Source organism: Pseudorca crassidens, chromosome 2, assembly GCF_039906515.1.
Source record: "Pseudorca crassidens isolate mPseCra1 chromosome 2, mPseCra1.hap1, whole genome shotgun sequence".
In the NCBI taxonomy this organism is placed as follows: Eukaryota; Metazoa; Chordata; class Mammalia; order Artiodactyla; family Delphinidae; genus Pseudorca; species Pseudorca crassidens.
In genome coordinates, this window is record NC_090297.1 from 118,871,704 (window position 1) to 118,943,792 (window position 72,089).

Here is a 72,089-nt window from a genome sequence, read left to right on the forward strand (position 1 = left end):
TTTATTGTGATGGTAAATGGGATGGTTTCCTAAATTTCTTTTTCTGATTTTTCATTGTTAGTGTATAGGAATGCAAGAGATTTCTGTGCATTAATTTTGTATCCTGCAACTTTACCAAATTCATTGATTAGCTCTAGTCTTCTCTGGCATATTTAGGACTTTCTATGTATAGTATCATGTCATCTGAAAACAGTGACAATTTTATTTCTTCTTTTCTGATTTGGATTCTTTTTATTTCTTTTTCTTTTCTGATTGCTGTGCCTAAAACTTCCAAAACTATGTTGAATAATAATGGTAAGAGTGGGCAACCTTGTCTTGTTCCTCATCTTAGTGGAAATGGTTTTAGTTTTTCACCATTTATAACAATGTTAGCTGTGGGTTTGTCATATATGACCTTTATTATGTTGAAGTAAGTTCCCTCTATGACTACTTTCTGGAGGGTTTTTATCATACATATGAGTTGAATTTTGTCAAAAGCTTTTTCTGCATCTATTGAGATTATCATATGGTTTTTATCATTCAGTTTGTTAATATGGTGCATCACATTGATTTATTTGCCTATATTGAAGACTCTTTGCATTTCTGGGCTAAACCTCACTTGATCACGGTGTATGATCCTTTTAACGTTCTGTTGGATTCTGTTTGCTAGTATTTTGTTGAGGATTTTTGCATCTATGTTCATCTGTGATATTGGCCTGTAATATTCTTTTTTTGTGACATCTTTGTCTGGTTTTGGTATCAGGGCGATGGTGGCCTCATAGAATGAGTTTGGGAGTGTTCCTCCCTCTGCTACATTTTGGAAGAGTTTGAGAAGGATAGGTGTTAACTCTTCTCTAAATGTTTGATGGACTTCAGCTGTGAAGCCATCTGGTCCTGGGCTTTTGTTTGTTGTAAGATTTTTAATCACAGTTTCAGTTTCAGTGCTTCAGATTTGTCTGTTCATGTTTTCTGTTTCTTCCTGGTTCATTTCTGGAAGGTTGTACTTTTCTAAGAATTTGTCCATTTCTTCCAGGCTGTCCATTTTATTGGCATATAGTTACTTGTAGTAGTCTCTCATGATCCTTTGTATTTCTGCATTGTCAGTTGTTACTTCTCCTTTTTCCTTTCTAATTCTGTTGATTTGAGTCTTCTCCCTTTTTTTCCTAATGAATCTGGCTAATAGTTTATCAATTTTGCTTATCTTCTCAGAGAACCAGTTTTTAGCTTTATTGATCTTTACTATTGTTTCCTTCATTTCTTCTTCATTTATTTCTGATCTGATCTTTATGATTCCTTTCCTTGTGCTTACTTTGGGTTTTGTTGTTGTTTTTCGCTCCCTCTAATTGTTTCAGGTGTAAGGTTAGGTTGCTTACTTGAGATTTTTCTTGTTTCTTGAGGTAGGACTGTATTGCTATAAACTTCCCTCTTAGAACTGCTGTTGCTGCATCCCATACATTTTGAGTCATTGTGTTTTCATTGTCATTTTTTTCTAGGTATTTTTGATTTCCTCTTGGATTTCTTCAGTGATCACTTGGTTGTTTAGTAGTGTACTGTTTAGCCTCCATGTGTTCATATTTTTTACAGGGTTTTTTTTCCCTGTAATTGATATCTAGTCTCATAGCATTGTGGTCGGTTAAATGGTTGATATGATTTCAATTTTCTTAAATTTACTGAGCCTTGATTTGTGACCCAAGATGTGATCTATCCTGAAGAATGTTCCATGAGGACTTGAGAAGAAAGTGTATTCTGTTGTCTTTGGATGGAATGTCCTATAAATATTAATTAAGTCCATCTGATCTAATGTGTCATTTAAAGTTGTGTTTCCTTATTTATTTTCTGTTTGGGTGATCTGTCCATTGGTGTAAGCGGGGTGTTAAAGTCTCCTACTATTATTGTGTTACTGTTGATTTCCCCTTTTATGGCTGTTAGCATTTGCCTTATGTATTGAGGTGCTTTTATGCTGGGTGCATAGATATTAACAATTGTTATGTCTTCTTCTTGGATTGATCCATTGATCATTATGTAGTGTCCTTCTCTGTCTCTTGTAATAGTCTTTATTTTAAAGTCTACTTTGTCTGATATGAGTATTGTTACTCCAGCTTTCTTTTGATTTCCATTTGCATGGAATATGTTTTTCCATCCCCTACTTTCAAAGTATATGTCCCTAGGTCTGAAGTGGGTCTCTTGTAGACAGAATATATACAGGTCTTATATTTGTAGCCATTTAGCCAGTTTGTGTCTTTTGGTTGGGGCATTTATTCCATTTACATTTAAGTTAATTATTGACATGTATGTTCCTATTACCATTTTCTTAATTCTTTTGCATTTGTTTTTGTAAGTCTTTTCTTTCTCTTGTGTTTCCTGCTTAGAGAAGTTCCATTAGCATTTGTTGTAAAGCTGGCTTGGTGGTGCTAAATTCTCTTAACTTTCGCTTGTTTATAAAGGTTTTGTTTTCTCCTTTGAATCTGAATGAGATCCTTGCTAGGTACAGTAATCTTGGTTGTAGGCTCTTCCCTTTCATCACTTTAAATGTGTCCTGCCACTCCCTTCTGGCTTGAAGAATTTCTGTTGAAAGATCTGCTGTTAACCTTATGTGGATTCCCTTGTATGTTATCTGTTGCTTTTCCCTTGCTGCTTTCAATATTTTCTCTTTGTTTTTGATTTATTTTTAGTTTGATTAATATGTGTCTTGGTGTGTTTCTCCTTGGGTTTCTCCTGTATGGGACTCTCTGTGCTTCCTGGACTTGGCTGACCATTTCCTTTCCCATGCTGGGGAAGTTTCAACTATAATCTCTTCAAATATTTTCTCAGACCCTTTATTTTTTGCTTTTTCTTCTGGGATGCCTATAATTTGAATGTTGTGCATAATGTCCCAGAGGTCTCTAAGACTGTCCTCCATTCTTTTCATTCTTTTTCCTTTATTCTGTTCCGTGGCAGTTATTTCCACCATTCTATATTCCAGCTCACTTATCTGTTCTTCTACCTCAGTTTTTCTGCTATTGATTCCTTCTAGAGTAGTTTTCATTTCAGTTATTTTGTTGTTCATTACTGTTTGTTTGCTCTTTAGTTCTAGTTCCTTGTTAAATGTTTCTTGTATTTTCTCCATTTTATTTCCACGATTTCAATCATGTTTACTATCATTACTCTGAATTCTTTTTCAGGTAGTTTGCCTATTTCCTCTTCATTTATTTGGTCTTGTGGGTTTTTATCTTTCTTCTTTGCCTGTAAGATATTTCTGTGTCTTCTCATTTTGTCTAATTTACAGTATTTGAAGTCTCCCTTCCCTAGGCTTAAGAGTTGTAGTTCCTCTTGCTTCTGTTCTCTGCCCCCAGTGGTGGGGTTTGTTCAGTGTCTCGTGTAGGCTTCCTGATGGGAAGGACTGGTGCCTGTGCTCTGGTGGGTGGAGCTTTGTCTTTTCCCTCTGATGAGCAGGGCCGTGTCAGGTGGTGTGTTTTGGGGTTTCCTTGAGCTTAGTATGACTTTAGGTATTCTGTATGCTGATGGGTGGGTTTGTATTCCTGTGTTGTTTGTTGTTTCGTGTGAGGCATCCAGTGCGGCGAGCTGCTGGTAGTTTGGTGAAGCCGGGTCTTGGATTCATATAGAGGTCTCTGTGAGAGCTCTTGGTGATTAATCATCCCTGGGGCCAGGAATTCTGTAGTGGTCTAGCATCCTGGACTCGGTGCTCCTACCCCAGAGCCTTAGGCTCAACTTCTGGTGGAGGGACAAAGACCCCACAAGTCACTCATCCCAGCAATAAAGGGGATTAAAAAATAAAAAAAAAAAAAAACCCTAACAAAACCTTAGACAAATGAAAAAAGTAAAAACAGACAAACAGAAACAAGGAAACACACACAAAAAAAGAAACAAAAACAGAACCAAATAAGTCAAAAAGCAAGAGAACAACCAGACAAACAAAAAAACCCAAGAATGAAATCAAACAATTAAGAAGACAGCTGACAAAAACCAAAACCAAAACCCAAAACCAAAGCAGAGTGACAAATGAAGAATGAAGCAAAGAAGCAAAAGGAACTGACAAAAATGATTTAAAAAAAGAAAAAAGAAAGGGGAAAGAAGACAGAGCAACAGAAAAGCAACATAGAAACAGAAATATAAAAACAAATAGAAATTATATTAAAGAAAAAGACAAACAAAACCCCAGAGAAATGGTAAAAACAAAATCAAACGAAAACAGAAACAAGGAAACACACACATGTAAAAGAAACAAAAACAGAGCCAAATAAAACAAAAGGCAAGGGCACAACCAGACAAATAGAAGAAATGAAAAAAAGAAATCAAACAATTAGGATTAAAACTAACAAAAACACATAACCTAAAAATAAAACCAAAGCAGTGTGCCAACTGAAGAATAAAGGAAGGAAACAGAACAAACCAATAAAAATGGTTAAAAAATGATAATAAAATAAAATAAAAAGGGAAAAATCACAGGACAACAGAGAAGCAAAGTAGAAATAGAAATATAAAAATACATATTAAAGAAAAAAGAAGAAAATAAGGGAAAAGAACAGAGAACAGCAGAAAAGCAAAGTAAAAATAGACATGTATAAAAAAATAAAAAATAAAAATGTTATAAAACACAGAGATGCCAAGACTAAAAAAAAAAAAAAAAGTAAAACAAGAAGAACAAAGAAACAAAAAAGAAAGAAAAAGAAACCAAAAAAAAGAAAAAAAGCTAGAAGCAACAACAGAATGAATCAAAACATAATAAAATTAATAGTAATAATTATGTTTCCCTGGGGTCTCTGCTGTAAGTGTCCTTGCACATGCCGTGAGCTACAGCCCATCTCCGCCTCCCTTGGCCTCTGGGCTCATCTCCAGACCTGCTGTGGGCCCTGTAGGGACCACTCAGACTCTGATCTGGCCCAATTCCCGCATGTGCTGCCCCCAAAGTCCACAGCTGCCAGAGCTAGACCATTTTCATTTGTGGGTACACTCATTATCTACTCAGATATTCCATAGATGCAGGGTCTACCTAGCTGATTGTGGGGATTTAGTCTGCAGCTTGTACAACTGATGGAAAGATTTTCCATCTTCTTCCTCAGTCACCCCGTCCCTGGTGTTCAGCTTTGGTTTTATCCCCACCTCTGTGTGTGGTCCACCCAAAGGAGTCTGGTCTTGAGGCTGTCTTGGAGCAATTGGGTCTGCCCCTGTGGGGACCAGGCACAGAGGTGGTATGACTGCTTGGATAGAGGGAGCCCCAAAAGCACCAAGTGCATAGGGAAGCCAGTGGCCATGGGCACAAGAGATATGGTCCTAGTGAGGGCCTTTTCTGGCGCCTGGAATAAGGCATGTGAGGGTTAGCCCTGGCCAGGGTGTTTTTGGCACCCAGCAGCAGGTGTGCAAGGGTCAGCTCTAAGAGGGTTTTTTTTTTGTTTTTTATTGCCCTGCAGCCAGTGCACGAGGGCCAGGTCTGAGTAGTGTTCTTTTATTGTTGTTTGCAGGCGCCAGCATGTGGGTAGAGAGAAGTTACAATAGTGGATCATCCTCCTACGTGTGACTCAGCAATAGCGCCCTGCTTCCATGACAGTCCTGTCTTCCTCCGTAGGCATTCCCTGCTGCAGATTTCCTCTCTTATGTCCCTCGGTCCATCTACCCACAGCCACCAACAGTTCTCGCTCTGGGCCTGTTCTCCAATCCCCATGCACCAGCTCCCATCTCCCTTTGCACACCTGTGAACATTCGAGGGCATATAGGGCTGTGGTATGGACTGTCTGTGTATTTTTCACTCTGTCCTGTGTGCCACAGATCAGCTGCTTCACCCTCTTCCGACAGCCTCAAATGCTTCCCTTCTGTCCCAATCGAGTTCCCCGTTGGAGAGGGGGTTTCCCTGAATTCGGGAATCTGTCCTCCATTTCAGCTCCCCTGCCCCAGGGTGCAGGTTCCATCCTGCTTTCTCTCCTCCCCCTTCTCCCTTCATTTTTTTCCTTCTTACCCAGTTATGCAGGGCACTTTACAGTCCTTTCTGGTGTCCAAGGTCTTCTGCTAGTTTTCAGCTGGTGTTCTCTGAGAATTGTTGCATCTGTAGATGTATTCCTGATGCATCCATGGAGAGAGAGGAACTCCATGTCCACCTGCCCCTCCGCCATCTTGAATCCTCTGATTTGTTCACTTTTAAGTATATATGTTATGCTTTATTAAAGAGTTTATTTCAAATTATTAAATGTATGATTATCAAAATTAATATATAAAGGAGCCTATAAAATATATAGGGGAATAGTCAGATAGCTCATAAGCTCACTATTATTTTAGTGAGGGCTTTCTAATCATTATTGCTGTTTCAAAATATTGTTTTTCCTCTTTTGTTTCCCACTGGAACTCTGGAAAATTTTCCCATTCAGTAAATATTCACCAAAACACAACTACTAAGAGTTGTCAAATACTCTCTTCTCTAGATGCAACTGGCTTACTTAACTGATCCCATATTGTGAGATACTTAGGTTGTTTTTATTTTCACTATTTTAAATGATTCTCTGAATATTCTTTTATAAAATTTTGAATTTGAATTTATAATTATTCCTTTAGAAATAATTCCTATATCACAATTTATGGATTTTTGAGCCTCTGTAAAATGGCAAATTGCTAATCCAACAGACTGTGCAAAATTAACTGTCACAAATGGCACAGAACTTATATTACACACTCACTAGCACTAATAATTATTCTATTAACTTTTGTCAAATTAACACATGAAAATTGTTTTAACTCATATTTCATTGATTTCTAGTGTATTTAAATATGTTAAAAGGCATTCTTATTTATTTTTCCTATAAAGTAACTCTCTCTGTCCTTCCCCTCCACTTTTCTTTCTATTGAGGTATCTGCTTTTTTTCATAATGTTCTGTAAAGTTTCTTTATATAATAAATATCTATGCTTTGTCATATGTTTCATAATTTTTTTGCATTTTTTTCCCACTTGACAACTGATTCTCAAGTTTGTTTATGGCATTTTGAGATACAGAAAACTTAAGTTTATGTGGTTGAAATAGTTTCCTCTGTGTTTTCTTTTGTTGAATATTTTCTTAGAAAAGTCCCTGGCCACTTTAAATCAGTCTAATGTATATCATGGTTAATTTTATGTGTCAATTTTACTGGGCCACAGAGTGTCCAGATATTTGGTCAAACATTACTTTGGGTGTGTCTATGAGGATATTTCTGGATGAGATTAACATTTGACATAGTAGACTGAGTAAAGTACATTGCCCTTCTCAGTGTGGGTGGGCCACATCTAATCAGTTGAAAACCAGAAAAGCATAAAAGACTGACGGAGTCAGAAAGAATTATGTCTTTCTGCCTGTCTTCAATCTGGGACATGGGTATTCTCCTACCTTCTGACTCAGACTTGGTTTGGAAGTATAAAATCAGCTCTCCTGGGTCTCCAGTTTGCTGACTACAGATCTTAAGACTTGTTAGCTTCCATAATCATGTGAGCCAAATCCTTATAATAAATCCCTTTATATATAAATTTATTAATAAATATATATAATTATATCTAGATATGTATCTTATGAGTTCTGTTTCTCTGAAGAACACTAATAAATATGCATTAATTTTTCTTCTATTTTGGTTTTTCTTTTTTTCTTTTACATTTAATTTTTAAATCTTCCTGGAGGTTTTTGGTGAAAAGAGAAAATCAAACTTCTTCCTTTATTGTTCTTTTTCCCCTGAATGGCTGTCATCTCTCTTCCTTCTTCCTCTGAAACCCACCTCAAGTGTTCTTTGCTCTGTGCCATCACTGTATCAGACACTTACCTCTTTTTCTGTTCTTATTCTCTAAGGACTAGACCCCACCACTCTACCCACAGCTATGGCTGGTACTCTGATCATTTTCTCTAAATACTTAGGTTTCCTTTGACCACTCCTACTAGGGGGATTCCTACTGTCATAACTGCTCACAAGAAAAGATGCCGTGATTATTAATCTCATCCAAATCAAACACTTTCTCAACAAGTTTCTTTGGAATTTCCATCCCAGCCCTACTGCTAAGATGTCCAGTGTCTGAGATTTCTTCTATTTACCCATTATTAATTCTCTCTCTGTCTCTCACCCTTGGTCTGCTGAACTATTCCAGACTTATATGGGTGGTGATAATATGCACCACTGTATAGCCAGAGACTAGGAGAACTTTGGAAAAGTCATGTAAAGGGCTTGAACATCAGTTTATTCATTTGAAAATTGTGATAATTCCAAACTACACCAAAAATTGTCTGGGCTTTAAGTGAGAAAATGGATATAACATAGCATTATCACATAAAATATAGGACACTCGGTTAAATTGGAATTTCATAAAAGCAACAAATATGTCTTAGTATAAGTACATTCCATGCATTATCTGGAAACTCTAGTATGAGAGCACGTTGTAATGTGGTAAAGCATTATTTAACAATAAAGGGAAATAATAAGATGAAGATGAAGAAACAGAACAGCCCATTTTACTGTTTGTGTTTTCTGTTTGTCTACATCAGAGGTCATTAAGTCATTATGATCCTAAATAATATCTATTACAATGCTAAAAGGAGTCAAGATTAACAGTGAAGGATGTGGCTGGTAAAGCAACTTTGTTTTTACATCTTCAAGTAATGCACAGTCAGTGTACTAAATTATTCCATTCCTAATCCCTTATCTCTTAAAAATAGAATCCTTCTAGGGGACTGAAGTGTTGAAGATAAAGGAACTGGAGGGAGAATTAGCAAGAGAGAAGGAATAAAATACTCCTTTCCAAAGTTCTCTGCTGAATCTGTGTTATTCTCTTGCTGATAGTGACAGCTGTGCTGCCCAAGGCAATGCAAATTCATTCTCAAATTAAAACAATAAAATTTACTAACAACTCTCCAAATCCTCAAGCTAAGAGATCTATAAACTGTTTCCTCTTTTCCTAAACTCCCTGAAATTACTTCTTCATCTCTTTTTCCTTTTTAACTACAGAATTTAAGTACTCTTCTAAAATCTTAGAACTCCATTTCTTCTCCCAGTTGGCTCTTAGCATTGGTTTTGCTCAGTGTTTATTCCCTTTCCTTTTTGGAACTGTGTGGTTCCCTGAAAAGAGCAGAGGCTGGAATCAGACAAACACAGACTCTGATCCTTGCTCTCCCACTTACCAACAGTAAGCTAGTCAGCAATGCTCACACAACATAATTTTTCTCATCCACTCAAATGGACATTATAATAAGTTGCAGAAATTTTCTGGCAATGCTGCAATCAAACATACAAAGAGTTTACTGGATCATTCAACAACTGTTTCAGGCCAAGGATATGGTTCTCCATTTCTTTGAAACTCCCTTGCAAGTCTTCCTCGAGAACAGAGGAGAAACATCTATACGTTGGATCCTTTGCATTAAGGGCAGAGAAACAAATCAGAAAATCTAAGTGATAGAGATTAAACAAATGCTCCAGAGTGAACAAAAGCCTCATCCCAAGGGCTTAGTTTGGGAGTATAGACGCATAACAGTCTTATTTAGAGCAGTGTTTTCATGGAATTAAAATTAACGATGAATAAGGTTTTAGACTTATCCAGAAATTTTCCTTGCAGTTACCTTTTTGTATGATCAGGTCCTCAAAAACATCTCTCCTAAGCTATTCTGTATTGTATTTATATTACTTAGATTTTTCAAAGAACTTTCACCGTTTTAGGCTTATTGTATCCTTACAGTTACTTATTAAGTAAGCAGGGCAATAACTGACCTTGCTTAACAAGTGAAGTGGTTGAAACTTGCAGGGAATAAATGTGAAAGAGAATACATGTAGGAAGTGGCAGATCCAGGAGTAGGCTATGTGTGTTCAAATGCATAATGGAGACCGCAGCTAGAATTCTTGCTTGGGAGAAAGTGCAATATGATTCCTAAGATGCTATAAGACTTTCTGCGTTCATTTGAGGCTCTTTCTCTGTCCGCCATGTTGATGTCATCCCCTGGTTAAGTTACATACTTGATTCTATATTTAGATAAAATACTGGAAAAACTTTGCATCCTCATATAGTGTGAATTAGATGAAAGTGTTATGTAGTAGAAAAATATTTATAAAATAAGACCTTAGAAACTTGATGTCTAGTTTTGTGCTGTTATGATTGGTTTTGGAAAAGTCACCTGACCCCTTTGGGATTCATTCTCTTCATCAGAAAAAAATGGGCAGAATGCATTTGATGATCTTAAAGGGGGTCCCTATTCTCCTACCTCTATTTCCATTTAATACAAGCCAAACAAACAAAATATTCTCATCAGTGCTTATCTACACTCAAAAAAATATCTTCAGAGTCTCTTTGCTTCCTCCTTTCCAAACTAACTATTTTCGGTTAATTTGTAGCATCTCTATACAATTTTACTGCAGTAGAAATGGTAATAAATTTATAAATTGTAGGCCTAAAGAAACAACCATCACAGACACAATCATTGAGCAGATATTCAGTAGACTCTACTAAGTGCCAGGCACTAGAGATGAAATAGAATCTACTTCCAAAACATCTTTCAGAACGGCTTTGTGCCTTCATGGAGTTTCTGGTCTTAGAAAATAAGCATTAAGCAACCTAGGACAATATCAAATGCTGCTGAAAGGTCAAGAAAAATTAATTCTGAAATTTTGAATAGAGAATTTCCTACAGTAGAGGGTAAATATCCTGCCTTAAAAAATAAGTAGAAGCCATACTAGATATGTTCAGATTTAGCTATGTAACATGACCTGATGATAGAAATGGCTGTTTTCCTAAGTATTACTAAATTTTACCATTGTAAGCAAAAATAAATCTGTTGAGCCAAAATTATTTGCCAACATTCCTCGCACCAACACACATAGTAACCCAACATGTACCTTCTTCTCTGAGCATATCTTCAGAATTAAATTAAATATTTGTCACTTTTTTTCTCTCTGGCCATAACATTTGACCCTTGTTTTGAGGAATGTGCTACAATTGATCTCTACCTTTCCAAGACAGAAGCCAGAAAAAATATTTTTCTGGCCTTCTTTGCAACTAGAGTGCAAATATATGATCCGAGTGTTGCCTTAAAAAGCACCCACTAGAAAATATTAATACATTAAACTATCTTTCAACTTTTCTCTAGGCTTAAAACTTTTCTAAATACAGTGTTAAGCGGGCAGGGGAAACACCTGCTAGACATTCTGTTTGAGAAGTGAGCCACATGAGGAAAGAAAGAGATCACGTGGAATGCACTTTCTGGTAAAGGTAGTGGCAAAGGCATCGAACTTGGGGCTATCATAGATCACAAAGTCAAGTTTGGGACACAGTAGTGGTGGACTTGCCAACTATAACATACTGTGTTCAGGAGCTGTGGAACCAATGTTTCCCTCATCAGACCAGCTCTGCAACATGATTATGGGTGTTCCTGAAACATAGGTTCAAGCTTAGTTGATCAGCCCTCCCATCTATTTATTGAGCTCCCTCAAAATCATTTTAATTAATTCTTTTTCTACTTAATCAACCAGAGTTTGTTTCATTACTCACCGTTTAGAACCCTGACTCACAGAGGAGCCAAGAGCCTATGAAGATAAATGTCTATTGCTGATTCATAGATTTGGAGAATTTTGACTAGTGAGGAGTAAACCTATTTCGGTTTCAAAAACAAGTAAGTAAAGGGGAGAACACAATTAAAGAATGAGTCTTGGTTTGCTGTGGGATTACTGGGGTTGGTGTCTACTTCCCATTTGGCTGATGACCCACCTACCTCTTTTGAATTACCATAAGCAAGAGACTTCCCTAGACAGGGAAAAAACCACAGAGTCAAGTATGGTCCAAAAGGGGACAGTAGAATTCCTTACACATCACCTATATCCATCTCAAGGGAAAAATACATGGATTAGAGGAGTGCCCAGCCCAGTGACAGGTGCCTGGGGTTGAAAAAATAATGTTGGATAATGTGTGTAGGATTTAGAACTGTTAACTTTCATTTATGCAGAACAGTAGTTCCCAAACTATAGTGAGGATGAAAATCTCCTAGAAAGCTTGCTACAACACAGTTTCCTGAAATTTTGTTTCTTGAGATTCTGATGTAGTAGGCCTGGGGTGAGATCTTGAGATTCTGCATTTACAACGAGTTCCCAGGTAATGATGATGTCATTCTGGGAATTACACGGTGAGTAGCAAGGCTCTAGACAACTTAAAAGCTATCCACAAGTGCCCATTAGATTTAACAACAAACTACCATTGGTGACCTTGAGGACAGCAGTTTCAGTGGCAGGGTGGAGGCAGACACCAGACCAGTCAACTAAGAAATGAAAGGAAGATAAGAAAATGGGGACAGCAATGGACTCTCTAAAAATGCAGGGGAGATGGGATATAAAAGGAGGAGAAACTCCAGAGTTAATAGGAAAATGCTATCAGAAAGGGAGAGGTTGAAACTATTGGAAATAGAGTCATTGATTAAAGAGCAAAATTTCTAAGGAGTCTAGAGAGGATGGGAACTAGGGCACAGGTTCGGGATTTGTTCTTGACAAAAAGAGGCATCTCTTCCATCCTAACAAGTGGGAAAAAATACAAAAGTGGGACGATGTGTGTAGATTAGTAAATATGGTGTCAGGAAGTTTAGGGTTTCTGTATGTTGGTCAGGAGGGAAGGTCTTTGTTGAGAGTGAGGAACCATATATAAGGCTGAAATGTCTGAAGAATATGGAGAAAGTTAGAAACAGTCATGTGGGTTTAGATTATACAAGAAAATTGATTAGGGACCAGAATTGCTCGGCGTTGCTGAAGGTCCCAAAGTGACCCAATCTACAGGATTTTTTGCTTTTGTTGTTCTCTTTCCCAGCAGCACTTAGTACTGGGTCCTGGATATAGACTCAAATAGTGTAGATAATTAAGTTCACTTATAATTGGGGTTTTGCCAAGGTGGGTGCAATGGAAGGACAATGGAGCAGGAGAATTTATTTCTTGAAGGTCTGATTTTTGTATACTTGTTAAAGTAAGAAGAGGAGAGAACCCTCTGTCTTAACTTGATGTTCAATATTGAAAAGAAACATTAAGATTTTAATTTTTTAACCACTTGTAAACTGCTTAAATAATAATGGGTAAAGGCATTCATTATCAAGGAAAACCTATATAAATTGTGAATTTTGTAATACGTTAAAGCGGAGCATCTGTCTGCATTTTAAACTCCTGTTATCAGGAACAACTATTAGAAGAATAATGAAATAAGTCATTTGCATATACTTATAACACATATTCATTATTCTCAATCTCTCAGAAAGAGCAACCTATACAAATGAATTAAAGTGCTTTTTCATTAGTGTAAATAAGATGTTAAGTAAGTAGTGTGAGGAATTGCTGTAAATACTGTAGGCTAAAGTACTTTCTGTAATCTTTTTCTTGAACGATGATGGCAGTTAAAAGAACATTTCAATACTTGTTCTTGGTAATGAACAGCATAAACCGAGGAAGTAAAACCTCTTTTCTTGGAAAGCACATGACAGCCACAGCTGGAAGACAGGATCTTAAAATGAATCTCTCTTCCCTATTTGATGCCCATAGAATCAATGCATTTTACATGAATAAGGATGTTTTAACATTTTCACAGCTGCTCTCAATCCCTTACCTATGCTCCACTTTCGGCCAACATCACTTCAAGGTCCTTTCTCCTCTTCTTTAATGCCATCATTAAAGAGAATTAACTCCAAAAACCATATGAAGGACAAAGCCCTTCGTGATCTGGCGCCAAGCAACTTATCTTCCCCCTCATTAACTGTGTTAAATCTACATGAATCTCCTTCATCAAGAAAGTCGAGCTTCTTGAGCTTTGTTTATCTCTGGCTGTTTGTACTTTGGGTTCCTTCTGTCTAGAATACTCTTCCCTCAGATAGTTACCTGGCTCACTTCTTAAATTCATCTGAGTCTCACTTTAAAAGTCATCTCCACAGAGCTAACTTCCCTTATCATCCTATCTAAAAATCAGCCACCATCACTCTATCCTTCACTCGGTGCAGTAGAGCCTGCTATTTGCAAAAATCCATCTTTTCCTTTTGCTGTAGAATTAGAGCTGCCCAGCTATACTGTAGAGCCTCTCCCTTCTTGCAGTTGGTGACCTTTCATTAAGTTCTTCCGATGGAATGTAAATGGAAGTGGTGTGTACCCCGTCCCAAGCCAGCTCCATATACCCTGGGGGTGTCTTCTTTTTGTCCTCTTTCCTCTCCCTGCTGTCTAAGGCTCAATGACCACAATCACAATTATACAGATAACAACAAGGCACCTGGGCATCGGGAAGAAACACAAGGAGAAACTAGATCCTTAACTGACATGTGGAGCCCAGTTTTCCCCCAACCTAAAACACTCATCTCAAACTATTAAGTGAGAGAGAAACAAACTTCTATCTTCTTTAAGCCACTGAGTTTGTATCAGATTTCTTTAGTATAGCAGCTTAGGCTTACCCTAACTTGTTTTGCTACGTTTCTCCTCATAGCCCTTATCACTACTTGGCATGATCTTGTATGTGTTTTTGTTTTATTCGCTTATGTTTTCCTCAGTAAAAATTGCTCCATGAGGGGAGCAACTTTGTGTCATTCCTTGTTCTATCCCGGCATGTAGAATAGTGCCTAGCATGTACTGGGTACTCAAAAACCTGGCTGGTTGAGTGGTGGGTGTATGAATGAGTGTTGAATAAATTATACCTCCCACTGGAGCTCTGCATTCAGACCTGCTCTTCCTGCCCCCTCTGTACCTCCTGCCTTCCCACCTGTGCTCCACAGTATATGTCTATGGGCTCTACAGATGCCTGGGCTGAGTCGACATGAAGTCTGGGCTTGGTTGCAGAGACCCCAGGAAGCATAGTTCTTGATCATAAGCAGCACTGTAGCCTCCCCCAGCAAGTACAGCTGAGCTCTACAGAAATGTAGTTCAGTAACTTGGCTTTCAGGGGGTGTATACCTCTGTCAGGTACCTGTATACTAACAGCCATTTCAGAAAGTAGACAGGTTGGCAAAGCAAAAGGAATTGAGCCCTGCAACAAACTCATCTCCAAGATTAAATCTTTGAAGATCCTCAGATAGCCATTATTTCCCTGGCTCCCTTCCAACTGGGAGAGTCAGCAAAATGATCAGTGTCTTATCTCCCAGGTAAAGGAAGATACTCAAAGCCCATTTCTTTTGAGTGTATAAAATAGAAAATTCTACTGAGTGGTTACTTCCTGTGTTTGGCAGTTTTAAGATAGACAGTACTTTTCTGGAACAGAGGGGGAGTTGGCAAGAGCAAGTTTTCACACGCTGAAATAGCTCATCAGCTTCTCCTGGCATGATTGCTAAGTGGGTTTAAGTGCTGCATTTTTTTTTTATAATTTACAGAATTGTGGATTAAATATACATTATATTTCATTTCCAAGCCTAGCTCAAGGGTCCAGATAATTCAAAGCAAATGTGAGCTAATAGATTTAAAAAAAAAAAAAGTTGAAGTAATTTCTTCACAATTTCACCTTTTGACTGACTTACTTGAAAAATTAAATTGTTTACACACACACTCATGTGCACACACACACAGAAGAATTAACTGTATGAAACAATCTTTCTCGTAGTCAAGGCTGGACTTCTAATTATTTTATTAGTCTTTCCCCTCTTACTTTTTCTACATAGATTATAATTTCCTTGAAAGCAAGATTTGGGTTTAATATTTTCCTTGTTTTAATCAAAGAATTTGACACAATGCTGTAAATGCAATGCAATCTCAACAAACACTTGATTAAATAATTAGGGTTTGAAGTTAATTTGTTGTTGCAAAATATAAAAAACCTTCAAGAAACTCTAAATTCTATCTATTCAGAGATTATTAAACCCTAAGTAATTAACACTGATACACAGAATGAAGATTCAAATTGAATTAGGCCAATTGAAGGAATCATGCTGTGGCCACGGACAATTTCAACTTTATCTAAACTGAAGACTGAAAATTTCACCAGAAATTTAAATATATATCCTCCTCTATAGCATTTACTTTACTTCTTTAGGATGCTAATGAATTCTTCCAGTACTGCCCTTAGACACAGAGAAGCAGAGCCTTTATCCCAGGCCCTGTGCTTCAGAGTCCCAACTTCTGTAGATATGGGGTACTTTCCTTGAAATTTTCCAACTCTACTTCCAATGCCTAGGACAAGCTAGGACCATCAGTGTCATCCTCACAAGGTGCCCCAAATCCAGGCTGAAACCCAAATGGTCTCTGGCCCCATTTTCTCTCATGTGGGGCACCCTATGACCCTTTATCCCCTGTGTGGAATCAATCAGATGCCCCAAAGCTCCAGGACTCATGTCTATGGAATTGCATTAGGGCCACATGTCTGAGAACTGGTTCCAGGAGAATGGTCCACCAAGTGGGTTACTGTACCTGGTAGATGAGGTATTTCTTTCACAGTATTGTACAAGATTTGACTGCAAGAATGGTGTTGACACACTGATTTTGGGTGGCACCCACTCACATGGGAACGTGAGTTCAAGGATCTGAGCTACTAATTATTTCTCTCTGACCATTGGGTTTTACCTGCATATGGGGGCCTTTGCATTAGTTCTGGAAGTACTGCCTCTAGTGTCCAGAACCAGAGGGAGATGAAGGTCATGACAGAAATCTCTTATACTGCACACTATTACTGACACTAACCCTGTGGTATATTTGCTCTGTGTCAGATAATATTCCCTAGGTGGTTGTGCCTTAATTTTCTGAGGGATTTCAAGACAGTGGCTCCATAATGCCAATGGGTCCTTCCAATCTATATCCTATGTTGACTCAAACCAATGTGGTAACATCTTGCTTTCCTGGGTCAGTCTTAAGCCATGCTGGATGTATTGGCTAAGGCTGCTGTAACAAATTACCACAAACTTGGTGACATGAGACAACAGAAATTTATTCTTTCATATTTCTGGAGGACAGAAGTCCAAAATCATTTTCACTGGGCTGAAATCATGGTGTCAGCAAGGTCATGCTACTTACAGAAGCTCTAAGGGAGATTCTATTCCTTGACTTTTCCAACTACTGGTGGCTGCATTACCCAATCTATGCCTTCATGGTCACACTGCCTTCTCCTCTTCTGAGTCAGTTCTTCCTCTGCTTCCCTTCTATAATACATGTGATTGCATTCTGGGCCTACTTGGGTAATCTAGGATAATATTCTCATCTCAACATTCATAACTTAATCACATTTGAAAATTTTCTTTTTATTAATTTTGAATTTTATTTATTTTTTTAAACAGCAGGTTCTTATTAGTTATCTATTTTATACATATTAGTGTATACATGTCAATCCCAATCTCCCAATTCATCACACACCACCCCCCCAGCCACTTACCCCCCCCCCCTTGGTGTCCATATGTTTGTTCTGTACATCTGTGTCTCAATTTCTGCCCTGCAAACCAGTTCATCTGTACCATTTTTCTAGGTTCCACATATATGTGTTATCATACGATATTTGTTTTTCTCTTTCTGACTTACTTCACTCTGTATGACAGTCTCTAGATCCATCTGAAAATTTTCTTGTGTTGTATAACACAAAATTCACATGCACAATTTCCAGGAATTAGGACCTTGATCTATTTGCAGGTTGTTATTCAGCCCACCATACTGGACAAAGGGGGGACATTCCATGAGCAAATATGCCACTTGTTTTGTTCTCCTTACCTACCCTCTCCATTGGTGCTGATGTGTGGAAAGTAGAGGCAGAGTCAACACTGAAAGAGATCTCATTCTAAGAATGCAGTGACACCTGCCTAAAGTGTTCAAGAGTAGATTTGGCTCTTAGATCTGTTGTTTGTGCTATAAAACTCTGAGTGGTAAATTAAACATTTATTGTGCCCATTTTCCTCCATATCTTAAACAAGATTTGCATTTGTAATTGTCATCAATGAGGGAGAGTGCTTGAAAGACAATAGTATTCACAGGCAGCATGATGGGCAGTGCCGCATCATTTATAATGAGGTAACCAGTACTGAACAAATGGTATTGGGAAAATGTACAGGCAAGGAGACCTATATTGTTTCAATAAAAACAGCCTCCCAAGATTCACATCTCTCACCTTTTTCTCATTGTGGGAGACATGAAAATAGTTAAGAATGGCACACCTCACAATAAAGAACACAAAGAAATGATTCCTAGGCATGAACAGGAAGAAATGATGCCTGAATGAGGCAAATAATCTTCTCATGCACTGATTGGACAAGAAACAAATATTTAAGTACCTCTTTTCTACTCATTATTCTAAAACTTCATTAATAAATCACTCTACCTCACATGAGTACATGCATTTTGGAATACATTTTTAAATCAAATTATTTACATAGACGGGGGCCTCAGAAGAAGAATTTTTCTGGAGGCCAAAACTCTGAGCTCTTCTATATGTTGTTTCCATGAGAAGGGAAAAAAATGACTCGTGCTGGAAATTCAGGTACAAAATTCTTGTTCACCTACCTGATTATTTGGCAAATTGTATGAGCAACTGCTTTTAGATTTGGATTCATATTAAAATTGATGGAACTTTTGTAGAGACAAGGGTTTTAAAGATTTTATATATGCTTTATCCCAACTGAGTAGGAAACTTCATGAGACTAGGGAGTGCCTGTTTTACCCCTTTAATCTTCTGCAGGAGTGTTTTTTTGGTTGTCACAATGATTGTGGAAAATGATGGACATTTAGTGGGCAGGGGCCTCCAATCTGTGGCACGGTCTAGCACAATAAAGAAGAAAGATAATTCTGCGACCAAAGAATCTGCTTTAAATGATCTGATTTTTAAACTGAAATCATATTTAATTATCAAAAATGTATTTTAAAATTTTGCCATCATCAGAAGATAGTCTGCTCACATTTTGATAATTAAATATGTAAGATCTTCGTGATTAGTGAGATTAATCTTCCACCCTGAAATATTAATTGAAAAGCATGTAAAACAAGGAAGCCTCTCCAGATTCTGCCTCAGTGACATGAATTCCTACAAGAAAAGGTTCCACTAAACCAGAAGTTTGCCTCAGTTGGTTTTCATGGAAAGTTTATTTTGAAGGTATTTATTATTCAAATATAAAAATGATTCAGCCAAACCATGAATCACTATCATTAATTATTCACTGGGATTAAGGAATTGGTTATAATCATGTCTCCCTTTAATCCTGTTTTATTAATTTATATTCTTGGCAAACTCTTCTACTAAACGGATTCAAGCTCACTGTGGAGACCCACAGAAAGAATGGAAGGTCCCTGGGGTCAAAGAGCAGCCTTTGCTTTAATTCGATAAAATAAATTAGCATGGGATTATAGATGCTATTAGCATAATATTCTCCACTGCTCTTGCTCTGGCCTTTGGGAGAATGTTGAGTGATTATGTTGATTCTTGCCTGATTTTCTATGAAATTGGAACTTCCCACATATCCATCCTGAAATAGTCAGACAGTGTGAGAAGTTGCTGCTCTTTGTGAATTTACCTGTGTATGTGTGTGGCGTGTGTGTTTGTCTAGTATTTGTATATGCTGGCATATGGAGAAAAAAAGTCAAGGTGGCTTTCAACCTCACAAAAGACCTCCAAGGTCATGAGTGGTCCATCTAGCATTACTTTTCTACTGTGGTAGTGGAACAAAGATGAACAAAATATTTCCCCTGAGACATCACTTCCAAAGATTAGACCTGTGCAAAGGTGTTTCTAGCTTTACTTTCACTCTTAAATGACTTTAGTTATGAATTCTAGCACTTGAATCATCACCAAGATTATGCCTTAGCTATCTCTCAAGAAAAAAAGAAGAGTTCTGTATCTTTGGCATATACTGGTCAAAGTTCCGCTTTTTCTTCATATGTTTTAAAATTAGCTCACCTGGAATTTAAAGAGTGTTCAAAGAGTTCTGGGTTTTGTTGAACACACACATATTTCCCCTGTGTGTTTCATTCATTATTTTAGATTTCAGTCTTATTTACAACTGAGCTTCGATTTCTCAGCCAAAGGCAGTGTGTGGAATTTCACCTTTGCAGGGTAGAAAGTATTGCCTGTGCTACATGGACCTTCTGAATTCTGGTTCTAACAGCTAATCCCTTTGCATCTTTGGTTGCATTTTATATATAGAACATGGACCTAGATGTCACACATTCTTCCAAAGACAGAAAGCAGAAAGATGGATGTACCTTATTTTATGAAATATATTCCTGGATTTGCAAATTAGTCATGTTTTAAATTAATAGAATCTAATTTTAAATAATCTAACTAGTTTCAGAATATTTTGTGTTGGGAAAAATCAGCTTTGCTTTTATCTGACTTAGAAACTCCAGTCTATAATCATTGGCTTTGCTTTTTTAAAAAATGAAATACTAAAGTCTAGACTCTTTTTCCAATTTTATCACTTGTTATCAGATGACCTTGGTATTCTGAGGGATTTGAAGAGGATGGAGGCTTAGCCTCACTTTCAGAAAGCTTGAAATTAGATGGAGAAGTAGCTGAAGGTCCTTGCCAGATACTTGTATCTTACCATTCCTTGCCTATGGTTTGATCATGGCTGTTAGAATACGACAAAATTGGGTTTGAACAAATTTCTTCTCTCTACTGATTGGGTGAATTTGAACAACAAGAGACTTAAACTCCTAGAACCTTTATTTTGGGGTTAAGGTTTAACATGATTATATTCATGAATATAATCACATATGTGTCATACAGTTAATAGGGATGACTGGAAACACGGAATGTGAATTTCCTAGCCCGGAGCTGGATGACGCACTGGATATAATAAACATAGCCGTCACTTCCAGCCCCACTCTCCTATGTGTGAGCATCCATTTTGTTCTTGGGCCAAACTGAACTGCTATCCTTAAAACTTGATAGAACAAGGAAAATGTGTAGCCACAACGGCCTAGGTCAGGGTTTCCTAACCTTTGTATATCATGAAACACACAGAAAATTATACTATTTGTGAGGCACATAGGAGCCTGTAAGAATATGGCCCAAGTTCTCTGCTTCCCCTCCCTCCACACACACGGGCCAGTTGACGGCTGAAGGAATCAATAAATCAGCAATGGCAGACCCTAGAACTGTAGCAAGCTATGACCTATTCAGGACAATGTCATGTGGACATTTGGGGAGTGCAGTTTCCTCTATCAGCACCTTTAAAACAGCTATGCAATTTAGAAAATGAGGTCACAGGAGTTTAAGAAACAAATTGCTCACACTATGTGTTAAGTGAGATATCATTAAAAAGTATTCCATATCTGAAATCAGAGGATAAAAGAAGAGTTTCTTAATACTGTAAGAGGAACCTGTCTAAAAAAGAAAATGTTGGTTTTTGAACTGGAGGCACCTTTCAGCCATTCTTTCTCGATTGATATGTAAGGAAAATTAGGTGCCCTTCTTGTTTAGGACATGGAAAAATCTCGCCACTGGCATTTCTAAATTCCACTGTACACAGATAACAGCACTAGTAGGGCCTCCAAGATCAAAAGATGGCTCCTCTCCTCTTTTCCCATTGCTTTGTGTCTTTTATCCTCCATGCCAATATAGATGAGAAGACCTTGACTACTGTTACACCTAGGCATTGTGCAAGACCTCCTTCAACCCACCGACACCAGGTGAACAATCTGCTAGCTGGGACTGAGGTGCTCACCAACACTTCATTACCCTGGAGCTACTGCTATCAGATAGCAAATGAAAATCCTAAGATTGCTTTGCAAAAATGAGTTATTTCATTTTATGAAATTTGTATATGGGCTGTTCAAAGTTATTTGATATTATGAATGTGAGAGGGAAACTCCACTGGGACTTGCAGAGGCAGCAATAACATTTAAATAAATTACTAAGCCTGACATCCAAATAGTTTATTTTTCAATCCCCCACCACTCTTCATGATAATTCTCAGCCATAACCATAATGCTTTCGGTATCAGCCTTGTTTATCACACTTTGAGAATGCTACCTGTTTTGCCTGTAATCCAATTCTAAGTGCTTTATCATAAGAACATATGGGACTACCTGCAAGCATAAATAGAGGAGCAGGAAATGCTTCTGTACCAGTCTGCCTCTACTCAGCTGTTATTCAGAGGGATGCAGCCAGAAAGTTTATCCAATCAGAGTCAAGCTCTCCAAAGAAGGAGAGATGTTCGATGGTCAATCTTATAGCAAAAAAACTCATTTCATTTTTTGTGTGTATTAGAAATTTGGCTCCTCTGAGTGCTGATTCTGAGAGCAGGCAATTGGTTTTAAGGACTACTCTTGCTGTCAACAGTAGATATTGATTTTTCAGATTCTTTGTCTAACAAACCCGGGTGTAATGGTCACTGGGTCTGAATTTCAAAGTGGGTGGTGGTTTGTGCAACAATAAATGTTGATCCAGGCCCTGCTCCTTACGAAGCCTTTCTTTTTGTCAAGTCTACAGGTGAAAATCAGTTGGAAATGAAGGGCCCACTGTGCCTCCGTGCTGTCCTACATTGTTCAAGTGGAGGCTTCTGCCAGAGAGGGGTTCAAGGGCCATTGTAGCATATTCTGCCTGTTCAGACCTTCCCTCTCAGTCTTGGAATGGGAAAGCTGGGTAGAGCTGGGGAAGAAACATGACAGGAGGGCCCCAAATCAGGTCCTGCAACTTGTCCTGCCACCAAATTGCTTTCCTCTCAAGTCTCCATGTCCTCCTTTGCAAAATGAGAATATTGGACTAGATTATAAATTCTGGAAGGGGGGTAATATTGCCCCCTGGCAGGCAAAAATCAATTCTTGAAGGATTAGAAAATTCTTACTTACTACATTGGTTTGTGACCTTTCAAAGCTCAACCCAAACCCCCAAAATAATATTGTTTAGTATTATATTTCTCTTGTTAGGAAGAATTTAAATATAACTAAATTTTTATTCATAGGGGTGTGATAATAGAAAAAGAAAAAGGTTGAGAAACGAAGTACTAGAAGAGTTGTAAGGTCTCTAGAATTCTAAAATTGTGAGATTCAATGAAATACAGAAATTCCCATGAGGTGGTAAGACCTAGAAAATGAACTTAATAATGCAATTTTCTGTAATTTATAGGTTTAAATTTGCAAAATTAAAATTGGAGGTTATATTTTTATAAACTGTTTCTGTTACAAGATAGACAGTGGTACCTAAGTATGTCAATGTTACCATTTTTTTTCAGGCACAAATAACTAAGAAAAAATGCACTTTCTAAAATATATGATTTTTCAAAAAATAAAATATATGATTTTTCTATAAAAGAAATAATTTTAAAATAGCACAAGTATTTATCTAAAATTGATGGGAAGGCAGATGCAATTTAAATCAAGATATAAGGAATTTAAAACTATTATCTAGAGTTTAGTATCTACTTAAAGTTTCCAACCATTAGCAAGAATTGTTTCATTTAATATTTGTCCCAATTCTTGTTCAAAAAATACTTAACCACTTCTCATATTCAATTTCCATTTGCAAGAATCAGTCTTTTCGTTTTGATCTAACTTTCAGATGCTGAAATTTTACAGAGCTGCCTCAATCATTTCAGCATCAAAAGGTCTTAATTGCCAGTTTATGGGCATATTAGGTAGAAGATATTAATTCTGTATTCTTTAAATTCTTATTTAACTCTCTGTTTCCTATATCCTTTTCTCCTTTGATTCTTCTTTACACAAAGGACAAGCAGTTTTCTTAAATGAAACAAAACAAAGAGGAAGAGATGCTGGGGAAAGCACTGGTCATTAGGATAAGAACACGGGCTTTAAATTTGGGTTCAAATTTTTGACCTTGGAAAATATTCACAATGGCATAAGCCTCAGTTTCTTTGTAAAACGTCTGACATAGAAATATTATAACAACTCAATGGGTAAGTATATAGAGAACCTTTATAGAAGTTGCACATAATAGACACTAATTATGGTAATTGTTATTATTAAACAGGATTTAAAATTATAAAGCTGGTTTCTCTATATTTTAAACTTAAATTGTTGGATGTCTTATATGCCTCCTCTCTTTTCTCAGCACATCCCAATAAGCATTATTCAAAGTGTAAGTAGCAATTAATCTACAGTCCGCCTAAGAACTGTCCAAGTACTGTTAGGAATATGAGATGATGCCTGTAGGAACTATGAAGCCCAGAAATATAGGAATTGTCCAGCTGTTGGATTGACAATCTCCCTTGTTAGTCAAAACAGAAGTCCTCTTCACTTCTAGAACTCTTCCTCTAAAGTTCCTGAGCATTGTTTATGTTGTCTAAAGTAAAAATAACATCCTCCTTGGAACTCTGGCTTATTTTCCATCAGTAATATTCGGCCTCTTCTCTTTTCACTTTAGCACTATTATTTTAACACAGCTACACATCTGGCCAAGAGCTGCTACCATGTTTAATGCCCTATGAAAAATTAAGCATTTTATAGGAGTAATTGCTGTGTCAGGCAGCTGGTAGTCAGACGTAACAACGAATCTTATCCATTAGCAGCATACCCCATCCTTGGGCAAGATGTCTGTGTGTGTGTGTTTGCACACTGAAGTCTGAAGGCAGCATCAATTGTTGCTCTACCGAGGTGAGCCTGAAAACTAAGCATAAGATGACAAATACACTGGATCTCTTTGTAGTAATAGCAGCCATACTGTTTGCTTGCAACTCTGAATATGAAGTATTTGATGGTTGTGAAGTGATAGATTGGTTTTGTAAATATTCTTACTCAAACTTTTGAAAGAGTAGATCTCTATGTGATACTTTTATTACCAGTCTCCATGGGAAGGAGGTCTGTTCTGCTACTTCTGAAGGTTACTAAACTAGACACATGATACATTAGCTATAACAACACTATTTTTCCTCCTCACTCCCTGATTTCAGAATAATGACTTTTGACATTAGAGGGATAAAAAAGCATAGGGTATTAACAGTGGAAGAAATCAAGATCTTATCTGGTTTAATTTCATGGTTTGAGTGAGGAAGAAACTGAAGCAAAGAAAATCTTGGCCAGTGGGTGAGTGTGGATGAGGGAATCCATTACTGGAGTGCTGATGCTCAGGGCGGTATTTTTCCCATAGTTCTTTGTTGCCTCCAGAGATTTATACAGAGTTTCAGCAGGAAGGTCACGGAGGTGTGTGAGTGATATGTAGTCTTTGCATAAAGAGGGATCCAGATCCTTTGGAAAGATCATTAATGAGCTGTAGGTGGATCTTTGGCACTATGACTGACTCTGCTTTATTTACACACAGAAAGACACTTAATAAATGGTATTAGATTGAGGTTAAGTCAGGCTTGGGTGTTTCTCAACAATCCCTTTGAATCACCAGCTTGCAAAGTGGAATGCCTATAACATATAATCACACTCCATATGAACATGTAGCATGTCCTCAGTTCATGTGGTATAATCACTGCAAATTCAAGAACGGTTTTCTCCTGGAGTATGTATCTGAAGAAACAGAATATGGGTATAAATTGAAATTTAATAAAAAATATGGTCTCCTAAGATTAAAGCAGGCATTAAATAAATATTTTTAAAATGTATTTGAATTACAGAAAGGGGTTGTGGCCAGTACTCCACCAAACGTTCTTGCTCTTCTTTCTGTAGTAAGGAATTGTGAGTGGGATATGGCTGCCCCAACTGAGATGCTACTTACCAGCTCCCCTTATATCCAGCTGAGGTCACATGACATGTTTTCATGACCGTGAGGGGAAGTGATGTGTGTCACATCAGAGTGGGGGACATTGAGAAACAGTTTAGCTGTGTCTCCTCATTTTCTTTCCTCATCTACTAACTGAATGCAGAACACTCCCAGGCCCTGGTGGGCAGGGGTAGCAGATTTGCAATACGGAGGCACCTGAGTCCCTGAACCTCCATGTGGAAGAAAGCCAGTTGCCAACCAGAGATACCCTCTTTGATTACTACCTGAATAGAAATAAATTGTTATTGTGTTAGCTCCTGATACTGAAGATTTTATACATTAGAGCAGCTAGAGTCAGTTTAAAACACAGGTCAAATTAAAAACGACCAGGTTTGATCCTGACAAAATTTACTTTAGAAGGAAGCTACAGATTCCACAAAAGAGACATTGACTGGTACCAAGTGTTGTAGGTACCATACAAAGAGTTGTATATCTCAAACTCCATCTCTGAGTTATATATACTTAAGAGTCATGAACTGGGGATAGTAATTGAAAGGTCAGATTGATGAGACTAGCTCCAGAGATAAGATTTCTATGACAGGTTGATGGATACTCCACTATCAAGGTGTATTTTTAATCATAATCTCATTACTTTATTTCTGATGGTTGGACTCACCTTGCAAGAAGAATATGGTTCTGTATCAGAACTAAGAATGGCCTTCATGGCCAGGGGAAAGTGACTGAAGTAGCAGAGAGGAGGGAGATAGAGACAGAGGGAGAGAGAGAGAAAGAAGGAGAGAGAAAGAGAAAGAGGAGAGAGACACACACGCAAGAGTAAGTGAGTGAAGAGATTCAGCAAAGTACTGTTGGAGGGAGTAGAGAGATTCGAGGGTTAGAAATTTAATGCGGCATATGCAAATGTCTCCATAAGACCAGGAGGAAGTCATCTCAAGCCAATAAGCGTGTCATGGGGAGAAATGAGGATTTAAACTTAATAGCAAATAGATCCAGCCACGCAGCTTTGTAGAGCTGTGGGGGAGTTTGGTTCTTAGCCCAGAGAGAGCTTAATAGAAGTCAATAATGAAATCATCAAGATGCAAGCATTAAATGCTTAAATGTATTGTCTTTGCCTTTGATTACAAAGGCTTTGCTTCTCTCCAAGCACAGCCTCAAAGTACACAATAGAATCTTCACTCAAAAGAAAACAATGTACTCACTTTACAAAAATACAAGCCATATTGTCTTAGTTCATTATCTCTTACTTTCTGTATGGAAATAGAAAACAAGCAAATAGAAATAGTCAAGGGTTTTTACTTGGGTTTTTACAAGGGTTTTGCTTTTTACATGACCTTTTTCCCAAAAAAATCCAACAACAGTGATGACCAGTTCTTCAGCACATTTCAATGCTTTATAAACATTTATTTATTCAACTTCACTCCAGATAGGAAAGTAAATAAATTTTACTTACACAAAGCTAAGTCCAAGGGTAATTTTTAGTTTAGCATACCTCATGCTGGTGGAAACACTAAGAACAGATCGGATAGTAATTCTCTAGGGAGAATCATAAAGATTATCTCCTTGTAAAATTACAGATAAAAAATCCTAACCCTGATATTAGAATTATGATAATATTATTTTTAGTAATATACAGGACATTGCTTAAAAACATACATTTTATCCATATATGTATTCATTCAACCAGCATATATTGAGAACCTCCTTTGAATTAACCACTGTTCCTTGTTTGGTCATTGTAGAGATGAATATGGAATAATCCCTACCATCAAGAGGGTCAAACAGAATTATTTTACTCTCTTCAAAAAATAAATTTCTAAATAAAAAAGGGAAAAACAAAGATTATGGATTACATAGGAAATTACATTATAGTTACCAAAATAGAAAATAACAGCATTTACATATTTGAAAATTGTTAACAGAGTAAATCTTAAAAGTTCTCATCACAATAAAGAAATTGTAACTATGTGTGGTGATGGATGTTAACTAGACTTATTGTGATGATTATTTTACAATATATACAAATATTGAATCATTACGTAGTACCCTTGAACTAATATAATGTTGTATGTCAATTATACCTCTTTAAAAAAATGAAATAATTTGTTCCAAAAAAAGAGAAAAGAACAATAGCTTTTTCTATTTAAATCTACATAAAGATTAGAAACAAAAGGTAAAGTGAGGGTTTTCATTTTTCATACTTTGAAAAAATTATTCCTTTTGAATCTCACAAAAAAATTCTAGGCCTTATCCATTCCTCTTTCTGGGTCCTCTCTCTCATCTCCCTCAAGCAGGAAGAACATTAGAGAGAAAACACACACCAGTATGTTATAAATAACATAGCAGATAAACAAAGTTAGAAATGGGAATTTAAAAACCCTCCTGCTTTACTTGTTTCCTCTTTCCTGGGATCCCAAGGCAAACATTCAAAAATGAACATCAGGCTCCAAAATGATGGCGACCTGTAAGGTTCAAGCTATTGATTGTCTCCTTCAATGGAGACACCACCTGAATAAACTCATTTATTCCACTTTCTGTAGTTCATGAAACTGAAGGGGCAGCCCTGAGAAAAGAATCCAAATCTTTGAATGAAATATAAAATTTAAAAAACAAGGTCACTTTTTCCTTTCTTTATTTTAATATTTTAAAATAGGAATATAATTTACATGGAGGAAAGTGCTCCAATTTTAAGTGTACAGTTTGATGAGTTTGAATAAATGTATGTGTTCATATAATCACTACCCCAATAAAAATACAGAACATTTTCATCACTCCAGAAATTTCACTTTCCCATCAATGCCTTGTCTCTTAGTGAGAATCACTGCTCTGACTTCTCTCCCCATAACCTAGTTTTGCCTAGTCTATGAAAATATAAATGAAATCATGCAATGCATATTCTTTTGTGCCTGGCTTCATTCACTCAACCTGGTGTGTTTGCCATTCATTCATGCTATTGCATATAGCAATAGCATGCTATATGCTATCAATAATTCAATTTTTTTTACTGCTGGGTAATATTCCATTGCAGAAAGAACACGATAATTTGTTCAACATTCAGCAGTTGATGGATGTACAAGTTGCTTCAATTTTTTTTTACTATAATGGATATATCTAATATGAACATTCTTGTTCAAGTCTTTTTGTGTACACACATTTATATTTTTCTTGGAGGTAGAGTTGCTAGGACATAGGCTAAATATATGTTCAACTGTGCGAGAAACTGCCAAAGAGTTTTCCAAATGGGAAGCTATTTAAAATTACCATCAACAATAAATAAGGGGTTTACTATTTGTCCTTCATCTTTGCCAACATTTGGGGTTGTTACTCTGTTGCGGTACACGGGCCTCTCACTGCTGTGACCTCTCCCGCTGCGGAGAACAGGCTCCGGACGCGCAGGCTCAGCGGCCATGGCTCACGGGTCCAGCCGCTTCGCGGCATGTGGGATCTTCCCGGATCGGGGCCCGAACCCGTGTCCCCTGCATCAGCAAGCGGACTCTTAACCACTGCGCCGCCAGGGAAGCCCTGTTAGTCTTTTTAATTTTAGCCATTTTAATGGGTCTGAAATGGTATTTCATTAAGGTTTTCATTTGCATTATCTTGATTAATAATGATGTTGAAGACCATTTCACATGGCCATACCTCTACTCCCTTTCATGGAGTATATGTTCAAGCCTTGTGACATTTTTTTTTTTTTTTTTTTGCTGTACTTGGGCCTCTCACTGTTGTGGCCTCTCCCATTGCGGAGCACAAGCTCCGGACGCGCAGGCTCAGCGGCTATGGCTCACGGGCCCAGCCGCTCCACGGCATGTGGGATCTTCCCGGACCGGGGCACGAACCCATGTCCCCTGCATCGGCAGGCGGACTCTCAACCACTGCACCACCAGGGAAGCCCTTGTGACAATTTTTAAGAGGATGTTTGTCTAGTTTGTCTTTTTATTGTTGATTTGTAGGGGTTTTTTTTTAATATATTCTAGATATGTGCCCATTGTCATATATATGTACTGTAAATATTTTTTTTCAATTTGTGGCTTGCTTATTCATTTTCTTAATTATGTCCTCTGATGGACAGCATTTTATTTTAATTTTGATGAATTCCAATTTATTTATTTTTAATTTGTTTGGCTACTGCTTTTTATGTCCTGTCTAAGAAATATTTGCCTAGTTTAAGTTTGCAAAGGAATTCACTTATGTTTTCCTCTTAGAGCTTTATATGATCCATCTCAAATTAACTTTTGTGTATGGTGTGAGGTAGGGGGTCAAGTTTAAAGGGAAAGAAAATTTTCCTTCCCATCACTGAGAACTGAATTCAATATATGTTGTGTGTGTGAGCTCATATACATATGTAAATGTGCATATATGTAAAATGTCATGATATATTGTTATCTTTAGATACATATAGAACAAACACACAATTCGTCACAACTACTAAATTTCCAAGGGTACAGGAATCATCAGGCCATGGCTGCTTCTGCCAGGAGTAAGGAAAGAGGTCAAGGTTAACAAGTAGTTTGGAAAGTTTTCAACATGCTAGTAAAAATTGATATCATCAGATCAATAAACTAAGAAACAAGAGGAATACGTTGGCCATATAAGAAGACTTCAGCCCACCTAGAGTTAAGGGATTTGGCTAGCATCTCAAGAAGTGACCAATTTGTCTCCAGAAATCCTTGGGAGGTAGATAGAAAAAGAAATCATTAGACTTTGATTTATGCTTGGAAAAAACATATTACATCCAATAATAATGTGAGACATATGATTCTGGATATGATCCCAGATGTGGAAACATAACCAGGGGAAAACAACAATATATTAGCTATAGGTTCCACATCTTGGAGGAAGATACAGATATAATGTATGTTACATAAAAACCCTTTAGATAAACTTTTTTAAAAGCCAAGAATTATTTATGGGCATATGTTGCCGATATTTAATACCTTTATTCACCTCAGACTACTAAAGTAGGTATGTAAAATGATTCTGATTTTGTTCTGAAACACATTTTACTCTACAATCTGTTCATTCCTGTGAGACTACACCATGATATATATATTTCCCTGTATATCATTACCCAGTTTATCTACACCAACTTTACCACTACCACATACCATAATTTTTTTTCTTCTTCTTTTTCTTGGGCAAAAACATGACAAAATGAGTTGGTAAAAGATTTTCTAGTCTGCTAAGATGTCTTTATGAAATTATTTAGAACCATACAAAAAAAAAGAATTTAAAGGCTCTAAAAAGTTTCCCAAAATAGAATTCTTATAATTGTTGTAAGTGGAATATTCATGCTTAAATGAAGTTGGAATATCTATTAAATACAAATAAGTATGTTTTTGCTTTACAATGTCTCAGACACATCAACATGATAATATGTGTTGTAGGTACAGTATGTTCATGTTTCTTAAATGTATTTGACCACAGAGTATTTTATTAGCATCTTCTGGACTAGCATCTCATTTACATTTTCTGGAACAGTGTCCTCTGGAACACAGTTTGAGAAATGATGTTCTAGTCTAAACCAACCTGTAATAATATCCCTGAGCACCAAACTCTTACAGTCCCTAATGCCCACAGAAATTTTAATTTTCCCTTACATACCATTTTAGACATCATACAACAATAATGAAGAAAGACCCAATAAAATTTGATGGTTTTATGCTAAAATTTGGTGGGCTTCACACTGGCTTACAGCAGACTTCTCTGTTCAAATCTTGTCCAATAGCCACTAGCCTAATAGCTTGTCAAATGACAATGTAATTCATTCTTTTTTCCCCCTTGAACCTGCTGGAAGAGTTAGTATGTAAATTTCAACCTATTTTTAAGGGTTATTTTCACTCAAGTGAAATCTATCAAGGAAGGAGGGTTATTTTTACAGCATACAGCAACTGCTGATCACCATGGCAACCAGCCTAGTGAAATGCAATAAAGCATCCCTCTGTTATCGTAAACACAAAAGGGAAACACTGAAATCTAAAAGAAAGGCAATTATTGTAGGGGAAAGAAACAACACGCCAGTGGAACATTTGCCATATCCTGTGACTTCACCCAGCCAGGCAATATTTCCAAAGATAGCCCTGTCCAGACTTTGGGCTCTGCTAGTTGGGACTGAACAAAGGTTAGGCAAAGAGTCCTTGAAAGCACTAGAGTTATCTTCATTTCTAAATGACAAAATCACACACATTATTTCAAACCAATATAAACTTTTTTTTTTCCTTTTCTCATTTCTTAAAACATGAAATGGGCTTAGAAAATATAGACATTTGGGAGGAGGAGAAAATACCCATATCAGTCTGGTTTTCTTTGGGGGAATATTTTTGTGTTGGCTGTGGAATTGTGTATAGAAAGAAAAAGAACAGTCTGCATAGATCACAGCATTTCTTTTACATATATTCTCCTCTCTTAATTGTCTTTTACTAGAATTATTAGTAAATTCTAAGTAGATGAAAGCAGAGCCACTGTTAACAATTAGTAAAATTTAGATTCAGTAAGCTCTGAGAATCATGTAAAACCCAGGGAGTCAAGAGTATTGGAAGACATATAAATTGAGATAAGTTAAAGTGTAAGAGTTTTTGTGCCTATACTGTAGGTTAGGGAATTGGGGTCCATAAGTGTTTGAGCTAAAGATGAGCTAAATACAAAGAGTGGCCTGGAATTGTAGAACAAGCACCAGATCCAGAATTAAAAGACTAAGAAAACAAGTCATTTTATTTTTTGAGGGTTTGTTTCTGCACCTACCTGCATCTCGAGTATCAGTTTTCCCCTTCCCCACACTTCCAACTAGCATATTTAGGAATGAGGGGGGATTGTCTCATGTCTGCTCCCAGGCTGTGATCTTGACCACTGCTCCCATGCACTGCACTATTCACTTAATTGCACATGGCCTGGAGATCCCAGCACATACTCTCCCTTGACACAGGTCTGCCCCTTCTACGTGGAGATTTGTGGAGGTGGGCAGGGTGTTTTCCTTCAAACAACTACCATGCGAAGTTTGGTTTTATTGACTTCACCATGTTTGCGTGAAACTAAAGGGAATTACATCGTATGAAGCAAGACAGTAAAACTGGCAATTCATATATTTATAGTCTAAGGAGAACGTACCAAAGGTTAAACGCTTCATGTGTACAGCTCAGTTTTGAAACTTGCCTTCTAGTCTGGAATTCTCTTTGAGAAAAGTACCTTCCTTTGGTCTTCACCTTTTAATTTTCACCAAGCACATTTCCAGCCCCTTTGGAGATGTCTACCTCCTAGTCACTGAGGTTGGGCTCATTCCAAGATCCAGCCTCCTGCCAAACACTATGTGCCGTATAATGATCCACATTTGGCCCTACAGCAGCGAAAAGACAGATGATAATTTGAGCCTCAAGGAGCTTGTAATAAGGTAAATAGGCAAGAAAGAAATAAACCAAATGTGTAGTATATAAGATGGAAATAAATTCTGTGGTGTAAAACAAAGCAAGCAAGAAAGCTGGTGAATACGGGCGTGGAGGGGAAGATAAAAATTTTAACAGGGTGCTTAAGAAAGACTATACAGAGTGGGTGACGTTTAAGTTAAGACCTGAAGGAGGTGAAGAAGTAAAGCACATAAAAATAGAGAGAGATGGGTATTCTAAGTTGAATGAATGAAATTGCAAAGGTGTTGAGATAGGAGAATTCCCAGAATGTTCTAGGAGGCTCATGTGGCTAGAGCACAGTGAGCAAAGAGAAAAATTGTTCAGAATGAGATGAGGTGAAGTAGAGGAACAGCTCCTGTGTATTTATATATATACATATATATATATATGTAATTATATATATATAATGAATATCATACATATGATAAATATATTTATATGTACGTATATGATAAATATATAAATAATTATATATCATATATAACAAATATATACCTATGTATATAAAACTCTATAAGACCTTATATATGCTACTGTAAGGACTTAGGTTTTAAAAAGAGGAGTACTATGATCTGATCTATATTTTAATGCGGCAACTCTGACTTTTGTTTTGAGAATATATTGTAGAGAGGCAGAAACAGAGAGCCTAATTTGCAGGCTCTTACAATAATCCAAAAGAAAGACAATGGTGGCTGGACAAAGATGATAGTGGAAGAAAGGAGAAATAATTTTCTTCTATATATGTGCCCGTACACACCTATATATTTAAGGCACAGACTATAGGATTTCCTGGTGGCTTTCTAAACCTGTGTTATTGTACCTCAAATGATGTCTCAGAGGTTCAGGAAAGATGGTCCATTTTGACCTGCTTGTGTAAGTTCCATAACTATTCCAGGGTGAGAGATGGCACTCCATATCCAGTCACCTTTGACGTTTTCTCACTGATGGGAGTTTAAAATACATCTCTTTATTCTTCTTACAGTCCAACACATAAATATTAGGTCTCTTTCTCATACACACACCAACCCATCCACCTGCATGTATACACCTCGTATGCACATGCATGCACACACACGCATGCATACACCTCACAAGGACAAACAAGAATTCTGAGATATTTGCTATATACTAGTGCATCACAGAGTTTGCCCACTGATTATTAATGGCCTCCAGAACGTTGCCTGAAGTTAGACAGATGCAGGAAAAAAAAGCAATGAAACAATTTTCTTCACTTACATTTCAAAATTTGAAATGTAAAAACATGGTTTTCAAAGAATTTAGTAGCATTCTTAAAACAGACACATTTATTTTTTAAGATCTGAACTGCATTCAGGGCCTGCGTTGGGAAGTTCAACCCCACTGACATTCAGTTAACAAGGTAAAGTTCACTTCAGCAAAAATATCGTCTTTATATTTCCATGTTAATGCTTACTTCTGTTAAATTTGCAATTCTTTTGTGGTGCATTGTGTCCAAAATTCTCAGAAATAGGCAAAAGCCTTAAGAGCATCTTTTGGAAATAGGAAAGATCTATAAAAGTAGGAACACTGAATACCAAAAGCCAAAATTAGACAAACTGCAACAGGACTTCAGTATGTGCTGCTACGAGTACATCTGTGAGTGCAGTGATTTTATTTTGAAGGGGCTTCAGAATAAAAGATCAAATACCAAGTAAGAAGATGAATTTCCAAAAACTGGATCTTATTGGACTGCAGATGTTATTCTCAAATAATAGCACAAAGTCACTGATGTTTTTACATGATTGCAGAAATAAACATAGTAATTTTTCTAGGAAAGTAATTGATTGTTTTCCCCCAGAACAAAATTAAATAATGTTTCCAGTAAAAAAGGAGGGAAATCTTTGCTATCAGAAACACAGAAAAGAAGAAAATGCCAGAGGTATGATTGAAAGTGCCACACCTTGGATCAGTACACACCCTGTGTGGGTTCAGGTCATGCTCTTACTGTAAAACTTGTGGAACATTAATGACAAAGGGATTCCTTTGAGATAACTCAGAATAAAGCACTAGCAATTTTGAAATCAAAAGACACCATCTGGACATTACTAAATGTCATTGACACAAAGTGAACAAGGAAATGCCATCATTTATGTCTGGGGGCAGACATTTTGCTTTATATCTGGATTAAATGACAGGTGTGCAGAGTCTGAAACAGATCCTGACATGTATCTGGTAAAGGAGAAGGATTAGAAGACAATTTCATAAATCACTGAGGAGCCATGATACAGGAAATATAATGTTTTTGATTACTTTGTGAGATAGGAAATAAACTGAAAATAACACATTGGATCAATACTAGCAGAAAAACAGGTATGCAAATAAAATAGAAATGTTGCAAGGCCGATCCATACAATATTTCCATACATATTTCCAGAGACTACTTGTTGGTCAACCTATGACTCATTATCATAATGCACTTTTGAAGGAAATAGTGAATTGTGAACACGATCACATCATATACTCTTTCTTTTTTCCCCCAGCATGTCAGTACAGACCATTTCTAAGACTTCGTGTGCCTTGTTCTAGTGGTCTAACTTGGGGATAAAGTGTGTACCAATCACTTTGGGTAAAAGCATTCACATTTTTTAAATGCTGAGGTTAAGATATTAGCAATATTTTAAGACATCCAAACTATGGTGCAAATATTTCAACCAACCACCAGAATTTTACTTTTTGGCACTGTTTGATTTTTATAACTTAAAGACCAGATCAATTGGCCATTATCTGTAATATTTTAAAACTAAATCAAAATACTACAATAATAATGAGAAGACATACTTTCAAGTTCAACAAAACTGAAGACTGAAACATTAAACCTCCCAGATTTTTAGTGCGATGGGTTCTTCACCTTAGCACACCTTTAATGCGAAGGGTCCTTCACCTTCACTATATTATCTGCCAGGAGTTATGAAAAATGTCTCTGAATTTCTGGGCTTTGTTTGATCTGAACATCCAGAACTCACTGACAAAACCACCAAAATGTGTTTACTCTTCACTGTAACCTATATGTGTAAACTAGCATTTTTTACATTAATAGAAGAGTAAGAAAATAAGTTAAAAGATGTGAAAATTGTATAACATATTGAACAAGCCATAAATTTGGTTTGACCTTTCACTATGACTTTAAGGTTTATTGTGTAGGGAAAAGTTTTCTTCCCTGACCCTGGATTTTAAAAACAAAAGTGTGTGTGCGTGTATGTGTGTGTGTGTTTGTGTGTGTGTTTGTGTGTGTATGTGTGTGTGTGTGTGTGTGTGTGTGGCCGAGGGTGAGGGTGGGGTTAGTTCCATGACTCTTATGTTTATTGTTTACTAACAGAGAGCCCTTTGTTACTGTGGTTCATAAACATTGTGTCAGTTCATGAATCAGTCATTAAATTCCAAAATTTATTTCAAGATAAATCTCTCCACCATCGGCCCCCTGTATACCGTCTGCTTACAGAGCTAGAGGAGTTGGTTGGTCCTTCTTTTCTCTTTCCTTGCTTAGCATTGCCTCTCCTCTCCTACTTGATACTTGCTTTAACCTTACTTGAGGGAGAGAAAATGAAGGGAAAAAGCCCCAGTTCAACCTGGGCAGTGCAGTTGCCTTCCAGCCTTAGGGCTCTTTGCGGGCAGATGACCAAAGGAGGCTTGTGTCTTGGATTTTTTTAAACAGCCTACTTCCCTGGATGGGCCTTTTGCTTGCAGCTTCCATAACTGGGACAGGACTCTCCTTAAGGTGGCCTTTCTCCCCTCATCCCCTGATTCACTCTATACCCAGAATCTCTCTGTTGAAACCTCATTGCCATTTCCAGGTGATCCTGTGGAGGACATAAAATATCTCCAAGCTGGTGTTTTTTTCTACTGTGGGTCACATGTGTTCCACCAAAAACACTCATATATTACAGCCACTTGTTTGAAAATTTGCATTTTGTTCTGGACCCACACTTGGGTTTTCTGCAGCTATTGCGTCTTGGTTTCTTGGCAAAGCTTCAGTTTAACACTTCCTACAACTTCAAACAATACTTTTCCTTTAATTCATGACCACTCACCTCAAGCAGACCGTTAGGGCAATCCAGCTCTCCTTCTACATTTCTCTTGTCAGTTCACTGTTCAGTCTCCTAAATTAATATTTCATACCTCCTTCATACATCTCAAACCACCACAATTTCTCTCTCCCTCATTCTCAACTGTTGACATTCCTTCTCATTCCACTGAGAAAATAGAAACAATCGAACTTCTACATTCCCATGACCCAAAGTACCAAACAATCTGCCCATGTACCTATACATTACATCCCCAACCATTAAATGATTAGACGTTTTCCACCCTTATCTCCATTTATTTTCTGTACTTCAACCCAACTACTTCTAAAATGACACCACTCTTCAATTTTCTACCCTCTTTCCTGTGCTATCGAGATTTCCCACCTAGTTAGTCATTCTTAACTGTGTACAAACATGCTCCTTCCATCTTTATGTACTGCCTTATGATTTTATTCCCCTCTACAGAAAACCCCTTAAAAGTGATTTCCTATACTTTCTATCTCACCTTTGTTCTTCCCATTTTTTCTTGAATCAACTCCAATTAGGCTTTTATCACTCCCTTCCAATAAAACGGATCTTAGGAAGGTCGCCAAGAGCCATGCTTCTAAATTATTTTAACTTGACCTAAAAGCGTTTGACACTAGATTTGTCCTGCCTCCATGAACCAGTCTCTTCACTTGGCCTCATGATATCCCTCTGCTGTGGCTGTCCTCCTTTTCCACTAGCTACTTCTTCTCTGTCTCCTTTATTGGTTTCTCCTTGTCTTATTAACTGTGTGTGACCTTGTGAGAGTTACTTAACTTTTCTGAGTGTCCTCATCCATAAAACAGAATGAACAATAATATCTGGCTCATGAGATTGTTTTGAGGATGATGAACCTAGTTGCAGGGCAGGAATAAAGAGGTAGACATAGAGAATGGACTTGAGGACACAGGGTGGGAGGGGGAAGCTGGGGCGAAGTGAGAGCAGCATCAACAGATATACACTACCGAATGTAAAATAGTTGGCTGGTGGGAAGCAGCCGCACAGCACAGGGAGATCAGCTCAGTGCTTTGTGATGACCTAGAGGGGTGGCATAGGGAGTGTGGGAGGGAGGCTCAAGAGAGAGGGGATATGGGGACACGTGTATATATGTGGCTGACTTGCATTGTTGTGCAACAGAAACTGACACAGTATTGTGAAGCAATTATACTCCAATTAAGGTCTATGTTTTAAAAAATTGCTTATTGTCTGGTACAAGGAAAGCACTATATATGTTAGACTTTGTCATATCACCATCAGCGTCGTTATCGTTCTGACCAATTATGCTGCAGAGGACTCAGGGATGGGTTCACAGAACCTCTTATTTTTTCTATCCACATCATTCTTTAAGCAATTTTATCAGTTTTATGACTTTAATTACCATGAAGAGCTTGATACTTCCCAAATTCATACCTCTATTTATTTCTCCTGAGTTCTAGACTCATATATTTAACTTTCTTTCTACTCAACATCTCCACTTGATGTTCCAAAGTCCTTCAAGCAAATTTCTGATTTGTTCCCCAAACCTAAATCTCCTATGAATTGTACCTTCTCAGTAAGTTGCAACTCTATTCCATTGCTCAGGCCAAAACATTGAAATCTTCTTAGTGACCTCTCCAGCTACCTTTTTTGAGATCTATAATTTACTTTAGAATGCTAAATATACTTAGTGGTATAGTATAAATATCCCAGTTAGGTTAAGCTTGAATTTTGGAGGTAGTTAGCTAACATAATATCAAGAATTCCCAGTCCTGGCATAGTCAACCAGCACTTTTATCAGTCAGAACCTCATTCCAGATCTGGTCACTTCAAGCCCTTATGTGTTCCCTGTCTCACTGGCAACCAACTTTTGCTGATTGGCATACTGGATGTCACATTTGATTTTTACTGGTGAAACTAGCAACCTATTCGTTTGCATGATGATGTTAGAAATGGGCTGTCTTTTGTGAAATTAAAGCATTTAACATACAAACATTGTTAAACAGCTTAGAGATTCTCTCTATCCTTGAAGGCCTATATTCTGAAGCTCCAAGGGATGGGGCCCTTGAGGTTGGATCTCTATGTAATCCCTGTCCAGCCAGTAATTTAGGATTTCTGATTGCAAGATTCTGACTACAGTGCACAGAATCTTGCCTCCTGCCTTGGAAACGTTGCCCTTCTACCTAGAGTTAATTTTTTTAGCATATGAGAGCTGGACTTTATTAAATCTGTCTGGGTGAGTGTAGGAAATATTTTGTGCCTCATGTAAAGAGTGTTTGGCCAATAAAATAGGTGTGTTGTAGAATTTGGTCTGAGGTCTTTGTTCATGATAACCAGATATGTTTTTGTGAGGTTGTGAAGAAAAAACTCTTCCTTCACAACTTTAGACTTCTTCAGTGGCAACAATTATCTACTGAGAATGAGCGAAATATTACATATGACCAAATTGACTCAGATCAGTTTTTAACACTCTTCTTCTCACACAGTCCTCACTTTTTCTCTCAATAAATCCTCCACTAAGCATTGTGAAGTAGGGACTGCTTTGTTCACAACTATATCTCCAGCATTTAGAACTGAGTCTGCCATATAGTATTGAATAAGTTCTCAATACATTTTTGTTGTTAGATAAATACTTCTCATTCATATGAAATAAAATTTAATTTTGAAGTACTATTTTATTTTCATTCATCTTAAAGAATTTCTTGAATCATTTTTAAAAACATTTTCTAAAATTGTTATCTTATGGGTGCACCCAACATCCATTAGGTAGTCCTTAGAAACTTGTAGCTTCTGAAGCACTCACCTAACACTCAAAGTAGAAGAGAAATATTTTCCAAATTAACCTAAAATTCTCAAGGCTCTACCTCTCCCCACCATGCTGGTATTTTCCAATCCCAAACAAAAGACGTTATTTTTTTTGAATTTTATTGAAGGATAGTTGATTTACAATACTGTGTTAATTTCTGCTGTACAGCAAAGTGATTCAGTTATACACACATATACATATATATATATATATATATATATATATATATATATATATTCTTTTACCTATTCTTTTCCATGATGGTTTACAACAGGATATTGAATACAGTTCCCTGTGGTATACAGTAGGAGCTTGTTGTTTATCCATCTTAATATAACAGTTTGTATCTGTTAATCCCAAACTCACACTCCTTCCTTACCCCACCCTCCCTCTTGGCAACCACAAGTCTGTTCTCTATGTCTGTGAACATGTTTCCATTTCGTAGATATATTCGTGTTGTATTTTAGATTTCACATATAAGTGATAACTTATGATATTTGTCTTTCTCTTTCTGACTTACTTTTAAAGCAACATTAATTTAATTCATTCACACCCCTCCTACTGTGTTGTGCCCCTCAGGCCTGACAGAGCGAGGAATAGGACCCTGCTGGGCCATGTACCTCTTAATGACTGTTCACCTTGCTACGCAAAGACGCATGGAAGATTTGAAATGACTTCTTGTAAGGACCTGATTATTTTCTTGGACAAGGACTTTGTGTAAGTTGTAGGAAAAATGGGGGAAATAGAGGGATTGTTTTTCCACCTCCTTTATTTTAAAAGGAGGCTGCTGAAATCTCTCTCAAGACGCCTCCATCTCTCACTCTCTGCTCGAAAAACAGCAAAATGGTCAGAGTGCTTAGAAGCCTCACCCAGTCAAATCCTGTGATTTACAAATTAGAGATGAATGTGGAATTCAATAAAACCTTAGGGTAATTCCATCACCTGCACTGCCACCACACCCCGTTCCATGGCTTAGGGATAGGGTGAGAAGAATAGGGGCAGGGTGGAGTGGGCAGTTTGGGAAGGTAGTTAAAGTACCTTTGTGGTCCTTGGCAGGTCTTAGGACACAGGCAAAGATACAAATAGAGAAGGAAAAGCAATAGATGATGAACGTGGGGGTGGCGGGAGGAAGGGACACACAAAGAACAATGTCAAAGGTAAGTATTTGAGCTAAAAGAAGACCAGGAATGAAAAAAAAGAAACCTAGGTTATCTTTTGACGAGTAATTCTACTCTCCAAACTCTGAGTAGATTTTAACAATTCTTCACTTACATTTTTTCCTCTCCTCCCTCTTCTTTCTGATTTCTCTACTTTTCTTTCCTTATCTCTGCCAAAATACAAAATGGTGATTAGGCATCAGAGTGAGAGAGGCAGAGGTCTCTTAAATTCCTGTGGTTCACAATTCCAAGTTTGATTTTTTTTTTTTTAATAGAGAATCTCTGGTTTGGATTTGTGCCATGCAGAGAATGCATAACAGAGGTCCTGTTATGCAAGCAGGATCATTGAATGAAGGATTTTCCTCTCAGTGCTGACTGTTATCTATCCCCTGCTTATCTAGCTAATTCATATACAAATCTGCCTAGTTTTCTCTACCCCCAGGATTAAATCCTAATTTCTAGGGAGAAAAGTTTCTGAGACAGAAACTCAGAAGTGAAGTCCTTGGTCCCAGTCCCAGCTGCCCACAGACTAGTTATGTGGCTTTAGTGGATGTCACTTGCCTTAAATCATAATTACTCTTCTCTGTCTTTTGTCCATTGAGTTTCCATCTTAATCTCCCCTTTTGTTGATTCTAACAGAGGATATTCTGTGTAACTGGATGATTATATGCGGAAGTGACACATATATAAATGGGGGAACACTCTCACAGTATTATATCCAAATCATATATGTATATTAAGTACTGTGAAAACTGTAAAGCACCATACAAATGTTATTCATTCATCTCTCCTTCTTCCCCACTTTTTATCCCCTTATCCTTTTTGCCTAGACATGCACTAAAGAATGTGACTTCAATGATTCTATGTAAGTCCCTCTCCAGAAATGCCACTGTAACTGGTAGTTCTAATGTCACATTCAGCAGCTGGCTCTCCAGTGTGGACTTGTTTAACCCAATTGTCATTCAGCTGGTAATCACCTTTCTTTCCTGGAAAAACCACAGGGGTGATGTGCATTAACAGTGCGACAGATAATAAAAGGGAGCAACTTGGCGAGGAAGGGAAAAAGAGATAGGCCTTGCACATTAATAGACAAGGAAAGAGAATTTGGCTAATAGTAAGTTTGGCTGTAGCTCATCTCTCTTCTCCCTCCCATCCTCCTAACAAAGGGAGGGAGTGTGTCCAGGAAATCGAAACCACCAGGTCAAGGAAGATCTTACCTGAGGGAGAGGTGACAATATTCCATAATTAGGTGACAAATTCAATAAGATTATGAAATGGACTGTTGTCTCTAAAATAGTGGGATCTTACCTGTTCTTTGGAGAATTTACAGTTCTCTCTGGAAAGCTCTCATACTCATTAGGACTTACTAGAAAATTCGGGGTAATTTTACATGTTGGAGAACCTGAAGACACAACATGATATTCTGACATCTAAGTTTAAAACATTGAAATCACAATCTTGTTACTGGCTGAACCCAGTCCACTGAGCTAGTCAAATTCAAATGGCATTAGTCTTGCCTTCTCTACTCCATGTTTTGTAAGGAAATGTTAAATCGACCTAATGGGAAGCACAAAAGGTCAGACTTAGATATTTTAGGAAAAAATTTCTCTTGAAGAATTACCATTTTGTGCTAAACATTTCAGAGAATTTTTATCTGCATCATCAACCTGCACAAAGATGCAGTCTCTTCAAAAGATTTTAGTAGAACTCCAGGCTTATTCTACTGTTGCCGAGGAGAATAAAGTGTCTCTTTCTCTATAGTACTTAGGTTAAAGGGATGGCTTTCTTTTGCTAGTCAAATGTCCAAGTTCCATAGCTTTTCTTTCTATATCCAACTCAATATTTTCAGTATATCAGGGTATGGAAAGAGTCATCACTCTTAATGTATGACTTTGGATATGACCTGAATATCTACATATTTATTAAGAATTTTATATAAACATTTACATATCTGGTTTCTACAGCTAATATATAAGCAGAAGATTGGGATTATATTGTACTCATTCTGTGCTTCCCATGGCACTGTATATTACAAGTACTCTCTAGATAGAGAGAGAGAGAGAGAGAGAGATCTCTTTCTCCATATATATATATATATATATATATATATATTCAAAACTCTTTGTAGCCAAAGTGTTATCTTTGGACTGTCTACAGAGAATAATAGGCCAGAAAACTACTGCCCATGGGCCAAATCCAGCCGACCATCTGTTTTTGTAAGGTTTTACTGGGAAGACATCCATGCTTATTTGCTTATGTATTGTCTCCAACTGCACTCACTCCATAGCTGCAGATTTGAGTAGTTGTGACAGTGACAGTCTGTCTTGCAAGCCTAAAATATTCATTATTTGGTCCTTTACAGAAAAAGTTTGCTGATTCCTGGTCTGTATGAATAGTAATGTCATAATATCAAAGAATTATTATTAGTCAGAAGACACCTGTGCCCAGCTGAACATAATCCATTGAAAGGAGAGTAGAGTTGATGAAAAAGGTCCCCAATATTTTATTCACTAATCATCCATGAATCTTATTTGGCATCCACTCTCTGCCAGTCACTATTTTAGTGCTTGAAATATAGCAGTGAACATAACAAAGTCCCAGCCTCCCAGAACTTTCATTTTTGTGATGGAGTCAGAAAATAAACACACAAGTAAAATAATGTCAGAGAGTCATATGTGCTAAGGAGAAAATAAATAGAGTAATGGTATAGATCAGTGCTGTCCAATAGAAATATGTAATATAAGCCCTATATGTATGTTAAGGTATTCTAGAGTAGCTCCATTTAAAAGTTTAACAAGTGAAATAATTTTTAACATTGTTTTATTTAACCCAATACATGCCCAAAATCATCACTTCAACATGAAATATTAATGAGATAAGTTGTATTATTTTTTATAAAGACTTATACTAAGTCTTTGTAAAGACTTATACTAAGTCTTTGAAACTCAAGGTTTCTTACACTTATATTTGCAACCTGTTTCAATTATGAGTAGCCACGTTTCAAGTGCTCAATAACCAAAATATGACGACTGTGTTGGATAGTGCCAGTCTAGAGAATGACTGGAGAAGCTTCTCTAAGAAGGTGGCATTTGATCTAATACCTGATTAATGAGAAGACAGCCAGAGAGAAGGACCAGCTGGTGCAAGAGAACTCAAGCAAAATTAAGGAGCTCCAGAAAGTGGGGTGACAATATCAGAACAAAGAAAGATTGGGAGCACATGAGACAGAGAGGGAGGCAGGAACTAGAGGACCAGGAACCTTGTGGCTATTTTGGGAATCTAAATTTAGTTCTAAATGGGATGAGAATATCCCTGACTGGTTTTGAGCAGAAGATTAGTATAACTTGGTTATTCTCTTTTAAAAGTTACTCTCATTGATGTGTCTCCTCTACAGTGTATACTGGCACAAGAATGCAAACCAGGAAACCAATTAGAAAACCATTTTGGTAGTCCAGTTATAAGAAAACAATGACTCGGATATTTGTGTAACATTTTATGGATTTCAGAATTCTTATACATACCTACCTCTAATGTTATTAGCTGGTATATGAAGTAATTAGCACTATGCTGGATGTATAGTAAGGAGTCAATAATTTTTGCATAATATTATTAAGAAATTCAAATCTGGAAGATCCTTCTACATAAGCTAGAGCAGTTCTTTGACAATCAGGCTTCTTCTGTGGCCAGATAATCTTAGATTGCTTGATTTAGGCAAGGGATAGAAACTTTACAATTTCTTCCATTTGGAAGGATTTATTGTGAGGTTGCACATAATAGTAGGAAAGCCAGGAATCTCAGAGAACTCTAGAAAATCCTCATAGCTGAATTACTCCTTCAACAGCAAGTATTCTTTGCCCTCAGTTATGGGGTATTGATGTTCATGGGAGTCACTTTTTCCCCCCTTTGTATTCCCTTTCTGCTCCATCTGGGGAATTCTTCTCTTATTTCCTACATCAGAGTCCTAGGAGAAAGAGTCTACTAAACCTAGCTAATCATTGTCATCCCTGTTAGGTTAGAGCTTTCCATCCAGACCACTGAAAAGTCTGTGGTTGATTGCCCTTGAGTCATGTGCCCACCCCTGGTCCAATCAACTATGGTAGAAATATAGGAGGGTAAAACACAGAGTTATGTGATACAGAGCATGGTCACTGTTGAAGAAGAAAAGGCTTATCTCAGTAAGGACTATGGATAATGGTTTTTCTATTAAAAAAGAGGGTTGTGTGTAGAGTAGACACTGCAATTAATCTGTTCAATGTCTTGTGTTCATTCAAAAGATATTGCTTATTTGTGCCAGACACTGCTCTGCCCACTGGAGACATGGTAGTAAACAAAGCACAAATCATCCTGCCTTCCTAGAGCGTGCATTCTACAGGAAAGATATAAACAATAAATCAGAAAAATAGGTATGCCAAGGAGTAAAAATACTACAGACAAAAATAAAGCAAGAAGAGTGATTAGCAGTGTCCTGGGGAAGAGTGCTTTGATTTTACAAATGGTGGTCAGGTGAAGCTTGAAGAAAGTGAGGTGTTAATTATGCGGTTTGCTAAGATAGAGCTAGAGAAAGAGAAATTTTGCCAAAACTGAACTTCAGTGCAAAGGCTCTGGAATGTTGGGGGATCCACAGGAATACTGGTGTGACTGAAGCAGAGCAAGGGAGGGACAGAGGTCAGAGAGACAATGGGAACTAAGCTACTGGGGGTCTTATAGGTCATTGTAAGGCCTTTGGCATCTACTCAGAAGGGAATGGGAAGCCATTGGAGGGTATTGTGCACTGGAGTGACCTGACTGACTTCAATTAAAAAAGAAAAAAAATGACTTTACCATGAGGAAAATACAAGGAGATATAAAGACAGAAGCCAATAAATCAGTTGCAGTATCCAGAAAGCAATATCCAGGGAGCAATACTGGTGGCTTAGAATGGTGAGAATGGTCAGACCCAGTAGGGAAAGCTCCAGATGGGAAAAAGCTTTATCAGCCCTTCTGAGAACTCTTCTTATTTGAACAATGCTGGCCTTTCTACCTCTTTGTTTACCTGTAATTGCCCATCTGGACATAGTCTGTAGCATTATAAATCTCTACCACCTAAGGAGAATTTGGTAGCACTCCAGACAACTGACTCAATAAAGCATTGTGTTTCTTGATGACTTATTTCTCAAGCTGGATGTGGAATTGAAGGGAAGTGTATCTGAGGAAGAAGCCAAGCCCTTAGGCTATGATAATGAAAATGACCCGTATAGGGGAGGACCATCTACTTCAAGGTCAACAACGTAATATCTTCTTAGCTTAAGTCAACCTTGGGATTGGAATCATGGCAATTCCTGTTTGCTGCCTTTACCTCAGTGAGCCACCCATTTGGCTTATGGTTGCAGCCATCTTGACAGAGGGCACCTGCCCACCCATGGTGAGTGCAATCAGATGGAAGGGGCGTTCCCCACCCAGCTGCCCAAGGCCCACGCCAACCATCTGGAGTCACTAGAGCATGACTGCTCCAGCTGGGGTGGGTGAGGAGGCACTATGAAAAAGGCTGGAGAGTTAAGGAATCTGTGCAGTTCAATAAAGAGAACTGGATTCCAATATCAGTCAGGAGGTCTGAAATCTGTTCCCTACTCTCTTGCAGAGAATATAAGAATATACATAAATTCATTTCAATAGACATGTAGTAACCATGTGTCAGGAATATGTAGGGATGATAAATAATACATATCCCTAACTTTAAGGAATTCATATTCTATCAATGGAAATAAACACATCAATGTACAACTAAGAAAATATGTCAAATATTATTAAAATGTATAGAAACTGTTATATAGACATAGATTAGGGTGGGACTAAACCTGGCTAGAGGAAGTGAGTAAGTCCTGTGTTTTGAAGAAAAAGTCAAATTTGTCATTGGGTAAGAGAAAGAAAGACATTCCAGGTTGAACATGCATTTACAAGCATAAATAGAAAGATATGAAAGTGGATCATATATTTGGCAAATGATAAATAAAAGATTTTAACCAGAAAACAGTATGCAGGACAAAGTGAGTACAGTTTTGGAAAGGTAAGTTGATAACAGGTTGTAAATAGCCACTTTATTGGGTAGGAAATACAAGCCCATAATTTTATTTCTTCTTCGTTATCAGGAGAGTAACATGATGATTTAATAAAAAGGGCATAAATGTCTTCAAAATCTGAACTTGAACTTGACTTTATCGCTTCACTTTGCTTTTTCTTTACTTCATTCCCTGTTCTATACAACACCACTGATTTTCCCTTTTTTAGTCTCTCTTCACACTTTCCTGTATTTTTCCCACAGGAAAAATAATACAATGGACATCAATACAACTAATAAAATACTAAAAAGAAAAAAAACTAGAAAATATCCCTTCTGCAGGTTTGATAAAAATGTGGGCATTAGGTCTTCACAAACATACAGAATGACATTTAAATTATTTTCTGACTTTAGATGCAACCCACAAACCATGATTTGTTTTCATTTTAACCCAGTCATATGAAAATATTTTAATTTCCTTGAAAATTAATGTCTCTGGAACTGTGCTTTTCCCTCCCTGGTGATATAATCTATATGCACTCACTGCTTTTGTATTTTTTTTTTTTCTTTTCCAAGATAGTTCCCTGGGTGAAGAAATTCTGTTGTTGTTATTTTGATTATTTCAGTAATTTCTTGATTATCATAAAAAACATTGGGGGAAAATCTATCCAGATTCTTTGAATCAGGGAAGTCAGAGAAATTTTTCCTCAGGTGTGGAATTATGGTATCCCTAGAAGAGCACTAGACCAAGCATCAGGAGACCTGGCCTGCCACCAACTTTGTGTCATTTGACAAGATGCTTCAGTCCTCTTGACGTTCTATCCTCACTGAAGATGAGGGGCTCAGATTTAATTCTGACTAACTGTTCTTATGAGTTCAAAATGCAATGACAGTTACCTCCCACAGAGTTTCTCTATTTGCAGAATTTCTAGCTACCAAGTACATTTCATGGAAACTGCCCGTTGATTCAGTAGGCTCCAAAGTACACTTGCCCATCTGACTTTCCAAGGCATCATCCTATTCATCCAGCTCATGAAACACCAAGTCTGGGCATGATAAGAGACTTAAGTAATTTTTGGATCATTTACCAGCTTACATAAGCAAACACTATAAATCACCAAGTATGAATTCCCATTCATCCGGATTATAGTTTTGAAAAGCTAGATAAAAGAGCAAAAGAAGAGGAGGGAGACAAAGAGAGGAAAGATTGGTGATAGAGAATTTGAGATCCAAAGAGGGATAATCCCGGCTTCAGTACTGAAGTTTGCTTTTTCATAATTTGCCCTAATGGCTCACTCAAGCATTGAAAGGTCAGAGATTCTTATCTCTCAGCGAGGTGACACATCCATTTATCACACTCAAGCTAATGTAAATGTGTTGGATAACTCCAAAAGGGAAGGAGTGGGGAGATCCTTTATTCTAGCCTCTATATTCTTTCTTCTTCTTCTTCTTCTTCTTTTTTTTTTTTTTTTTTGGTTAATAAGTTTTTGTTGAACAGAGAAGATATATATGTTAATGTTCAACTTGAATTGTAAGTCGTTTAAAAGGATTTCTAATGATCACTTTCATATTGAATTATTAGACAGTCAATTAACAGACACAGAGCCAATCTCCACCATCTCTTACTGGAGGGAAATGAATTACGGGGCTATTCCATAGGTAGACAAGATTCACTGAGTCATATAAGTCAGAGCAGTTGGTGCCTCAATATAAAACAGGAAATCGTGTGCTATTTTCTCCAAATAACTTTTCCTGTATGTTCACAGGTAGTTTCTTCAGCAGAACTTCATTTTCCCCCTTGGAAGAGTATTCCTGTCTACCCAAGTCATCATGACCCTCGAATTCTAGGGTTTTAAAAACACTGGAGTCCCAATGTTTTTAGAAATCAGCCAGATTTTTCCTTAAAAATTTTCAAAGATATATGACTATCCTCAAAATAGTTAAATTGAACCCTCCGCATTGAATACACATTCTTTTTTCTTTTCTATAACCTTTTAAAAAATCATATGCTGCATTATTGATAACTTTCTTAAACCAATAGAAAAAAGGAAAAGAGCGACAGACTATTTCTATAGATGTGAGGTGCCTGCCTGTTTCTATTACATGATCTCCCTTTGGCAGGATCAGTGCTTATTTTCATAACCCATTTACACTCTCCCATACCTAAGTAACATAGATGTAGCATGAAAATCACCCTCTACCACACACCATAATAATGTCTGAATAATAATACTAATAACACTAATAATAGTAATAATAATAGCTTATTATTAAGCAAATGTCCTATAGAAAATGTTTTCTCTGTACCAGGATTGTGCTAAGAACTGCCCTTTAAGATAGGTGCTATTATCTCAATTTGATAGATGAGAAAACTGACACCAAGAACGTTTAAATAATCTTCTAAGATAACAAAGCCAATCAAGCATAGAGTTGGGAATTTAATTCGGGTCTCTTTGACTTCAAATCCTCTGCTCTTTTTATTACAATAGAGTTTTTCAGCACTTGATTTGTGACCGATTCATGACTCATAAAATAAATGTTTTAAATATCAGAGAGTATAACATGAAGTGAGTCATTATTGTCTTGTGAAACTTTTGTTTTAGATTTTACATTCATGTGAACGTGTGTGTTTAAAGGGATGTGGTATAAATTGTATTTCTCACAGTCAAAATAATTTGAAAGCCACTGTATATTATGCTTTTTCTACGTTGTGTTAACCTCTTGAGGGTAGAGACTCAGTTTGTCCACTATTGTATCTCAAGATCATAGTTGATGTTAAAAATATTTTTTACTGAATGTGGCTATTTTATAATCAAAATGTCATTCTATTATTAAATTTGTGGGTACAGGCAGAGTTTCATCTGAATGGTGAAGTGTTAGTTATGAAATATGTCTTCCAACCAAGCAGCAGAAATGAAAGGGAAGCCCAGGAGTGCTATAGACTGAGGCTTTCTTCCCATGGTATTGACCCTGAAGGAATTCACGGTTTCCCAGCTGGGCTACTGGACTGGGGAATTCACATACCTGCATCCTTCACTCAGAGTCAGGCTTCTGGCTGGGACTTACGGCATCAAGGTAGGGAAATGTAAAGAGCTGCCGACCATTTGAGGATAGAACATAAATACCTCAGAACAGTAGTGAACAAGAAAGGGCTTGACAGCCCGGAGAGCAAAGCTCCTATACTTTATTAACTGGTCTGTGTTTCTCTAATTCTTTTATTTTCTATGTTCTCTGTTATTTTCCATTGCACTTTGTAAAATATTGGAAATTTCCAGTATTTTACATCTGCTTTTAAGAAGCTTGGGAAGGGAAGGAAGAAATTGTTGTTCCCATTGTTAGTTTGTTATCAAAATAGCATCAATTGTTTCTTTTCCTATTTTTTTAACATGTTCTTTGTAAGAAATTTAGAAAATGCAGAAAATGTAAAAAAGATATAAAAATTACTAGAATTTTCATACCCAGAGATCATTGCTATTAACATGTTGGCATATTTATTTCTAGTTTTATTTTTATCTACTTGTGTGAAAATATTTTTGTCAGGTAATGTTCTACATATAGCTTGGTATCCTGCTGTTTTCTCTTAATTCTGACCTTCAAGTATTTTCATGTATTTTCTTTTGACTTTAAACCGTCCTTAAAGAATATAATTTTAATAGTCTAATATTTTATTGAATAGTTGTATCACAATTTTTTTCTATAAATTCACTTATGTTTAACACATATTGCTTTTGATTATAAGATTTTTGTCAATCTTTCTTCATTAATACACTTTTCCAGATAGATACCTAATAATATTGTCTTCTCTCTCCTGAAGTTTTCAACATTTCCTGCTCCGTCCTCATTCTCAGGAGATGACCTTGCTTTTTATTTCATTATTTCAGAAAAGAACCTCCACAAGCTTTCCCCTCAAAATGTATCTATTTATTTATTGGCATCTACCTGACTTTTGCTTGTTAATATACAACTGTCTTTATTCCTATTTTAGGCTCACAGCTCCACTTGTGAGCAAGTTTTCATCCTCTCCTGTTTACTCAATGATATCATTTTGGAAATTCCCCACTGCCCATTCCACAGTATACAATTTTCTCTTTCCTGAATCATTCCCATTTGCTTATACAAATCTGGGATGTATAATTATTGCTATTTTACATACATGGAAAGTGAGATTATGACCTTATCCTGACTTTATCACTGTCTCTTTTTCCACTGTATTGGTTAGCTTTTGCTGTGTAATAAGCACTCACACAATTTAGAGACTTGAAACAATATACATTTATGTAGCTCATGATGCTGTGGATTGGCTGAGCAGATCTTTTGTCTAGGTCAGCTGGGCTATTTCTTCTGGGCTCACTAAAGCATCTGTAGTCAGCTGGCAGGCCAGATGGTGGCTGGATGATCCAGGATGGCTCCACTCATGTGTCTGCCTGTGGGCAGGCTGTTGGCCAGAGCACCTTATTTCTTCTCCATAATGGCCTCTCACTTTCCAGCAGGCTAGCTTGGGCTTTTTCACATAATAATGATTTCAGGGCTCTGAACACAACAAGAAAGGGCACGTCCCAAAACACAACAGCTTTTCAAGCTTCTGCTTGTTCACATTTGTAAATGTGCCATTGATCAACATAAGCCATGCTATAAAATGCATGTTGTATCGAAAAACATAACTGTAAAATACATAGGTGAAAGAGAAGGAGAGATATTCTGACACATTTCATTTACAGGGCTGCAGATATATAGACATCAATACTTCAGTAACCTCCCTCAAAGATGTTATAAAAGTACTTTAATATGTAATAGATATTCTGAATGTTATTTTTTTTCTTTCTCCTGAGATGGAGGGCCAAACTGTGATAACCAGTTGACCACAGACATATGAATGAGCCCAGCAGATAGCAGCCAAATGCCTAGAGAAACTATGTTATCATCAACATAGAGGCAAGGGGGTCTATAATATTGATCATAATATCATTTACTGATTTTAGAAAGGGGAGCCCCATAAGCACTGGTAACAGTTGTTTCCTAAGATGGGGGATAAGGATTGATGGTAGAAAAATTTTTTTATAAATTTAGTTGACTTCATATGGCATCGGCATCATGGGAGTAGACAATGCATCTCAATCTCACTTTAAGTCAGCTTTTGGTCAAGCCTTGCATAAATTAAAATCCCTTTTCCTAACCAGTCACCTACACAATGCTTTCTTACTAATTCAGGAGAGGATGAAGACCAGATAAGAGGGAGTACAAGTTGTCTCAGGTGACCTTGTTTATTAAAAAAGAAATGTACAGAGAAAAAAAGTGGTAACCATATATAATGCTAGAGATTAAAATGGGGGAAACATACACAGTAAAGAATTTGTACCAGGAGGAAGAGGGTTGGGTGTTAGAATTTGGGCCCAACATATGGAATGGGATGGTGTTAGGAGGTAAGGACAAAGCATGACAAAGTCTGAACCACAGGCTCAAGATGGGTCACAGAAAGAGTGGGACACATGTTAGAAGAGGGACAGGGTAGATGTTTACTACTCACAATCCCTCAATAGGGCAGAAAACTGAAGAGAGTTGTGTCTTTAAGACAATATTCAAGAGTTTGCTTACGGGTTCAACATTGTTTTCTCCACAATGAATATCTAACTGCCCAGGGAGCTTTCCACCATGTTATACAAGATACCCAGACTCTGGGTGAGTCATGCAGTGAATAGTGCGTGGATCTTAGAGTCATATGTACCTGGATTTGAGTCCAGTCTCTAACACTTGCTAGTTGTGTGACTTTGAATAATTTACTTAATACTTCTCTGGGCTTGTTTCCTTTTCTATGAAATAGAAATAATAATACATACTTTCTTGGATGACCATGAGGATTAAATAAGAATATATATGTAAAGGGTGGCAAATAGATTAAGTATTCAGTAAGTAGTGTAATTAATATTGTCAGATAATATGGATTCAATTTCTCTCAGTTACCGATTTTGCAGCTTGGGTAAATTACTAATGTCCCTAGACCTGTTTTATTTTCTGTGTAATTAGGATCCTGTTAATTTGTGAGGTTCAGAGTGTTCCAAAAATCCTTTAAATTTGAATACAAATATTGTAATTAGGGTCTATAGCACACATTTTCCTGCACCTTTGAGAAGGCTGGGAATCAGTTATTAATGCATCTGTAACTTTCCTTAGATTGCAGTGAATAATTCTACTTGAGACTAACTAGAGCTTTTGAGTTTGGGTGAAGAAGGGGAGAGATGTACAGCTGGAATATATTCTTCATGTACAGTACCTGCCCCTGGTGAATATGCTAGCATACTTTGCACAGATGTCTCTTTATTTCGAAACAGGAAACTAATTGCCTTTCTTGTTTTAGTCTGAGAGGTTTTCCTATATTGCTACACAAATGATGGGAGACATCCCTCAAACTTTGCAGAGCTTCTCCCCTAGTGGTATCTTTGACCAGATGCCGCTCAAGTATCTCACATTGCAAGAGGTAACCTTCATCATTTAAGCTGAAAATCACCTTTATTCCATTATTTTATAATTATTGTTTCTCAATTGTTCACACACACATACACACACACACACACACACACACACACACACACACACACAAATCGGACTGAGAAAGGGTGAGTGAGGAGAACATGCTTTTAGCCTTGGTGCTAAAGTCAGGAATCTTTTCATTGTTGTTGTTTGTAACTGGTGATCAAGGTATGGTGAAATCTGCCAGACTGAGCCCAGGAGTCGGAAATGCTCTTCCCACAGGATGTGTGCCTCACAAACAGCAGCGACCCACCATGCCCAGCTTCCCCAGTGCCCCCTGCTGTTGTTTCCTTAGCAACCAAGCAGAGAGCAGGGCATATCCCTGAAAGTCCTGCATAGTTGCTACGGAAACCCTAGGGCTTTCCTAATTAGAGCCAGGTTGAGCTATAGCTAGTGAGGTCGGGCAGACTTGCTTCCTTTGGGGAAACTCTCCTTGAAAGGCAAATCAGAGCACCCCTAAACCATCCACATTTTACCTCTCACCCTGGTGAGATATGCACATTTGATTTGCCTCAATAACACCAGGCCTCCAGGCATTGAAACGGTTTTCAAAATCCTTGGTGTAACACAGAGTTTCATAGCCAGAGAAAGTATAGCTTCCCAGATGTTCTAGGACAGACCTAAGCATGGATATATTTGACAGTTTATCGTGTGACCTTATTTTCCTTTGCTATTAGGGGGTGAAAACAGTATGGGGATTTTCAGAGAGCTAGTTGGCTGGTGAAGGAGATATAGTTTGGAGGGAAACTAATTGTTCATACTCTTCACATTACAAGCAGAGATGGGTAGAAACTTGTTCTCAAAAGGTCAACAACCTCTCTACTATAAAACCTATTTTTCAACAGCACAGAGTCTCAATTTTCTTGATCACTCAAGAAAGTTGCTGTTATCAACTTAGATTACAAGTTTGATCCTTGGAAATACTCTCTCATGAGTACTTTCAACCTCTTGTTCCTTCTTCCTTTGCCCTTTCCCAGAAAAACCTAAACTCTCAATTCACCACGTAGTCTCTGTTCCTTTAATTTAACAACTGGCACTTTTAAGGAAAACTGTGTAACAGTGTGGTTTGGGGCCACAACCAATCCATGGTCTCTTACCTTAGCTGTGCCCTTTGCTTACTTGTCCTTGATCAGTCTCCTTTCCCATTTTCCTCAGTAACTGTTCTTAACCTTCACCTCTCTCTTCCTGCTCCCTGCTTCTCCATCTCTTTCTTTATTCTCAGCAGATGAGCTCTTATATAACATCATCAGAGACTTTAAGCCATCTGAAATAAATGGCTTTGACCACTGAGCAGCTACCTGCAAATTATCTAAATAAGAACTACATACTTCCTCCCTCCGGTCTTCTTATCCTACATCTTAAAACAAGATGCTCCACTTTTACAATGTTCTTCTGCACCCATACAGACATCATTTATTGCCCACTTTGTCCTAAATCTTCAACCTCTCCTTCATTACTAGCTCTATCACCTCAGACTATTAACATATTCATCAAAAATAACATCAACATAAAACAAAACCAGAAATCTCAAACCTCCTAGTTACCACCCCATTTCTGTCCCTTTCCTTAGTCAAGCATCTCAAAATATATTCATTTATTCATTCATTCATACAATATGTTTGCCTTACTCTGCACTGTTCTGAATACTGGGTTACACTGATAAATAAAACAAATAAAATTTCCCATACTCCATGGAGTTTACATTCTAGTGAAAGGACATAGAGAATAACCAAAGAGTGTGTTGCAGGGTGAAAAATGCTATGGTGAAAAATGAAAGCCTGGCAAAAGACAATATAAGAGTGAAGTTTAAAATGGAAAAAAATTACAATTCAAAATAGCACCAAAAACATTAAGTTCATGGGGATAATTACAATAAAGTATGTAAGACCTCTACAGAGAAAACTATGAAATATTACTGAGAAAAATAAATAAATAAATATGCTATGTTCTTGTATTAGAAATTTCAATATTATACAACTGTCATTTCTCTTCAAATTGATCTACACATTTAGTGACATATTAATCATATTTCTATTCAAAATGGTAAGGGTCAAGAAGAGCCAAGACAATCATGAGGAAGAACAAAATTGAAGAACTTACAGAGATTAAGACTGTGAGATATTGGCATGAAAATAAACAAATCAGTGCAATAAAAAAAGAGAGTTTAGATACACACCTATACATATTTGGTCACTTGATTTATAAGAAAGATGGTACTGAATAGTTGTGGAGAAAAGTTAAATGTTTCAGTCACTGTTGTGGAGCCAAATGGATGGATGGATAGATAGATGGATAGATAGATAGATAGATAAATGATAGATAAATAGACAGATAAAGAGATGAACATTGACCTAACTCACACCCTACACAGAAACAGATTCCAGATGGATTTTAGCCCTAAATGTAATTCTAGAAGATAATATAGGAGAATATCATTACAACCTTGAGGTAATTTGAAAAATATTTTTAAAGAGCATAAATAGCACTAACAACAAGAAAAATATTGATAAAATATCAATAAACAGGACTACATTAAAATTTTAAATTTCTGTTATACCAAAAGAGATGGCATTAGAGGATTTTGAACAGAGAGGTGAGTTGATCTTACTCCTTCCTTAAGGAATGACTGTCCATGCTGTCTTGAGAGTAGAATGTAAGGAGGCAAGTGTGGAAGTGAGGAGGTGATTTAGCAGTGGACACAATGTGAGTGGTTAAATTCTAGTGAAAGTGTAGCTTATGAGATTTGCTAAACATTTCTTAAATGTGAGAGAGAGTCAAAGATAATACCAAATTTCTTTTGATCTGAGTCAAGTCAGTCAAACACTTTTCAGACTGTTCTGACTATACAGCAGGTATCCTCTCTGCTCTATCTGATGTTAGCAGCTTGCTCATTCTCAAAACATCCTATTTATCTGTTATTGGTGAGCCCTTCCCTTCTGGTTCTTCACTTACCCCTCTAACTTTTCCCTTTCAAGTCTTCTCATAACCTCCCCCTCTGCCTCCTTCTTAGATCTGCCTCCTTAGGAGTCTGACTTCAAACCACTGCTCTTTTTCTTCTGCATGTATTATGATCATGACCTCATCAACTCTGGTTTAATTACAACCACATGCTTATGATTACCAAAGATATATTTGTGCAGCTGGACATTCATTCAAATATCAAAATTATATATGAGACTTCCTGCTGGATATGTCATCAGATATCTTCCTAAGCATATCATACTCAGAAATCCAAAACAAACTCACAGTTTTATTCCACTCCACAGTGACATGCAAGTCTTCTAGGTCTCAGTCCACCCAGTTACTTAATCCCAAAACCAGGAAGTCATCTGAGATTTCTTCTTGTCTATTACCCACCCAGCCCTAATAACTAAGGATTAACAGTTTCACTTCCTAAGTATTTCTTGAACCTATCCCCCCATATCCAACGTGTATTATTCTAACAAGCCCATCATGCTCCTTCATACTGATCTAGTGTAATTTTTTCTGATTGTAATTCTATATTCTTGCTCTCTTAGAATCCAACTTGCACAATATAACTGGATGACTGATCTAAAAATTATGATCTTGTAACTCCTCTGCTTAGAACCTTTCAATGGTTTTTTATCATTTAAAGGATAAAGCAGAAATTCTTTAACTTGCTACTTAAGACCCTCCATAATTTGGTACCTGTTTACTCCCCAATATCCTTTTCCACTTCCTGCCTTGAATTTGGTGCTTAAATAATTCCAAAATTGAAGGTCTCACACACGTTCTTACTTCCTTATATTATAAATGCAATTTCCTACTTTTACAAAGCCATTTTCTTTCCCTTTTCATTCACTACTCACTCACTAATTTCTTCTCATTCTTCTTTGGGACTCAAATCAAATCTAGAATTTAAAGTCAAAAGATTTGAATTTGAAAAAAATAATTCTTCCATTTACTAGATAAATGATTTTTATGTCTCCACTTATTCCTTTTTACATCAGGGATAATGAACGTTACTTCAAAGTATTGTTATAAGGATTGAGATTAGATATTTAAAGCATTTATCTCACTAAGATGCTTACTAAATAGCGAATGTTATCATTGCTCTTTTTATTATTATTAAACTTCTGAAGGAGGGCTTCCTTCAGCTACTATGTTCAAAAAAATATCCACATCCACACACCCTGTGCACACTAAGGTTAAAGGACTTTACCACATTACAATATGCTATCTCTATATTCTATTGTTCCTACCACCGCATTACATAAATTCATGGGAAGTGTGGCAGGAACTGCTTGATGTCCACTCTTCTCTTTTTCCTTTACTATTTGAACTCTATGTTTAACTGTGTATATGGCTTCCCAGAATAATATTTCTCATTTCCTTTCACTTATTGCTTCATAAAATTGTCTCAAAACTTAGTGATTCAAAACAATAACATATTATCCCTCACATTTTTGTGAGTAAGAAATTCAGGAGGAGCCAATCAAGTCCATTGGCTCAGATCTTACACATGGCTTCAGCCAGCTAGAGATAGACCTAGAAGAATAGGGTGAACTGAACATTAGATGATCAACTGAGAATTTCTCTCCTTATGTAGTCTAAGCATCTTTCCATGTGGCCTTTGCATGGCCTTTTTGGACTTTGTCACAGCACTGTGGCCTCAGGACAGTCAGACTGCTCTTTGATCCAAATGAAAGATTTCCAAGAGGATAATCTGGAAACCATATTACTTATTATCTAGCCTCTTAGTGTTACCGAACTCAGGCTTGGCTGCTCACCACTTGAGAACCAATACTCAAGGGACAAGTGTTGGTTGGAAAAGGAAAGATTGCTTTATTAGGGGGCTATCAACCTGGGGAGAAGGAGGACTCATGTCCAAAAACAACTCCAAAGATTCTGATTGACCAGGCAAATGTAAAGGGAGAATCATTTGGGGAGGGGTCAGAGTCTTCTTTGAAAGAAGGGGGAGAAATTGGAAGTCCTTTTGAGTAAATGTGGAAATATCCTGAATGTGCCATCAGAAACGGAAGCTTTCAAAGCATGATTTATTGTACATTGTTGAATATTGAAAATTTATGTTTATCACCTCACCAGGATATGTCTGGACAATTATAAAATTACCAGTTAGTTTCTTCAAGAGTGTGTGTCCCAGAGTGTTTGAATAGCTGAAGTTCATGTTGTGTCTGATTCTTACACGTATCTGAAGATGGGAGCCTATGTTCACTTTGAATCATAACTATCTCTAAAAGAGAATAATGTTAATTAGGCTAGATCAGGAGATCCGAAGAGAGAGATTACTTATAATCACCAAACCCAGCCTTTCCTGGAGGAGAACAATGGTCCTCTTCGTCTGTTCTCCCTGCTTGTGAGGATATCCCAATCCATCCAATCCTTACTTCAGACAGGAGTTGTTTAACTAGCACAAACCATATTTTTCCAGCCTAGCCCTTCTCTTTTGAATTGCTGTGTTGACCCCTGCTATACATGACTTGGCCTCATCATCAAATGCCCAGATCCTGACTTCAAACCTCAACCCATTTCTAGAGCTTACCTTATCCTGCACACCACATTACCTGATACCATCTTTTCCCATATTCTCTGATTCTTCATCCTCATTATAGTTTAGACCTAATACTGAAATTTTTTTCATAGCTCAGACTTGGACTTCTCTAAAATCAATAATAAATCTCCAATTTAGCTTCTTTTTCTCTGGGCTATTGGGAATCCATTCCTGTGATAATGGACATTAGGCAGCATGGAGTCACCTTCATTGGTAGTCTCATTCTGGGATTTTTCATGGGATTGAGAGACAGTATAACACAGTGGTTAAAAGTCAAGGCTCTAGAGCCAAATGCCTGAATAGGAATTTCTTTTTGACCTTGACCATGTTGTTTAACTTCTCTGTGCCTCAATTTTCTCATCTGTACAACGCTGGCAATAGTAAGACTCAATTCTAAGGTTTTAATAGGAAGTGAATAAAATAATGTATGTATCAAAAAGAACTATATCTATCATATATTAAATGATAAACGTTCACTAGTGTCACACTAATATTAGTATTATAACTATTATACCCCAGTTTGTATAATTGGACCCCTGCCTGTCCAGAGGCTCATTGCTCATTTTAGTTTCAACCTTGGCAACTGGATCCTGGTCTTATTTCCCTATGACTTGAGATTCTGTCTTGATAAACTTCTTAATTCCCGAAGTTAAAGATGTTACCTTGATTTTATTCCTTTCTTTACCTCATACCATTTGTTGGTATGTACTGGATCCCTCAACCCCCTGTCAAGTTTCTGAGGCCCTGCCAACTAGACAGAACTAGTGGTAGACAGAACTAGTTTGATTTTACAAATTATCTTTTCCCTTTGCTATGGGTTGGATGCCTGTAGGTACACTCTGTTAAGCCAGCTGAATCTTCTTCATGCCATAGGAGTGTTACCTGTTATCTATCACCATTACCTTTGACAAGAATTCCTTCTAGCTCCTGTAGCTGGATCTGTTCTCCAAGCATCTGCTGCACTTTACTTCTAATCCCAAAATCTGGCCCATTTGAACTTATTTCATTGAACTTAAAAAGAATCTGCCTTCCCATGATTTTTAATATATGGTATGGCTACAGAAATCATATGTAAGTTTGAGTGCTTTTATGTTGGCTTTTCTCATGAAGAAAATAAAGATTAAATTGCTCAAGACTTCTTTTAAGAAAATCTCTCAGTATTTATATTTGAACTTGTTTTTTACTCAAATATACACTTGACATTTTTCATCTTGTAAAAATAATATTATCTTTTGTCTCTAGAATATTTTAATTTGAAAGTCAATTTTCTAGCTTTAGTTCATTTGTTCTTCATAACTACCTGTTTTAAAAATTTGAACCAAGGATCAATGAGTTTATATAACTTGCTCCAAAATAAACATATAGTGAGAGCCAGAAGGTATGTTCTTTTTTAGTGAAATCAAATTCTCAAAAAGTGTTAAATTGTGATGGACATGGAAATGAGCATAAAAATTATTTTATCCTTCATTATTTAGTCAAAATGAACAAAAGATATTTGTGTCCATTTATGAATTTCCTATGTATTGTCTTCCTTTAGGTAGAACAGGGTTAGGGCCTCAGTCATGTGTATCAGGTCTTATTTAAATCTGTGAGGTACTCTTCTCCTAAGTCCCATTTTTATAGGTCTCATGTACCAAGAAAGATGGTGATGGTCATTCTTCTGACTCATAAAAAGGCCTTTCCCTTAGACCAAGTTGCTAACTAAAAATGTTTATTAATGACATCAAGGGGTATACAATAAAGTATACATCTCCTGAGTACGATACTGAATGAGAACTCCCTTGGTGCCTAACGCAATTGTTCTTAGCACCTGAAATGGAGTCACAATAATATAGCACTTGGGTTTTCAAGCAACTTATGTCACAACTCAGGCCACTGTGATCAGGATGCATCAGTAGTCAGAAGGTGTCAGAAGGAGAGAAAGTTAGAAAGATGTAAATGTTTTGTAATTTTATTATAACAATAAGACCATCTGGGAAGTATATATTATAGACAGCACATCCTGAAAATTAAGAATATAGCCATTAAATGTCTCACAGAGAAAATTAGATTTGGCCAAATGATCTGAATGAAGAGTATACCAAAAGAATGTGACCCTCCCTGAGGACTTTGCTAGCTAGAACAATTTTTGAGTAACTTTTTAGGCACTAAATCCTATACTATGGCTACTCAGGACACATTCAACCAAAATCAAATTAGTAGCACCAACCTTCAGTTTATATTGGGAAAACATATATTAAAAATGACATAACTAAATATATATATATATATATATAATATTTATACATGTCAACCAGTATAGCACACACTAAATGCACACATGTTGAAAGAGAAATGTAGAGTAGGGAAATGGTCAGGGTTGAATGGGAGGTAATAAGGGAAGATTTCTAGAGAAATGTGTTTCAGACTGGGGCTCAAAATATAGTAGAGGGCAGGGAAAAGTGACTTCCACTTGGGGTGATTGAATAAGGAAAGATATACACAGTTTAAATATGAGAAATAGCAAAGCAGTTAGCTTGTTTCCTGTAGAAGGACTGTACTGACAAAAAATGAGATATCATATTGGCATATAAAGATGGCATTTTGAAATGCAAGAATGATGTGTAACTAAACTAAAAATCCTAAATACCAAAATCAACTTTCTTATAGCACTGTTTGGGTCATATTACTCTTCTGCTCAAAAGCCTTTATGGACCCCCATTATTTGTTAAGCAGAGGAGTGACATCATCAGAGTGACTTCTCTAGGCAAACATTTGGCTGCATCCTGCATTTATAATTTACTTTCTCACTACTCATCACCCCTAATACACACTGATCATTTTCTCCAGCCAGTTAGACAACTTTGAAATTTCAACCATTCTTTGAAATTGTCTTACACAATCCCATCTCTCTGCTTGTTGTTGTAACATTCCATCAACTTATTTTCTTTTATTAAGCATATTTGAGGTATAATTTAATTGCATAAAATTTACCCATTTAAAGTGTATAATGCACAGTTTTAGTGTGTTAAGAGAGTTGTGCAACCATCACCATAATCTGTTTAGAACACTTGCATCGTTTTCAATAGAAACTCCTATCCAATACCAGTCTCTTTCCATTCCTATCCCTCTTTACCCCTTCCTTAGACAACTATTAATCCACTTTCAGTCTATAAATTCACCTTTTCTGAAACTTTCATATAAGTAGAATCAGAATATATGCCACCTTTTGTGACTGGGTTTCTTTATGTAACATGTTTTCAAGGTTCATCAGTGTTTTCACATGAATCTGTACTTCATTCCTTTTTAATTGTTGAATAATATTTTATTATATGGATATGTCACATTTTACTTACAAAGCATCAGTTGATGTGCATTTAGGTTGTTTTCACTTTTTTTTTTTTTGCAGGTATAGGGCAATTTATTTATTTGCTTACATATATTAACTTTTTTTAAAACATCTTTATTGGAGTATAATTGCTTTACAATGGTGTGTTATTTTCTGCTTTATAACAAAGTGAATCAGCTATACGTATACATATATCCCCATATCTCTTCCCTCTTGCATCTCCCTCCCACCCTCTCTATCCCACCCCTCTAGGTGGTCACAAAGTTGATCACCAAGCTGATCACCGAGCTGATCTCCCTGTGCTATGCGGCTGCTTCCCATTGGTTTTACATTTGGTAGTGTATATATATACATGCCACTATCTCACTTTGTCCCAGCTTACCCTTCCCCCTCGCTGTGTCCTCAAGTCTATTCTCTAGTAGGTCTGAATCTTTATTCCCATCCTGCCCTAGGTTCTTCATGACCTTTTTTTTTTTTTTAGATTCCATATATATGTGTTAGCATACAGTATTTTTTTCTCTCTTTCTGACTTACTTCACTCTGTATGACAGACTCTAGGTCCTTCCACCTCACTACAAATAACTCAATTTTATTTCTTTTTATGGCTGAGTAATATTCCATTGTATATTTGTGCCACATCTTCTTTATCCATTCATCTGTCGATGGACACTTAGGTTGCTTCCACGTCCTGGCTACCGTAAACAGAGCTGCAATGAACATTGTGGTACATGACTCTTTGAATTATGGTTTTCTCAGGGTATATGCCCAGTAGTGGGATTTCTGGGTCATGTGGTAGTTCTATTTTTAGTTTTTTAAGGAACCTCCATACTGTTCTCCATAGTGACTGTATCAATTTACATTCCCACCAACAGTGCAAGAGGGTTCCCTTTTCTGCACACTCTCCACAGCATTTATTGCTTGTAGATTTTTTGATGATGGCCATTCTGACTGGTGTAAGGTGATATCTCATTGTAGTTTTCATTTGTGTTTTCACTTTTTGTCTGTTATGAATGATGCTGCCATAACTGTTGGTTTATAAGTCTTTGTGTGGACATATATTTTAAAATTTTGTAAGTATATACTTTGGAGTGGAATTGCTGGATCAGACAGTAACTATGTAAAACATTTTGAAGAGATGCCAAACTGTCTTCCAAAATGGCTGCACCATCTTGCATTGTCAATAGCAATGTGTAAAGTTACCAATTTCTCTATATCCTTGCCAATACTTGGTATTTTCTGGTTTTTTGATAGTAGCTATCCTAATGGGTTTTTGGTTTTTGATTTGTATTTCCCTAACAGCTAAATATGTTGAATGTCTTTTCATATACTTATCGGCCATTTGTGTATACATTCTTTGGAGAAATGTCTATTCAAATCCTTTGCCCATTTTAAAATTGGATTATTTGATTTTCTATTTTTGAGTTGCATGAGGGTTTTTTTAAAAATATATTTTGTATATCAGTCCCTTATCAGATATATGATTTCCAAATATTTTCTCCTATTCTGAGGGTTGTCTTTTCACTTCCTTGGAGATACTATTTGCAGCACAAAAGTTTTTAATTTTGATGTAGTCTAATTTACACATTTTTTTTCTTTTTCACTTTTTTAGGTGTCATATCTGCGAGATCATTGCCTAATTCAAGGTCACAAAGTTTACTCCTACATTTTCCTCTAAAAGTTTTATAGTTTTAATTCTCACATTTAGGTCTATAATCCACTTTGAGCTACTTTTTGAGTCTGGTGTGAGATAAGGGATAAAATTCATTCTTTTGCATGTGAATATCCAATTGATCAATCCAAATGATTGATATATCATTTGTTATAAAGACTGTCCTTTCTCCCATTGAAATGGCTTGATACCTATGTCAAAAATAAATTGACCATAAATATAAAGATTTGTTTCCACACTGTCAATTCTATTCCACTCATCTGTATGTGTATTCTTATGCCAGTACCACACAGTCACCCTTACTCTACAAGCAGAGGGGGCTATGACACTGGCATTCTTGGCTTGCCCCAAGAATCTGCTGGGAACATGGAACCTCCACTATATCATTAAGCTGGGGCAGGAGGGATCAGAGCCGAGCGTTCTTATTCTGCTGCACCTGCGGTGACCTTGTGCTCTATGAGTGGAGACTGGGTGGAGGAAGAGATCCCAGTCCTCTTGATATGCAGAATAGAGCTTCTGCAGCACAGGGCTAGGAGAGATAAAAAAGAGTAGTGGCTTTCCCCTCCTAGAGTAAATTTCTAGTCCCAGATTTGGAGGTAGAAAAACAAGGAGCTCCATTTTCTTGACCACACCTATCTGGATTAGAGTTATCCAAGTAGTCTCCATAAAACATAGTTTGGTGTATGAGGGCATGGGTCATGGCTCAAATGCCACAGACTCTTGCTGTTCTTACAGAGGTTTAATAAATATGCTTAAGTGAGTGTACATCCATTTGCTGTATGCTCTTAGGACAATTCTCAGAGACTTTAAATGAGAGTATCTTTTATTTTTTTTTAAATAACTTCCTCCAGTTAAAAGTTATTTTCTGAGTAGAGAGTCCATCACATTCCTCTCTCCTTCATTCTGGAAGACAACTGAACATTTTATCTTCAAGATAACCTATCCCTTCTCTCCAATGGCTTCTAAACTTATCACTCCACCTATGACACTCATCTCCCCCCACCCCATCCCCACACACACATACAGTAAATTTAGGCTACATTTCTTTAGGGATATCTACTTCCCTGTAAAACATAATATCACAAAGATTAAACTTTTTATCATGCCACTATAAACCATTACTTGACCTTCCTTTCTCTTTGCTTTATCTTAGTTTCATTAATCTCTCTTTTTTTTTCTAAAATACAGTTTTGAAATAAAATAAAATAAAATATAGTTTTGGTGTAGAAGTAAATTCAAAAAGGATATTTTTAATGCTTATGTGTCCTATTATGATAGCTATTTAGGGTGGAAAGTTGAATAAAATGTGTTCACTACCTTTGATAAGCTCACAATAAAGTGTAGGGAGTAGACATGAAAAATTATTATAATTCAATGTGTTCACTGCTATAATAAGAGACAATTTGTGCAAATTGGGGAGAATTTTTTGGTTTATAGGGCTTATATGTATAAAAACAATCCTTTCTAAACCCCACTGCTCCCTTCAACTATCTTTCTTCTTCCCTTCACAGACTTCATGTATAAGACTTTCTTAAGAATTATTTACATCTATTGACTCCATGTCTTAACTCCCATTCTCTCTTCAAAGCAAGGCAATCTGACTTCTTCCTGTATCACTCCACTCAGGTTGCTTTTCTAAAGTCATCACTGACCTCACATTGCTACATCCGAAGGACATTTTTCAGTTCTCATGAGACATCTTCTCAGCATTTGACAATGCCAACCACTATCTCTGTCTTGAAGGGCTTTCTTTCCCTGCTTTCTTAGCATTACTTGTGCTAAATGATTCTCACTCTTCTTTATGGTTCCTTCTTCTCTGTTTCTTCTAAAGAGTGAAGTCCCTCAAAATTTTCATCCACTGACCTCATCAATCCCATGTATTCAACTGCCATCAACTTCTCACTTCTTACTCATCTCAGTTCCTTGACTTCCAGATCCATATTAAAAATCCTGTTGGCTATTCTGTAGATCAAACCTTTAATGACTAAACTCATTGTGTCTGGGTAAGTCATCATAAAGTCACATGCTCTAGCAAAGTGACTCTTCTCCTGTCCTCTACAAACATTCAAGATCATTCGAAGTTTATGTAATCAAATTAGATTCCCTCTCTGCAGCTATGATCCTGGTGACTTCTCTTTCATTTACTGATGACTTTAGCAACTGACACATTTTATTCTATACTCCTGTTTCCATCATGATCCCTGGTAACTTCAACAATGACTTGAATGGCCCATCTGATGCCCTAACCTCTCATTTTCTTGATCTTATTCTCATTGACCAAGTTCTCCACCCAACTCACTTACTCAATTCCATGTCACAGTCAATGGCACTATCTCTGGAATCTCAATTTCAATAATCTTTCCCTCACTCTCTCTCTCTCCCTCTGTCTCTGTCTCTCTAATACCTCCTTTGTTTAGAGCTTACTCCAACTCCCATCCAACAACTTAAGGACCTCCAATCCTTTGATCAGCTTCCACTATCCATCCCATATCCATACCCATTCTATAATACTATATCATAATCATGCACTGCAAACATCACTATTTTATTCTTCTTTAACCTCATAATGCTGGCTTAACAAAATTCTAATGTGGATAAATCCAACTATATATCTACTCCTCACTTGCACTCAAACAGCAGAATATTGCTCCATGCCTTTCCTCAAATCTCCAAAACTCCCTTCCTCTTCCCTTATCCTCAGCTGACACTTTGCTTCATAATACTTTGATAAAATGATAGAAATAAGAAAGGAACAGCCTCATCTAATCACCACCATATCTACCAATCTACTTGGTATTCTGTTGTCTTATCCCCTTATAATCAATCCATTTACTACACAGCAGCCAAAGAGAAGTCAGATTATGCCACTTTCCTACTTAGAATTTTTGTATTCTCATTTCTGTCGCAATAAAATTTAAATTGATTACTGAAGCCTACAAGTCTCTTTATGTTGGGATCCCTGCTTACTTGTACTATCTCATGACCCCAGATTCCCTGAACCCATCTGCTCACTATGCTTTAACCATACTGATCTTTTATTTCTGAAACATGTCAAGTTCATTTCCACCTTAGAGCCTCTTACTCATGGGCTCCTCTGCCTGGGATGCTGTGTGTCCTCAGGTCTTCACAAGGGTAGCTCCATCTCATTGTTCAGCCCATAGAACATTTTCTTAGAGAAGACTTCCTCCACCATCGAATCGTTATGTTCTCCAACTTGCAATCACTATCTATCACATTCCTTTTCTTTTCCTTCTTACCAGTGTTTGTATTAGCACTTTCCATTTATCACTTCAATAACTCACCACCACGTAACTAGTATATTTATGCATTTAGCCGTTTGTTTACTTTGCTTTCTCAACTAGAATGTAAGCTACTTGAGGTCAGGATCCTTGTCTTTCTTGTTCTTCACTGTAGAACAGTATATGACCCAATGGCTCGTGTTCAATAAATATTCTTCCATGGTCTGTTTTATCTCTGGTGTTCTCCTATCTCAAAGGATGACCCTAGCACCACACCACCTGCCCAGTCAGAAATCTCAGCTTGAATCTTTGCTTCTCTCTCTCACTCAGTGGCCATGTCAAAAAGTCAAATCCTGTAAAATTTATCTCCAAAATATTTCTCAAATCTATTCACTTACCTGGATACCCATTGGTGCTGCCTTAGTTTAAGACATCAGCATTTCATCACTGGATTACAGTAACTACATCACACAAGTCTGTACTTCTAGCCCTCCCACTTCTAATCCACAAATAAAAATGAAATATCAATATTTATAAAACAAAACCAAATTAATTCTACTGTCTAAAATACTTATATAACCCTTTATTATCCTCCTGATAAAGAAACATAGTATAAAAAATCTTGCATAATTTGCCCTTTGCTCTGCTTATTAACATTAATCTGGCTGCTGTCCTCCACATAGAAGTCTCAGTTCTATATGTACTTTCTACAAACAGTCAAATATTATCTCCAGGCTTTCTCTTACATTCCCCTGGAAAATCATCTCTAGCCATCATCCCATCTTGGCTTTGTTGCCTGTCATATTTGCTTCTATAGCATCTGTACTTAACCTTATGGTGATTATCTGTCCTGATGTAGCTTTATTACTTTCCTGCATGGCAGTCTTTGAGGGGTTGTGCTTTATTCTTCTTTGTATCACTGTGTACCTGACACAGTTCTTATTACACTGTGTTTACTGGCATTCAGTAAACACTTGTTCATTGAGTAAATTAATATATGCAGACACAAATTGTTCAAATAACCGTCAATAACGTTAAGAGACTTGAGGGAAAAAACTATATACCTTTATTTAATATTGTGTCTAGAAAGTGACACAAAGAACTAGCTCTTTAATAAATGACTAAATTTTGATGATAAAACATGCAGGAAAAGTGTCCATGAAAGCTTTATAACTCTGTGAAAGCCACAGCTGAAGCCATTATCCTTATGTTGTTCATCTCTTGACCGATTTTAATTTCTATGAGGCTGAACTCTTTTTTTTTCCTTCATTTTCTAAGAACAATTGACTCTGCTTGCCTGGCCTGAGGAAGGCTCCTGGGTATCATTGCTCTGGCAGGTGGTTTTCATTTGCCTGTCCAGAGATGCTGGCACTCCTGCAAACATAGCTCCCATCTCACTCCCAGCCAGATCCCCAATGCTGCCTGCATCTGATACAATGGCTTATTATATCCTGGAATATATGGTTGCAACAGTAATGTAGTTCTATCTTCCTTCAGCAACTCTCAGCAAAAAAAAAAAAAAAGGATTTATCGCATTATTTACTTTGCAAAATATGTTTTTGAATTTAAATTAAATACACTATTTAAAAAAATTATGTCTTCTGAAATAATAACAGTTGTCCATTTAACCTTTGACAAAGGAACTGAATTGGAGTGGGACCTCATTGTTAAGCCCCAGCAGCTGCTGCCTAGGTTTAGTTTCCTAAGCAACCTGGAAACTTAATTACACCCAAACAACAAGGACAAGTATTTAGAGGAAGAAGATTTAGTGAAATCGCCATCATCAAGCATCTAAAAGCTGAGACCACTGAGGGAAAGAAAAGTACAAATAAGAAAATGCTATTTGATGATCAGGCAAATTAACTGCAGAGCTTTTAAAGCAATATATTTTTTTAACATCTTAGTATTTTAAATCTTTATTAAATGATCCTCAGGGTTTCAGTGGAATATCACACTACAATTGTTTATGTAATCAGCTTGAATTGCATTGCCTGGGACAGTGCTTGCACCGAGGAGCAGCAGCAGGTTAGGTAGGTATTCCTTAAGGGGATGATCTTTGGACTAGACCTTGAAAAATGTATAGAAGTTGGATATGTAGAAGGTTTATGTATACTAATGATCACAATTAGTCTATTTATTCAATTCAAATTCCCAGTGTATTGCCATCACTGTTCACAGTTACATTTCCTGGTGGCCCCTGCATCATTCTACTTCCCTACCTCCCCCACAAACACTGGCTCTGGTCAGGGTAAAAGAGTTATAAACAATCTACCTCCTTCTATGATTCCACATTGTTGTTAATGCAGTCTCAAACCATTGCTCTTCTTATGCTGAGAGTCTTCAAATTAAAAGACGTTTAGAGATCAGATTCTGGAACAAACATCCAAGTAATTTACCAATCCTTTCATCAGCACTTATACAGATGATCAAAGAGATTCTGCTTTGATATGTCCCATTGAAGGACTTTCTCCAATTCATTTAACAGCCTATTTTGATATTGGAAAATTCTAATTGAAAGTCTTCCTAACATTAAGCCAAAATCTGCCTTTCTGTGTATTCTACCCATTGGTTCTAGTTATACCCTCTAGTCAAAACTAAACCCATTTCTATTTCATTGGACATTTTTATATTTGATATTGATGCCATGTTACTCATTTTTGTTTTCTTCCCCACACTAATTATCTTTATTTCTTCCAATGAATTTTCAGTTTTTGAAAAATAACAGATTTGGAAATCAAAGTGGTATTTCCTCCATCATCAAATTTAAGTCATTCCCTTCCATAATTTTTTATCCTCTCAATTATCAGTCTGCTGATACAAAAAATACAGTTCAGTATTTTTTATGACAAGACTCTAAGATGAAAAAGATTCACTCACTGTTCCCACACTGAGCAACAAATCCCATACCCTTGACTGCCATTTTAAACAATTCAATTTACTGCTCTGAATAAAAGATGGTAGATCACCTTTCAGACTTGATTAGCCTGGAGAGCAACCAAAAACTTTTCCATTGGTCTGTGGCACAACCTGCATTATTGTGCTCTTCTCAGAGCAGATTTGGGTCTCTGGAATGGCAGAGATGTGCTAGTTACATCTAATTTGCTTATTGTAGAAAATAGAAGAGAATGATTATTTATTCAAACATTTGCTTATCTTTCTCTATGTGTCCAAAACGATTTGCTCACTGACCTCCAAATAATTCTTGCCAATTAATACATCAGATCTTTTCCATTTTCAAGTTTTTATTTCTGGAATTTGTTTTCTGCTTTTCTCTGTATCAATTCATTCTTGCTTCCTCAGTGGAGATTTTTAGATTTTTTTGTACACACGGTTATACTTCTACATTTGCTTTAGAAATGCTCTCCAATTCTCATACATATGTGTCCTTAGAGCTATTGAATAGGAACATGGACATCTATTACAGATGGAGGTGTTCACATGTGTTTTTTTCCATCTATTTATCCAAGTAGATTAATGCTCCTCAAAAATAATTATTATTTTCTTCACTTTTCTCTTTCCACCTCTAATCCAGGACCCAGTTCAGAACTTCTTGGTGCCTATCAAATGCTTGAAGAAAAGAACTAGGGATTTTTTTCAGGTATTTAACTTTACTTTTGAATCAAATACATGGCCGATGTAAATAGTTCTACTTAGAGTAACAAACATAACATATCTTTGAAGCAAACCTGTGATAAATATGTAAAAATAAATATAGACCTAGATAAAATGCTATGTGTGTATAAATTTAGTATAAAGTAGCACATTTAAAACCAGAAAACTTGAAAAAATGGATTGAAGGTCATAATCTTATACATTAAACCATTTAAACAGCTGAATTTCTATTCAAATCTTAAGAGATAAATAGAAATATGCCTTCATTCTGATGTTTAATAAATCCTCATTAACACAAAATCCTTCCACTTGTTCAGATATACACACAAATTGTTCACAATTCTCTAAAGCATCATGAAAACACAGCATCTCTTCCTATAAATGCAGAGAGTCACAAAAACCAGTTTTATGTTATATGGGTGGCTGCTAAATGATACCTCTAGAAATCTTTCTAATTTATGACCCCTCAATTTTAGCAAAAGCAGTGAGTGAAACTTGTTGGTCTAAACTTCTTGTGCTACTCAAGTTTCTAGCTGTATCTGAGCTGTTCTCCTGTCTGGGTGATTGTAAGGAGTCCACACAATGTCTGAATATTTATCAAGATTTTATCAAGGTTTCCTCTGATGACTTTGAGTTTCATGGCTCTCAGATCACACCTCCTAGATGAAGCACTGGAGCATGAAATGGATTATAGAATCACCTCTTCCCCCTGCCCTTCTTAAGGAGTCAAGTCTTAGCATTCACCATCCTCAGATAGGTTCTCAGTGCAGAAAGAAAAACACATAAAATGCTTTGTTCCCCTTAAATAAGAGACAGGTTAGAAAAACAGACCTACAGATGTTTTATTGGTAGGAACCTCTTTATGTCATAAACCCAAACCATATGCAGAAGAACAAGTTAATTACACAGTCTTATAACTAGTCTTCACAAAGCTGAGCAATATAAAAGTACTCTATATTTGGAACCAACTCATTCCTGGGCATAAAATGTATAACTCCAGAACTGTCATGAGATCTGTAATACTATGAACAAGAAGCACCTGTAGATGAACAATTGCTTGACCAATGGGAGAAAACCATCTGCAGCAGCATTAATTCTTAAAATCTTTCTCTTACTGCCAAATATTGGGGAAACATGTGAGCCCTACTTGCCATAGCAGATAGACAAATACATAGGCTGCTCCCTGGCATCTATATTAGGTATATTCAGTAAGTATACCCTAGAGGAAAATAGAAAGAAGTTTGATGTTCCATTGATGAGTAGTGTTGTAAA